This window comes from Pleurodeles waltl, chromosome 4_1, assembly GCF_031143425.1.
Source record: "Pleurodeles waltl isolate 20211129_DDA chromosome 4_1, aPleWal1.hap1.20221129, whole genome shotgun sequence".
In the NCBI taxonomy this organism is placed as follows: domain Eukaryota; kingdom Metazoa; phylum Chordata; class Amphibia; order Caudata; family Salamandridae; genus Pleurodeles; species Pleurodeles waltl.
In genome coordinates, this window is record NC_090442.1 from 38,276,572 (window position 1) to 38,348,482 (window position 71,911).

General features: G+C 43.3%; 13 non-coding genes across 13 annotated transcripts; all 13 read right to left on the reverse strand.

Moving 5' to 3' along the window:
* Positions 1–480: 480 nt before the first annotated feature.
* Positions 481–553, reverse strand: TRNAQ-UUG (transfer RNA glutamine (anticodon UUG)). The gene has a single exon. It is a non-coding gene; the product is annotated as a tRNA-Gln (tRNA).
* Positions 554–4,131: 3,578 nt separating this feature from the next.
* TRNAQ-UUG (transfer RNA glutamine (anticodon UUG)) lies at positions 4,132–4,204 on the reverse strand. The gene has a single exon. It is a non-coding gene; the product is annotated as a tRNA-Gln (tRNA).
* A 3,568-nt stretch (positions 4,205–7,772) lies between these two features.
* On the reverse strand, positions 7,773–7,850 carry TRNAQ-UUG (transfer RNA glutamine (anticodon UUG)). Its single transcript has one exon. It is a non-coding gene; the product is annotated as a tRNA-Gln (tRNA).
* Positions 7,851–19,140: 11,290 nt separating this feature from the next.
* TRNAQ-UUG (transfer RNA glutamine (anticodon UUG)) lies at positions 19,141–19,213 on the reverse strand. Its single transcript has one exon. It is a non-coding gene; the product is annotated as a tRNA-Gln (tRNA).
* Positions 19,214–20,964: 1,751 nt separating this feature from the next.
* Positions 20,965–21,037, reverse strand: TRNAR-UCG (transfer RNA arginine (anticodon UCG)). Its single transcript has one exon. It is a non-coding gene; the product is annotated as a tRNA-Arg (tRNA).
* A 7,226-nt stretch (positions 21,038–28,263) lies between these two features.
* Positions 28,264–28,336, reverse strand: TRNAQ-UUG (transfer RNA glutamine (anticodon UUG)). The gene has a single exon. It is a non-coding gene; the product is annotated as a tRNA-Gln (tRNA).
* Positions 28,337–33,739: 5,403 nt separating this feature from the next.
* Positions 33,740–33,812, reverse strand: TRNAR-UCG (transfer RNA arginine (anticodon UCG)). Its single transcript has one exon. It is a non-coding gene; the product is annotated as a tRNA-Arg (tRNA).
* A 1,752-nt stretch (positions 33,813–35,564) lies between these two features.
* Positions 35,565–35,637, reverse strand: TRNAR-UCG (transfer RNA arginine (anticodon UCG)). Its single transcript has one exon. It is a non-coding gene; the product is annotated as a tRNA-Arg (tRNA).
* A 3,577-nt stretch (positions 35,638–39,214) lies between these two features.
* Positions 39,215–39,287, reverse strand: TRNAR-UCG (transfer RNA arginine (anticodon UCG)). The gene has a single exon. It is a non-coding gene; the product is annotated as a tRNA-Arg (tRNA).
* A 1,752-nt stretch (positions 39,288–41,039) lies between these two features.
* On the reverse strand, positions 41,040–41,112 carry TRNAR-UCG (transfer RNA arginine (anticodon UCG)). Its single transcript has one exon. It is a non-coding gene; the product is annotated as a tRNA-Arg (tRNA).
* A 1,752-nt stretch (positions 41,113–42,864) lies between these two features.
* On the reverse strand, positions 42,865–42,937 carry TRNAK-UUU (transfer RNA lysine (anticodon UUU)). Its single transcript has one exon. It is a non-coding gene; the product is annotated as a tRNA-Lys (tRNA).
* Positions 42,938–54,225: 11,288 nt separating this feature from the next.
* Positions 54,226–54,298, reverse strand: TRNAR-UCG (transfer RNA arginine (anticodon UCG)). Its single transcript has one exon. It is a non-coding gene; the product is annotated as a tRNA-Arg (tRNA).
* A 1,749-nt stretch (positions 54,299–56,047) lies between these two features.
* Positions 56,048–56,120, reverse strand: TRNAR-UCG (transfer RNA arginine (anticodon UCG)). Its single transcript has one exon. It is a non-coding gene; the product is annotated as a tRNA-Arg (tRNA).
* Between the last annotated feature and the right edge of the window lie 15,791 nt (positions 56,121–71,911).

The following is a 71,911-nucleotide window of genomic DNA, read 5'->3' on the forward strand; positions in this document are numbered from 1 at the left end:
TTTTTACCACACAATTGCAACTAGGTGCCTCAATCTGCAAGAGACCAGTCCTTGACAGATTACACAACTGGGGCAACAGCAAAGGCAGCAATTGTGTCAATCCTTTATGATTCTTCTCTAGTACTATACTTTTTCAGAGGGACAATTTGCATTATTCCTGGAGAAAATCATAGAGCTTCTACCCATGCATAGTTTCTGCTTTCTGCACGCACACACTCCCTGCACTGAATCTACCCACAGTTCTGTTCAGAATGATTGTGCCATGTCATATTGTTGTATACGTATTGCATATCCGTGGCATTTATGAAGAGGTACTTTGGTATGGCAGAAAGACAGAAAAGTAGCAATGCGGAAGGCATAACGTGACTGATTGTGCAGTTTGCATTGGGCTTTCTTAATGAGTGAGAGTGAAAGGAGTATTGTAAGAGTGTGTTTCCAGTTTGTATGTAAAGATAAGTTGGGTGCTGTGAGAAAAAGACTCAACCATGAAGGGACTCGAACCCTCAATCTTCTGATCCAAAGTCAGACGCCTTATCCATTAGGCCACATGGTCACTGACATCTACATGTTTGGGTGTTTAGGGATAGGTGGTATGAATGGATGTGGAACATATCAATTACAGGTGCTCAGGACAGGATCCCATACCGTTCTTCATCTTCTTTCCATCAAAGGAGTTTTTTCAAACAATATCTAGATAATTTCCAAAGTTTCATATCTTATGCTGTGCTTTTTTGCCGTTAATCCTCCTTTCTTCTTTTATTGAATACTCTGTTTTATGCTGCAATGGTATTTTTGGATTATTTGAAAAGAGAATGAAACTGCTTTGACAGCAGTTCAGACTTCCCATTTCTTGACTTGCTAATTTGCTCCCTGAATTAGCTTATACAAGTGACATGAACAGGGCCTTGACCTAAGCACGTACCTGAAAGCCGGTCACCACCTCTAGAAATAAAATTCACAGCAGCTCAAACATTCATTTTGAAAGAGAATATTTCAAGTGAGTCCAAGTTTAATTTCAATAAAGAAAGCTGTATAAAATGACACGCTGCACATTTGGGTAACCAGCATGACTCTTTTCAGTGAAGAAGTGGAATGGTTCTGTTTCAATATACTATCACCCTGGCAAGCTGCTACGAGGAAGAGTAAACAATATGATTAGGTTTCAGCAAAAATGTATTAGTTCAGGGTGTGCACCTCAGATAGACTTAAACTTACACACCCTTGTCTGTGAGAGTAGTGCCCTATCCATTGCGGCATTGAGGGTAATCTGCAAGACAGAGTTCCAAAATCATCCTTTCATCTCAGTTCATGGCCACATACAGTATTTCTGCAGTCATTCATTTCACTTTTCTGTCTTTAATTAAACTGACCATTTTAAACCTCCGGCACCCACCACTTCAATCTTACAGTTTTTGTGCTATCATAGGGCCTTGGAACTTTTGGCAAGTGGACAGAAGCAGTCAGAGAACCACATCACAATACATACTCTTTTGCCTGATACCTTTCACAACAAACTGCTCTTGGAAAAAGACGTTAACCGGTCCTTGCTCTCAGACAGACACAGAAAGCCTATCACCACCTCTACGAACATATTTCAATCAAACCAATATATATCATTCAACAATTATGCCTCTGTATCAATATAACTACAACTAGAGACAGAAAGGAATTTAAAAAACAATCTGCCCATTTGAATAACCAGCATAGTTTTAAGGACGTACAAATTGGAATGTGACAATTTCAGAGTTCCTCATTCATAAGAAGTCTGTGAGCTAGTATCTCAGAAAGATCTCAAGTTTATAGCAAAAATGGTTGTAAGGGTGATTTTTACCACACAATTGCAACTAGGTGCATCAATCTGCAAGAGACCAGTCCTTGACAGATTACACAACTGGGGCAACAGCAAAGGCAGCAATTGTGTCAATCCTTTATGATTCTTCTCTAGTACTATACTTTTTCTGAGGGACAATTTGCATAATTCCTGGAGAAAATCATAGAGCTTCTACCCATGCATAGTTTCTGCTTTCTGCACTCACACACTCCCTGCACTGAATCTACCCACAGTTCTGTTCGGAATGATTGTGCCATGTCATATTGTTGTATACGTATTGCATATCCGTGGCATTTATGAAGAGGTACTTTGGTATGGCAGAAAGACAGAAAAGTAGCAATGCTGAAGGCATAATGTGACTGATTGTGCAGTTTGCATTGGGCTTTCTTAATGAGTGAGAGTGAAAGGAGTATTGTAAGAGTGTATTTCCAGTTTGTATGTAAAGATAAGTTGGGTGCTGTGAGAAAAAGACTCAACCATGAAGGGACTCATACCCTCAATCTTCTGATCCAAAGTCAGACGCCTTATCCATTAGGCCACATGGTCACTGACTGCAATATGTTTGGGTGTTTAGGGTTAGGTGGTATGAATGGATGTGGAACATATCAATTACAGGTGCGCAGGACAGGATCCCATACCGTTCTTCATCTTCTTTCCATCAAAGGAGTTTTTTCAAACAATATCTAGCTAATTTCCAAAGTTTCATATCTTATGATGTGCTTTTTTGCTGTTAATCCTCCTTTCTTCTTTTATTGAATACTCTGTTTTATGCTGCAATGGTATTTTATGGATTATTTGAAAAGAGAATGAAACTGCTTTGACAGTAGTTCAGACTTCCCATTTCTTGACTTGCTAATTTGCTCCCTGAATTAGCTTATACAAGTGACATGAACAGGGCCTTGACCTAAGCACGTACCTGAAAGCCTGTCACCACCTCTAGAAATAAAATTCACAGCAGCTCAAAACATTCATTTTGAAAGAGAATATTTCAAGTGAGTCCAAGTTTAATTTCAATAAAGAAAGCTGTATAAAATGACACGCTGCACATTTGGGTAACCAGCATGACACTTTTCAGTGAAGAAGTGGAATGGTTCTGTTGCAATATACTATCACCCTGGCAAGCTGCTACGTGGAAGAGTAAACAATATGATTAGGTTTCAGCAAAAATGTATTAGTTCAGGGTGTGCACCTCAGATAGACTTAAACTTACACACCCTGGTCTGTGAGAGTAGTGCCCTATCCATTGCGGCATTGAGGGTAATCTGCAAGACAGAGTTCCAAAATCATCCTTTCATCTCAGTTCATGGCCACATACAGTATTTCTGCAGTCATTCGTTTCACTTTTCTGTCTTTAATTAAACTGACCATTTTAAAACTCCGGCACCCACCACTTCAATCTTACCGTTTTTGTGCTATCATAGGGCCTTGGAACTTTTGGCAAGTGGACAGAAGCAGTCAGAGAACCACATAACAATACATACTCCTTTGCCTGATACCTTTCACAACAAACTGCTCTTGGAAAAAGACGTTAACCAGTCCTTGCTCTCAGACAGACACAGAAAGCCTATCACCACCTCTACGAACATATTTCAATCAAACCAATATATATCATTCAACAATTATGCCTCTGTATCAATATAACTACAACTCGAGACAGAAAGGAATTTAAAAAACAATCTGCCCATTTGAATAACCAGCATAGTTTTAAGGACGTACAAATTGGAATGTGACAATTTCAGAGTTCCTCATTCATAAGAAGTCTGTGAGATAGTATCTCAGAAAGATCTCAAGTTTATAGCAAAAATGGTTGTAAGGGTTATTTTTACCACACAATTGCAACTAGCTGCCTCAGTCTGCAAGAGACCAGTCCTTGACAGATTACACAACTGGGGCAACAGTAAAGGCAGCAATAGTGTCAATCCTTTATGATTCTTCTCTAGTACTATACTTTTTCTGAGGGACAATTTGCATTATTCCTGGAGAAAATCATAGAGCTTCTACCCATGCATAGTTTCTGCTTTCTGCACGCACACACTCCCTGCACTGAATCTACCCACAGTTCTGTTCAGAATGATTGTGCCATGTCATATTGTTGTATACGTATTGCATATCCAAGGCATTTATGAAGAGGTACTTTGGTATGGCAGAAAGACAGAAAAGTAGCAATGCTGAAGGCATAACGTGACTGATTGTGCAGTTTGCATTGGGCTTTCTTAATGAGTGAGAGTGAAAGGAGTATTGTGAGAGTGTGTTTCCAGTTTTTTATGTAAAGATAAGTTGGGTGCTGTGAGAAAAAGACTCAACCATGAAGGGACTCGAACCCTCAATCTTCTGATCCAAAGTCAGAGGCCTTATCCATTAGGCCACATGGTCACTGACTGCAATATGTTTGGGTGTTTAGGGTTAGGTGGTATGAATGGATGAGGAACATATCAATTACAGGTGCGCAGGACAGGATCCCATACCGTTCTTCATCTTCTTTCCATCAAAGGAGTTTTTTCAAACAATATCTAGATAATTTCCAAAGTTTCATATCTTATGCTGTGCTTTTTTGTCGTTAATCCTCCTTTCTTCTTTGATTGAATACTCTGTTTTATGCTGCAATGGTATTTTTGGATTATTTGAAAAGAGAATGAAACTACTTTGACAGTAGTTCAGACTTCCCATTTCTTGACTTGCTAATTTGCTCCCTGAATTAGCTTACACAAGTGACATGAACAGGGCCTTGACCTAAGCACGTACCTGAAAGCCTGTCACCACCTCTAGAAATAAAATTCACAGCAGCTCAAAACATTCATTTTGAAAGAGAATATTTCAAGTGAGTCCAAGTTTAATTTCAATAAAGAAAGCTGTATAAAATGACACGCTGCACATTTGGGTAACCAGCATGACTCTTTTCAGTGAAGAAGTGGAATGGTTCTGTTGCAATATACTATCATCCTGGCAAGCTACGAGGAAGAGTAAACAATATGATTAGGGGTCAGCAAAAATGTATTAGTTCAGGGTGTGCACCTCAGATAGACTTAAACTTACACCCCCTGGTCTGTGAGAGTAGTGCCCTATCCATTGCGGCATTGAGGGTAATCTGCAAGACAGAGTTCCAAAATCATCCTTTCATCTCAGTTCATGGCCACATACAGTATTTCTGCAGTCATTCGTTTCACTTTTCTGTCTTTAATTAAACTGACCATTTTAAACCTCCGGCACCCACCACTTCAATCTTACCGTTTTTGTGCTATCATAGGGCCTTGGAACTTTTGGCAAGTGGACAGAAGCAGTCAGAGAACCACATCACAATACATACTCCTTTGCCTGATACCTTTCACAACAAATTGCTCTTGGAAAAAGACGTTAACCGGTCCTTGCTCTCAGACAGACACAGAAAGCCTTTCACCACCTCTACGAACATATTTCAATCAAACCAATATATATCATTCAACAATTATGCCTCTGTAGCAACATAACTACAACTCGAGACAGAAAGGAATTTAAAAAACAATCTGCCCATTTGAATAACCAGCAGAGTTTTAAGGACGTACAAATTGGAATGTGACAATTTCAGAGTTCCTCATTCATAAGAAGTCTGTGAGATAGTATCTCAGAAAGATCTCAAGTTTATAGCAAAAATAGTTGTAAGGGTGATTTATACCACACAATTGCAACTAGGTGCCTCAATCTGCAAGAGACCAGTCCTTGACAGATTACACAACTGGGGCAACAGCAAAGGCAGTAATTGTGTCAATCCTTTATGATTCTTCTCTAGTACTATACTTTTTCTGAGGGACTATTTGCATTATTCCTGGAGAAAATCATAGAGCTTCTACCCATGCATAGTTTCTGCTTTCTGCACGCACACACTCCCTGCACTGAATCTACCCACAGTTCTGTTCAGAATGATTGTGCCATGTCATATTGTTGTGTACGTATTGCATATCAGTGGCATTTATGAAGAGGTACTTTGGTATGGCAGAAAGACAGAAAAGTAGCAATGCTGAATGCATAACGTGACTGATTGTGCAGTTTGCATTGGGGTTTCTTAAGGAGTGAGAGTGAAAGGAGTATTGTAAGAGTGTGTTTCCAGTTTGTATGAAAAGATAAGTTGTGTGCTGTGAGAAAAAGACTCAACCATGAAGGGACTCGAACCCTCAATCTTCTGATCCGAAGTGAGACTCCTTATCCATTAGGCCACATGGTCACTGACTGCAATATGGTTGGGTGTTTAGGGTTAGGTGGTATGAATGGATGTGGAACATATCAATTACAGGTGCGCAGGACAGGATCCCATACCGTTCTTCATCTTCTTTCCATCAAAGGAGTTTTTTCAAACAATATCTAGATAATTTCCAAAGTTTCATATCTTATGCTGTGCTTTTTTGCCGTTAATCCTCCTTTCTTCTTTTATTGAATACTCTGTTTTATGCTGCAATGGTATTTTTGGATTATTTGAAAAGAGAATGAAACTGCTTTGACAGTAGTTCAGACTTCCCATTTCTTGACTTGCTAATTTGCTCCCTGAATTAGCTTATACAAGTGACATGAACAGGGCCTTGACCTAAGCAAGTACCTAAAAGCCTGTCACCACCTCTAGAAATAAAATTCACAGCAGCTCAAAACATTCATTTTGAAAGAGAATATTTCAAGTGAGTCCAAGTTTAATTTCAATAAAGAAAGTTGTATAAAATGACACGCTGCACATTTGGGTAACCAGCATGACTCTTTTCAGTGAAGAAGTGGAATGGTTCTGTTGCAATATACTATCACCCTGGCAAGCTGCTACGAGGAAGAGTAAACAATATGATTAGGTTTCAGCAAAAATGTATTAGTTCAGGGTGTGCACCTCCGATAGACTTAAACTTACACACCCTGGTCTGTGAGAGTAGTGCCCTATCCATTGCGGCATTGAGGGTAATCTGCAAGACAGAGTTCCAAAATCATCCTTTCATCTCAGTTCATGGCCACATACAGTATTTCTGCAGTCATTCGTTTCACTTTTCTGTCTTTAATTAAACTGACCATTTTAAACCTCCGGCACCCACCACTTCAATCTTACCGTTTTTGTGCTATCATAGGGCCTTGGAACTTTTGGCAAGTGGACAGAAGCAGTAAGAGAACCACATCACAATACATACTCCTTTGCCTGATACCTTTCACAACAAACTGCTCTTGGAAAAAGACATTAACCGGTCCATGCTCTCAGACAGACACAGAAAGCCTATCACCACCTCTACGAAAATATTTCGATCAAACCAATATATATCATTCAACAATTATGCCTCTGTATCAATATAACTACAACTCGAGACAGAAAGGAATTTAAAAAACAATCTGCCCATTTGAATAACCAGCAGAGTTTTAAGGACGTAAAAATTGGAATGTGACAATTTCAGAGTTCCTCATTCATAAGAAGTCTGTGAGATAGTATCTCAGAAAGATCTCAAGATATAGCAAAAATGGTTGTAAGGGTGATTTTTACCACACAATTGCAACTAGGTGCCTCAATCTGCAAGAGACCAGTCCTTGACAGATTACACAACTGGGGCAACAGCAAAGGCAGCAATTGTGTCAATCCTTTATGATTCCTCTCTAGTACTATACTTTTTCTGAGGGACAATTTGCATTATTCCTGGAGAGAATCATAGAGCTTCTACCCATGCATAGTTTCTGCTTTCTGCACGCACACACTCCCTGCACTGAATCAACCCACAGTTCTGTTCAGAATGATTGTGCCATGTCATGTTGTTGTATACGTATTGCAGATCCGTGGCATTTATGAAGAGGTACTTTGGTATGGCAGAAAGACAGAAAAGTAGCAATGCTGAAGGGATAACGTGACTGATTGTGCAGTTTGCATTGGGCTTTGTTAATGAGTGAGAGTGAAAGGAGTATTGTAAGAGTGTATTTCCAGTTTGTATGTAAAGATAAGTTGGGTGCTGTGAGAAAAAGACTCACCCATGAAGGGACTCGAACCCTCAATCTTCTGATCCAAAGTCAGACGCCTTATCCATTAGGCCACATGGTCACTGACTGCAATATGTTTGGGTGTTTAGGGTTAGGTGGTATGAATGGATGTGGAACATATCAATGACAGGTGCGCAGGACAGGATCCCATGCCGTTCTTCATCTTCTTTCCATCAAAGGAGTTTTTTCAAACAATATCTAGATAATTTCCAAAGTTTCATATCTTATGATGTGCTTTTTTGCCGTTAATCCTCCTTTCTTCTTTTATTGAATACTCTGTTTTATGCTGCAATGGTATTTTTGGATTATTTGAAAAGAGAATGAAACTGCTTTGACAGTAGTTCAGACTTCCCATTTCTTGACTTGCTAATTTGCTCCCTGAATTAGCTTATACAAGAGACATGAACAGGGCCTTGACCTAAGCACGTACCTGAAAGCCTGTCCCCACCTCTAGAAATAAAATTCACAGCAGCTCAAAACATTCACTTTGAAAGAGAATATTTCAACTGAGTCCAAGTTTAATTTCAATAAAGAAAGCTGTATAAAATGACACGCTGCACATTTGGGTAACCAGTATGACTCTTTTCAGTGAAGAAGTGGAATGGTTCTGTTGCAATATACTATCACCCTGGCAAGCTGCTACGAGGAAGAGTAAACAATATGATTAGGTTTCAGCAAAAATGTATTAGTTCAGGGTGTGCACCTCAGATAGACTTAAACTTACACACCCTGGTCTGTGAGAGTAGTGCCCTATCCATTGCGGCATTGAGGGTAATCTGCAAGACAGAGTTCCAAAATCATCCTTTCATCTCAGTTCATGGCCACATACAGTATTTCTGCAGTCATTCGTTTCACTTTTCTGTCTTTAATTAAACTGACCATTTGAAACCTCCGGCACCCACCACTTCAATCTTACCGTTTTTGTGCTATCATAGGCTCTTGGAACTTTTGGCAAGTGGACAGAAGCAGTCAGAGAACCACATTACAATACATACTCCTTTGCCTGATACCTTTCACAACAAACTGCTCTTGGAAAAAGACGTTAACCGGTCCTTGCTCTCAGACAGACACAGAAAGCCTATCACCACCTCTACGAACATATTTCAATCAAACCAATATATATCATTCAACAATTATGCCTCTGTATCAATATAACTACAACTCGAGACAGAAAGGAATTTAAAAAACAATCTGCCCATTTGAATAACCAGCAGAGTTTTAAGGACGTACAAATTGGAATGTGACAATTTCAGAGTTCCTCATTCATAAGAAGTCTGTGAGATAGTATCTCAGAAAGATCTCAAGTTTATAGCAAAAATGGTTGTAAGGGTGATTTTTACCACACAATTGCAACTAGGTGCCTCAATCTGCAAGAGACCAGTCCTTGACAGATTACACAACTGGGGCAACAGCAAAGGCAGCAATTGTGTCAATCCTTTATGATTCTTCTCTAGTACTATACTTTTTCTGAGGGACAATTTGCATTATTCCTGGAGAAAATCATAGAGCTTCTACCCATGCATAGTTTCTGCTTTCTGCACGCACACACTCCCTGCACTGAATCTACCCACAGTTCTGTTCAGAATGATTGTGGCATGTCATATTGTTGTATACGTATTGCATATCCGTGGCATTTATGAAGAGGTACTTTGGTATGGCAGAAAGACAGAAAAGTAGCAATGCTGAAGGCATAACGTGACTGATTGTGCAGTTTGCATTGGGCTTTGTTAATGAGTGAGAGTGAAAGGAGTATTGTAAGAGTGTATTTCCAGTTTGTATGTAAAGATAAGTTGGGTGCTGTGAGAAAAAGACTCAACCATGAAGGGACTCCAACCCTCAATCTTCAGATCCGAAGTCAGACGCCTTAACCATTATGCCACATGGTCACTGACTGTTATATGTTTGGGTGTTTAGGGTTAGGTGGTATGAATGGATGTGGAACATATCAATTACAGGTGCGCAGGACAGGATCCCATACCGTTCTTCATCTTCTTTCCATCAAAGGAGTTTTTTCAAACAATATCTAGATAATTTCCAAAGTTTCATATCTTTTGATGTGCTTTTTTGCCGTTAATCCTCCTTTCTTCTTTTATTGAATACTCTGTTTTATGCTGCAATGGTATTTTTGGATTATTTGAAAAGAGAATGAAACTGCTTTGACAGTAGTTCAGACTTCCCATTTCTTGACTTGCTAATTTGCTCCCTGAATTAGCTTATACAAGAGACATGAACAGGGCCTTGACCTAAGCACGTACCTGAAAGCCTGTCCCCACCTCTAGAAATAAAATTCACAGCAGCTCAAAACATTCATTTTGAAAGAGAATATTTCAAGTGAGTCCAAGTTTAATTTCAATAAAGAAAGCTGTATAAAATGACACGCTGCACATTTGGGTAACCAGTATGACTCTTTTCAGTGAAGAAGTGGAATGGTTCTGTTGCAATATACTATCACCCTGGCAAGCTGCTACGAGGAAGAGTAAACAATATGATTAGGTTTCAGCAAAAATGTATTAGTTCAGGGTGTGCACCTCAGATAGACTTAAACTTACACACCCTGGTCTGTGAGAGTAGTGCCCTATCCATTGCGGCATTGAGGGTAATCTGCAAGACAGAGTTCCAAAATCATCCTTTCATCTCAGTTCATGGCCACATACAGTATTTCTGCAGTCATTCGTTTCACTTTTCTGTCTTTAATTAAACTGACCATTTTAAACCTCCGGCACCCACCACTTCAATCTTACCGTTTTTGTGCTATCATAGGCTCTTGGAACTTTTGGCAAGTGGACAGAAGCAGTCAGAGAACCACATCACAATACATACTCCTTTGCCTGATACCTTTCACAACAAACTGCTCTTGGAAAAAGACGTTAACCGGTCCTTGCTCTCAGACAGACACAGAAAGCCTATCACCACCTCTACGAACATATTTCAATCAAACCAATATATATCATTCAACAATTATGCCTCTGCATCAATATAACTACAACTCGAGACAGAAAGGAATTTAAAAAACAATCTGCCCATTTGAATAACCAGCAGAGTTTTAAGGACGTACAAATTGGAATGTGACAATTTCAGAGTTCCTCATTCATAAGAAGTCTGTGAGATAGTGTTGGAAAATGGGTTATTGGTAGGGCAGGTAGGTACCTACACCTAGCAACAAGCCACCAACCTCCTCATAGGTACAGTTAGGTCTCAGTAAATTAATCCCAGCTCAACCCTTGGTAGCTTGGCAACGAGCGTCAAGGCTTAACTTAGGAGACAAAGTGTAAAGCATTCAAATATCACAAAACAGTAATTAAATAAAACACAGGAAACAGTTTAAAAATCCAAAACCAATTTATAAAAATAGTTTATATTTTTATCTTTAAAATTACACAAAAACGATTAAAATCGGTTCAGGGAAAACGGAGATATGAATTTTTAAAGAATTATTACTTTTCTAGCGCTTAGAAACAAAAAGCGCCAATCGGGTCATCTGGTTGCACCTCGACCGGGGCAAAGTCAAACTTTCAGGCCGACCGCGATGGAGCCCTGCTCGGCTACAGGTCGCGGGAGGCCTCGGTTAAAAAGTTACCTTCTGACTTAGTCTTTATTTTGAAGTTTTTCTTCACCGGTGACGAACCTGCCAGTTGAATCCGACCTCCTGGAGCCCTTGTCCGGATACGCGATGTGGGTTTCCTCGGTGGAGACTTTTACCTTCGGACTTAGTTGTTTTTTCGAGTTGAAAATCCTTCGACCGGGGTAAACCTGGATCTTGATCCGACGTCCATGGAGCCCTTCTCGGATACTATGGCTGGGAGGTCCCGGTCAACTTTTTACGTTCGGACTTAGTCTCTTTTTTTGATGTTTTTCTTTACCGGGACGAACCACGAAGTCAGGCCGGGTCGCGGTTGAGGCAAGCCGGCTAGAATTTCCGCGGCGGGTCGGTCCCTCTCTGGAGCTTTTTTCCAAAAATTCTCAAATCTTTTCCAAACTTCTGGGGCTTCACCCAGATGTTCTTTTAAGGTTCTTTTGGGGTCCACAGCTCACCCCAAGGGTCCAGAAGTTCTGTGATGGTCCTTGGGGGGTGCGGACTTCAACTCCCAGAATGCACCTGGCGCAAACTCCTTTTTGGCCACTGGACAGTGGTCAGCTGGTCGCTTTCTTCAGGAGTTGGTGCAGGGGACTCTGGTTTAGCAATTTTTCACCTGTAGCAAACAGGGAGTCCCTCCTTGAACCAGTTGAAGCCAGGCAAAGTCCTTCTTGTGGTGAAGCCCAAGTGTGCAGCTGGTGCAGTCCTTCTGAGTGCAGGGTCCAGGTGCAGGCCAGGGGTCCAGCAGGGCAGTCCTTCTTCTTCTTTAGTTCCTTTCTTGTTGAATTCTGGAGGGGATCTGAGGTGTGGGTGCAGGTCTGCCAGTTTTATCCTTGCTCCTGGGTGAAAAGCAGGGGGGCCCTGGTTCTCCAATCAGGGACAGGGTCGTCCCCCTGTGATGACCACTTCCTGGGAAGTGTGGCAAAAATCCATCCCAGAAGGCAACAGTCTCTAAAAATCCAACATGGATGAATCTGATTTTTGGAGGTTACATCTGGCTGAACCCACCCACTGGTGTGGCTAAAAATCATAAACACACCCCTCTCCTGCCCTCTCCTAATCTAATCAAGGGGGCACCTAGCTGTCTGGGGTTGCAGGATGTGGGGGTGTTGCTGGGTGCTGCAAATGTCCTTCTCTGCCTTTGAAGACCAGTTTGGCAGCCCTCCCCCTTCCTGCCTCACCATCTGCTGAGGGGAGATTCTCTCCCCCAAGCACATTCCTTTGTGTGAAGTCTGGCCACTTCACACCTCATCAAGGCAGCCTGGCAGAAGCTGCTGCAGGCTGGCCAATCAGAGCACAGCAGCAAAAACAATGCAGAGCTGAAATTGGCAACTTTTTAGGTAAAGTCTAAACTTTTTACCTGAACTAGTTATATTAAATCCAACAACTGGAAGTTGTAGGATTTATTACAACAATTAATTTGATACCAAATTCTTGGTATGCAACATTTAAGGAGACTTTAAAATTTAAAATAAAGTCTGCCCATTCTAGCCTATGAAGGCCATTTACTTCAATGAGGGAAAAACGAATTTGGCTGTTTTTACCTCACCAGGGCTTATAAATCTATTTTTATAAAGTCCCTGCTTATAGTTACATGGCACCCAGCCCTAGGGGCACATAGGGCACACCTTAGGTGTGACGTATATGTAAAAATAAGGTAGTTTAAGACTTTGGAAGTACCTTTAATTCCAAAGTCGAATTTGCATATAACTTTAATTTAAAAGCAGCCAGCAAGGCAGGCTTGCTTTTAAAATGACACTGGGCACCTCAGCAATGCACCTAGGTGTGCACCACCTATGTTGTGGTCCCTAAACCTACATGCCCTACCATATACTAGGGACTTATAGGTAGGTTAACTTAGCCACTTATAATTAGCCTAATTTGCATATCCATTTTACACAGAGCACAGGCCCTGGGACTGGTTAGCAGTACCCAGGGCACCTTTAAAGTCAGGAAAACACCAGCAAAAAGTGGAAAATGGGGGCAAAAAGTTATGGGGCCTCTGCAATCAGCCCTGTTTTCTCACACAACCCCCCCCCCAGCCCACACGCCCAGGAGACTCAGCCCAACCCTGGGAGAGTCTTCCTGGCTTGTTAGGCGAGGAAGACAGTGAAGAAAACTGGCTGTCCCTTTGCAGGGCCTACTCTGCCTTATATCCTCCTGTCAGGGTCACTCCCTATGGGTAGTGAAGCCATCCCAACAGTAAAAGGACCCAACTCAAACTGAAACTTCCCTCTAGGGGGTTCTTCCTCCTTTCTCTCTGCCAACTTGGGAAGTGAGGTGCCCACCTCCCCTACTCCAAACTTTGCTAGGGCAACACCTAGCTTACCCAAAGAGGTCACCCAACACTTGAGCAACCCCACCATGACCAATAGGGTCAGAGGGCCTACTTTACTATTGGCCCTGGGGTCTGCCTCCCAGGCCAAGTACAGTGCTGCCAGGAAGGCTAGCACCCAGCAGAGGCTACTGACAGCTGTCAGTACCCAGAACCACACCCTAAGCTCTCCACTGACAGGTGGCTGAGCTGCTTTAAGGGCAACTTTGGGGTCCTGGCACCCCTCTTGCTGCCTAGAGTGGGGGGCTACCACCTCCTGTGGCAGACACCCTCCTTCCACTCTCCCTTCTGTCAGTGCAGGGGCAACACCTTGCACCTGGACAGCTGCCTGACTACTCAGGACTTCCTTGGGGTCAGGTGAGGCCTCACCAGTGCCAACTCTGGGCTCCCCCCCCCAGTGGGGCAGAAGGCCTTTGGCTCCCTGGAACTCTCTTTAAGAGTGGCCTACCCTTCCTTTTCTTCTTTCCTTTTCTTGGGGACCCCTGTCTCCTAACTGTAGGGACTGACTCCCCAGGACTTTGGGTTGGAGGGGCGCCCTGGGCGACCACCCCATCTGCGACCAGACTCACCTCTGGGAGGTCATTGCCCAGGATACAATCTAGGGGGAGGTCAGCACTGACTACCACCCTAATCCAGTCAAGGATACCCTCCCTCTCTAGGGGCACTATGGCTACAGGTTTGGAGGTGACCTCCCCTGTGGCTATCCTGACTTTCTTTGTCTTTCCTGGGACATACATGTCTGGGGTCACTAACCGGTCACTCACTATAGTGTGACTGGCACAGGTGTCCCTCAGGCCAGTGGTAGGGATCCCATTCACTTGAATGTGGTGGAAGTGCCTACTCCCACCCTCAGGGATCACCAGCTTACCATCTGGTCCTGTCTCCCAGCACAATGCTAGGAGGACTTCATCATCTGAGGAATCCTCCTCTATGGCTACACTGGACAGCCCAGTGCTAACCACCTTCCTTGGACAGGCTGCATCTCCTCTGAAGTGACCTGTCTGCTGACAGTCAAAGCAAGCCCTACTGTCCAAGAGTTTTTTTAACCCTGGGTCTCCCTGTCTCTGCTTGTCAGAGTGGGAGTGGGATTTACTCTCCTCCTTCTTAGGGTTCTGGGGTACAGAGGGAGTCTCTGTGGTGGGCTTACCACCTCCCTCCTTAGGTTTTTGGGGACCTGTCCCCCCCTTCTTGGAGTCTCCCCCCTGGGACTTGACAACCACCCTGGTTCTCAACCACTCATCAGCTGCCTCCCCTAGCTCTCTAGGGTTGGTCTGCTTAGAGTCCACTAGATGCTGGCGTAACCTTTCTTGGATACAATTGGTCAAGATGTGCTCTCTCATGATCAAATTGTATAACCCCTCATAAGTATTTACTTTGTTGCCAATAATCCAGCCCTCTAGTGCCTTTAGTGAAATGTCCACAAAGTCAACCCAAGACTGGGTACTGACCTTCTGGGTGTCCCTGAACTTCATTCTATATTGCTCTGGGGTCAGACCAAACTTCTTGGCTAAGCACCTCTTCATACTAGGGTATGAATCTGCCTCCTCCCCCCTTAAGGTCAGAAGCCTATCCCTCCCTGAGTTGGGGACCAACTCCCACAAAAGGGAACCCCAGTACTGAGGCCTAACCCTTCTCATTTGGAGTGCCCTCTCAAAGGCCCCCAGCCACTTATCTATGTCATCCCCCTCTACATAAGCAGGAACTATCCCCTTGGGTAATCTGGGGCAAACTCCCCCACCCATGGACACCTCAGCTTCTTTATCGCTGCCTCCATCTCTTTTCTCTTTGTATGCCCACTTTTTCTTTTCTAGGGCCAGCTTCTCTGCTTCCAAAGCTATGTATGCTAGCTGGGCCTCCAGCTCTCTTTCTCTGATGGATGGGTTCTCTCCCCCGAAAGGACCCCCTTCCCACCACTAGCTTTGGATCTGCCCCTAGTGACTGTATTTACTGAGGACCGTTCTTCCTCATCCTCACTTAGGCTCAGATGCCTTCCCTCCCCTGAGTGGTTTGAGCTAGCATCCTCCCTTCTTTCTCCCTCCTCTGGAGCTTCTTCTGACTCTACCTCTTGGGCCTCAGCCCATGCTGTCAGGGATGTGATCAGGATTTGCTTCCTGAGATCAGTGGTTGCCGGCAACCCTCTTTCAATACACAACCCCCTAAGCTGGACTACTGTCAGTGTGGGTAGGCTAGCCAGATCAAGCTCCATGGTTCCCTAGTTTTGTGTCAACAAAAACTTTTTGCAAAAATTGGAAACAAGAATTTAGAAAAATTACAAAAATTCAATAATTGAAATTAATCCAAATAAAAAATAAAAAAATTTTTTTGCATTAGGACAATTTAAAGGATTTTTAATTTGTTTTACCTAAAACTGTAACGTGATATTGAACACAAGTACAGGATCCCGTCGCTGCTTCCAATTATGTTGGAAAATGGGTTATTGGTAGGGCAGGTAGGTACCTACACCTAGCAACAAGCCACCAACCTCCACATAGGTACAGTTAGGTCTCAGTAAATTAATCCCAGCTCAACCCTTGGTAGCTTGGCAACGAGCGTCAAGGCTTAACTTAGGAGACAAAGTGTAAAGCATTCAAATATCACAAAACAGTAATTAAATAAAACACAGGAAACAGTTTAAAAATCCAAAACCAATTTATAAAAATAGTTTATATTTTTATCTTTAAAATGACACAAAAACGATTAAAATCGGTTCAGGGGAACCGGAGATATGAATTTTTAAAGAATTATTACTTTTCTAGCGCTTAGAAACAAAAAGCGCCAATCGGGTCATCTGGTTGCACCTCGACCGGGGCAAAGTCAAACTTTCAGGCCGACCGCGATGGAGCCCTGCTCGGCTACAGGTCACGGGAGGCCTCGGTTAAAAAGTTACCTTCTGACTTAGTCTTTATTTTGAAGTTTTTCTTCACCGGGACGAACCTGCCAGTTGAATCCGACCTCCTGGAGCCCTTGTCCGTATACGCGATGTGGGTTTCCTCGGTGGAGACTTTTACCTTCGGACTTAGTCGTTTTTTCGAGATGAAAATCCTTCGACCGGGGTAAACCTGGATCTTGATCCGACGTCCATGGAGCCCTTCTCGGATACGATGACTGGGAGGTCCCAGTCAACTTTTTACGTTCGGACTTAGTCTCTTTTTTGGATGTTTTTCTTTACCGGGACGAACCACGAAGTCAGGCCGGGTCGCGGTTGAGGCAAGCCGGCTAGAATTTCCGCGGCGGGTCGGTCCCTCTCTGGAGCTTTTTTCCAAAAATTCTCAAATCTTTTCCAAACTTCCAGGGCTTCACCCAGATGTTCATTTAAGGTTCTTTTGGGGTCCACAGCTCAACCCAAGGGTCCAGAAGTTCTGTGATGGTCCTTGGGGGGTGCGGACTTCAACTCCCAGAATGCACCTGGCGCAAACTCCTTTTTGGCCACTGGACAGTGGTCAGCTGGTCGCTTTCTTCAGGAGTTGGTGCAGGGGACTCTGGTTTAGTAATTTTTCACCTGTAGCAAACAGGGAGTCCCTCCTTGAACCAGTTGAAGCCAGGCAAAGTCCTTCTTGTGGTGAAGCCCAAGTGTGCAGCTGGTGCAGTCCTTCTGAGTGCAGGGTCCATGTGCAGGCCAGGGGTCCAGCAGGGCAGTCCTTCTTCTTCTTTAGTTCCTTTCTTGTTGAATTCTGGAGGGGATCTGAGGTGTGGGTGCAGGTCTGCCAGTTTTATCCTTGCTCCTGGGTGAAAAGCAGGGGGGCCCTGGTTCTCCAATCAGGGACAGGGTCGTCCCCCTGTGATGACCACTTCCTGGGAAGTGTGGCAAATATCCATCCCAGAAGGCAACAGTCTCTAAAAATCCAACATGGATGAATCTGATTTTTGGAGGTTACATCTGGCTGAGCCCACCCACTGGTGTGGCTAAAAATCATAAACACACCCCTCTCCTGCCCTCTCCTAATCTAATCAAGGGGGCACCTAGCTGTCTGGGGTTGCAGGATGTGGGGGTGTTGCTGGGTGCTGCAAATGTCCTTCTCTGCCTTTGAAGACCAGTTTGGCAGCCTTCCCCCTTCCTGCCTCACCATCTGCTGAGGGGAGATTCTCTCCCCCAAGCACATTCCTTTGTGTGAAGTCTGGCCACTTCACACCTCATCAAGGCAGCCTGCTAGAAGCTGCTGCAGGCTGGCCAATCAGAGCACAGCAGCAAAAACAATGCAGAGCTGAAATTGGCAACTTTTTAGGTAAAGTCTAAACTTTTTACCTGAACTAGTTATATTAAATCCAACAACTGGAAGTTGTAGGATTTATTACAACAATTAATTTGATACCAAATTCTTGGTATGCAACATTTTAGGAGACTTTAAAATTTAAAATAAAGTCTGCCCATTCTAGCCTATGAAGGCCATTTACTTCAATGAGGGAAAAACGAATTTGGCTGTTTTTACCTCACCAGGGCTTATAAATCTATTTTTATAAAGTCCCTGCTTATAGTTACATGGCACACAGCCCTAGGGGCACATAGGGCACACCTTAGGGGTGACTTATATGTAAAAATAAGGTAGTTTAAGACTTTGGAAGTACCTTTAATTCCAAAGTCGAATTTGCATATAACTTTAATTTAAAAGCAGCCAGCAAGGCAGGCTTGCTTTTAAAATGACACTGGGCACCTCAGCAATGCACCTAGGTGTGCACCACCTATGCTGTGGTCCCTAAACCTACATGCCCTACCATATACTAGGGACTTATAGGTAGGTTAACTTAGCCACTTATAAATAGCCTAATTTGCATATCCATTTTACACAGAGCACAGGCCCTGAAACTGGTTAGCAGTACCCAGGGCACCTTTAAAGTCAGGAAAACACCAGCAAAAAGTGGAAAATGGGGGCAAAAAGTTATGGGGCCTCTGCAATCAGCCCTGTTTTCTCACAGATAGTATCTCAGAAAGATCTCAAGTTTATAGCAAAAATGGTTGTAAGGGTGATTTTTACCACACAATTGCAACTAGGTGCCTCAACCTGCAAGAGACCAGTCCTTGACAGATTACACAACTGGGGCAACAGCAAAGGCAGCAATTGTGTCAATCCTTTATAATTCTTCTCTAGTACTATACTTTTTCTGAGGGACAATTTGCATTATTCCTGGAGAAAATCATAGAGCTTCTACCCATGCATAGTTTCTTCTTTCTGCACGCACATACTCCCTGCACTGAATCTAGCCACAGTTCTGTTCAGAATGATTGTGCCATGTCATATTGTTGTATACGTATTGCATATCTGTGGCATTTATGAAGAGGTACTTTGGTATGGCAGAAAGACAGAAAAGTAGCAATGCCGAAAGCATAACGTGACTGATTGTGCAGATGCATTGGGCTTTCTTAATGAGTGAGAGTGAAAGGAGTATTGTAAGAGTGTGCCTCCAGTTTGTATGTAAAGATAAGTTGGGTGCTGTGAGAAAAAGACTCAACCATGAAGGGACTCAAACCCTCAATCTTCTGATCCAAAGTCAGATGCCTTATCCATTAGGCCACATGGTCACTGACTGCAATATGTTTGGGTGTTTAGGGTTAGGTGGTATGAATGGATGTGGAACATATCAATTACAGGTGCGCAGGACAGGATCCCATACCGTTCTTCATCTTCTTTCCATCAAAGGAGTTTTTTCAAACAATATCTAGATGATTTCCAAAGTTTCATATCTTATGATGTGTTTTTTGCCGTTAATCCTCCTTTCTTCTTTTATTGAATACTCTGTTTTATGCTGCAATGGTATTTTTGGATTATTTGAAAAGAGAATGAAACTGCTTTGACAGTAGTTCAGACTTCCCATTTCTTGACTTGCTAATTTGCTCCCTGAATTAGCTTATACAAGTGACATGAACAGGCCCTTGACCTAAGCACGTACCTGAAAGCCTATCACCACCTCTAGAAATAAAATTCACAGCAGCTCAAAACATTCATTTTGAAAGAGAATATTTCAAGTGAGTCCAAGTTTAATTTCAATAAAGAAAGTTGTATAAAATGACACGCTGCACATTTGTGTAACCAGCTTGACTCTTTTCAGTGAAGAAGTGGAATGGTTCTGTTGCAATATACTATCACCCTGGCAAGCTGCTACGAGGAAGAGTAAACAATATGATTAGGTTTCAGCAAAAATGTATTAGTTCAGGGTGTGCACCTCAGATAGACTTAAACTTACACACCCTGGTCTGTGAGAGTAGTGCCCTATCCATTGCGGCATTGAGGGTAATCTGCAAGACAGAGTTCCAAAATCATCCTTTCATCTCAGTTCATGGCCACATACAGTATTTCTGCAGTCATTCGTTTCACTTTTCTGTCTTTAATTAAACTGACCATTTTAAACCTCCGGCACCCACCACTTCAATCTTACCGTTTCTGTGCTATCATAGGGCCTTGGAACTTTTGGCAAGTGGACAGAAGCAGTCAGAGAACCACATCACAATACATACTCCTTTGCCTGATACCTTTCACAACAAACTGCTCTTGGAAAAAGACGTTAACCGGTCCTTGCTCTCAGACAGACACAGAAAGCCTATCACCACCTCTACGAACATATTTCAATCAAACCAATATATATCATTCAACAATTATGCCTCTGTATCAATATAACTACAACTCGAGACAGAAAGGAATTTAAAAAACAATCTGCCCATTTAAATAACCAGCAGAGTTTTAAGGACGTACAAATTGAAATGTGAGAATTTCAGAGTTCCTCATTCATAAGAAGTCTGTGAGATAGTATCTCAGAAAGATCTCAAGTTTATAGCAAAAATGGTTGTAAGGGTGATTTTTACCACACAATTGCAACTAGGTGCCTCAATCTGCAAGAGACCAGTCCTTGACAGATTACACAACTGGGGCAACAGCAAAGGCAGCAATTGTGTCAATCCTTTATGATTCTTCTCTAGTACTATACTTTTTCTGAGGGACAATTTGCATTATTCCTGGAGAAAATCATAGAGCTTCTACCCATGCATAGTTTCTGCTTTCTGCACGCACACACTCCCTGCACTGAATCTACCCACAGTTCTGTTCGGAATGATTGTGCCATGTCATATTGTTGTATACGTATTGCATATCTGTGGCATTTATGAAGAGGTACTTTGGTATGGCAGAAAGACAGAAAAGTAGCAATGCTGAAGGCATAACGTGACTGATTGTGCAGTTTGCATTGGGCTTTCTTAATGAGTGAGAGTGAAAGGAGTATTGTAAGAGTGTATTTCAAGTTTGTATGTAAAGATAAGTGTGGTGCTGTGAGAAAAAGACTCAACCATGAAGGGACTCGAACCCTCAATCTTCTGATCCGAAGTCAGATGCCTTATCCATTAGGCCACATGGTCACTGACTGCTATATGTTTGGGTGTTTAGGGTTAGGGGGTATGAATGGATGTGGAACATATCAATTACAGGTGCGCAGGACAGGATCCCATACCGTTCTTCATCTTCTTTCCATCAAAGGAGTTTTTTCAAACAATATCTAGATAATTTCCAAAGTTTCATATCTTATGATGTGCTTTTTTGCCGTTAATCCTCCTTTCTTCTTTTATTGAATATTCTGTTTTATGCTGCAATGGTATTTTTGGATTATTTGAAAAGAGAATGAAACTGCTTTGACAGTAGTTCAGACTTCCCATTTCTTGACTTGCTAATTTGCTCCCTGAATTAGCTTATACAAGTGACATGAACAGGGCCTTGACCTAAGCACGTACCTGAAAGCCTGTCACCACCTCTAGAAATAAAATTCACAGTAGCTCAAAACATTCATTTTGAAAGAGAATATTTCAAGTGAGTCCAAGTTTAATTTCAATAAAGAAAGCTGTATAAAATGACACGCTGCACATTTGGGTAACCAGTATGACTCTTTTCAGTGAAGAAGTGGAATGGTTCTGTTGCAATATACTATCACCCTGGCAAGCTGCTACGAGGAAGAGTAAACAATATGATTAGGTTTCAGCAAAAATGTATTAGTTCAGGGTGTGCACCTCAGATAGACTTAAACTTACACACCCTGGTCTGTGAGAGTAGTGCCCTATCCATTGCGGCATTGAGGGTAAATCTGCAAGACAGAGTTCCAAAATCATCCTTTCATCTCAGTTCATGGCCACATACAGTATTTCTGCAGTCATTCGTTTCACTTTTCTGTCTTTAATTAAACTGACCATTTTAAACCTCCGGCACCCACCACTTCAATCTTACCGTTTTGTGCTATCATAGGCTCTTGGAACTTTTGGCAAGTGGACAGAAGCAGTCAGACAACCACATCACAATACATACTCCTTTGCCTGATACCTTTCACAACAAACTGCTCTTTGGAAAAAGACGTTAACCCGTCCTTGCTCTCAGACAGACACAGAAAGCCTATCACCACCTCTACGAACATATTTCAATCAAACCAATATATATCATTCAACAATTATGCCTCTGTATCAATATAACTACAACTCGAGACAGAAAGGAATTTAAAAAACAATCTGCCCATTTGAATAACCAGCAGAGTTTTAAGGACGTACAAATTGGAATGTGACAATTTCAGAGTTCCTCATTCATAAGAAGTCTGTGAGATAGTATCTCAGAAAGATCTCAAGTTTATAGCAAAAATGGTTGTAAGGGTGATTTTTACCACACAATTGCAACTAGGTGCCTCAATCTGCAAGAGACCAGTCCTTGACAGATTACACAACTGGGGCCACAGCAAAGGCAGCAATTGTGTCAATCCTTTAGGATTCTTCTCTAGTACTATACTTTTTCTGAGGGACAGTTTGCATTATTCCTGGAGAAAATCATAGAGCTTCTACCCATGCATAGTTTCTGCTTTCTGCACGCACACACTCCCTGCACTGAATCTACCCACAGTTCTGTTCAGAATGATTGTGCCATGTCATATTGTTGTATACGTATTGCATATCCGTGGCATTTATGAAGAGGTACTTTGGTATGGCAGAAAGACAGAAAAGTAGCAATGCTGAAGGGATAACGTGACTGACTGTGCAGTTTGCATTGGGCTTTCTTAATGAGTGAGAGTGAAAAGAGTATTGTAAGAGTGTGTTTCCAGTTTGTATGTAAAGATAAGTTGGGTGCTGTGAGAAAAAGACTCAACCATGAAGGGACTTGAACCCTCAATGTTCTGATCCGAAGTCAGACGCCTTATCCATTAGGCCCATGGTCACTGACTGCTATATGTTTGGGTGTTTGGGGTTAGGTGGTATGAATGGATGTGGAACATATCAATTACAGTTGCGCAGGACAGGATCCCATACCGTTCTTCATCTTCTTTCCATCAAAGGAGTTTTTTCAAACAATATCTAGATCATTTCCAAAGTTTCATATCTTATGCTGTGCTTTTTTGCCGTTAATCCTCCTTTCTTCTGTTTTTGAATACTCTGTTTTATGCTGCAATGGTATTTTTGGATTATTTGAAAAGAGAATGAAACTGCTTTGACAGTAGTTCAGACTTCCCATTTCTTGACTTGCTAATTTGCTCCCTGAATTAGCTTATACAAGTGACATGAACAGGGCCTTGACCTAAGCACATACCTGAAAGCCTGTCACCACCTCTAGAAATAAAATTCACAGCAGCTCAAAACATTCATTTTGAAAGAGAATATTTCAAGTGAGTCCAAGTTTAATTTCAATAAAGAAAGTTGTATAAAATGACACGCTGCACATTTGTGTAACCAGCATGACTCTTTTCAGTGAAGAAGTGGAATGGGTCTGTTGCAATATACTATCACCCTGGCAAGCTGCTACGAGGAAGAGTAAACAATATGATTAGGTTTCAGCAAAAATGTATTAGTTCAGGGTGTGCACCTCAGATAGACTTCAACTTACACACCCTGGTCTGTGAGAGTAGTGCCCTATCCATTGCGGCATTGAGGGTAATCTGCAAGACAGAGTTCCAAAATCATCCTTTCATCTCAGTTCATGGCCACATACAGTATTTCTGCAGTCATTCGTTTCACTTTTCTGTCTTTAATTAAACTGACCATTTTAAACCTCCGGCACCCACCACTTCAATCTTACCATTTCTGTGCTATCATAGGGCCTTGGAACTTTTGGCAAGTGGACAGAAGCAGTCAGAGAACCACATCACAATACATACTCCTTTGCCTGATACCTTTCACAACAAACTGCTCTTGGAAAAAGACGTTAACCGGTCCTTGCTCTCAGACAGACACAGAAAGCCTATCACCACCTCTACGAACATATTTCAATCAAACCAATATATATCATTCAACAATTATGCCTCTGTATCAATATAACTACAACTCGAGACAGAAAGGAATTTAAAAAACAATCTGCCCATTTGAATAACCAGCAGAGTTTTAAGGACGTACAAATTGAAATGTGAGAATTTCAGAGTTCCTCATTCATAAGAAGTCTGTGAGATAGTATCTCAGAAAGATCTCACGTTTATAGCAAAAATGGTTGTAAGGGTGATTTTTACCACACAATTACAACTAGGTGCCTCAATCTGCAAGAGACCAGTCCTTGACAGATTACACAACTGGGGCAACAGCAAAGGCAGCCATTGTGTCAATCCTTTATGATTCTTCTCTAGTACAATACTTTTTCTGAGCGACAATTTGCATTATTCCTGGAGAAAATCATAGAGCTTCTACCCATGCATAGTTTCTGCTTTCTGCACGCACACACTCCCTGCACTGAATCTACCCACAGTTCTGTTCAGAATGATTGTGCCATGTCATATTGTTGTATACGTATTGCATATCTGTGGCATTTATGAAGAGGTACTTTGGTATGGCAGAAAGACAGAAAAGTAGCAATGCTGATGGCATAACGTGACTGATTGTGCAGTTTGCATTGGGCTTTCCTAATGAGTGAGAGTGAAAGGAGTATTGTAAGAGTGTGTTTCCAGTTTGTATGTGAAGATAAGTTGGGTGCTGTGAGAAAAAGACTCAACCATGAAGGGAGTAGAACCCTCAATGTTCTGATCCGAAGTCTGACGCCTTATCCATTAGGCCACATGGTCACTGACCGCTATATGTTTGGGTGTTTAGGGTTAGGTGGTATGAATGGATGTGGAACATATCAATTACAGGTGCGCAGGACAGGATCCCATACCGTTCTTCATCTTCTTTCCATCAAAGGAGTTTTTTCAAACAATATCTAGATAATTTCCAAAGTTTCATATCTTATGCTGTGCTTTTTTGGCGTTAATCCTCCTTTCTTCTTTTATTGAATACTCTGTTTTATGCTGCAATGGTATTTTTGGATTATTTGAAAAGAGAATGAAACTGCTTTGACAGTAGTTCAGACTTCCCATTTCTTGACTTGCTAATTTGCTCCCTGAATTAGCTTATACAAGTGACATGAACAGGGCCTTGACCTAAGCACGTACCTGAAAGCCTGTCACCACCTCTAGAAATAAAATTCACAGCAGCTCAAAACATTCATTTTGAAAGAGAATATTTCAAGTGAGTCCAAGTTTAATTTCAATAAAGAAAGCTGTATAAAATGACACGCTGCACATTTGGGTAACCAGCATGACTCTTTTCAGTGAAGAAGTGGAATGATTCTGTTGCAATATACTATCACCCTGGCAAGCTGCTACGAGGAAGAGTAAACAATATGATTAGGTTTAGCAAAAATGTATTAGTTCAGGGTGTGCACCTCAGATAGACTTAAACTTACACACCCTGGTCTGTGAGAGTAGTGCCCTATCCATTGCGGCATTGAGGGTAATCTGCAAGACAGAGTTCCAAAATCATCCTTTCATCTCAGTTCATGGCCACATACAGTATTTCTGCAGTCATTCGTTTCACTTTTCTGTCTTTAATTAAACTGACCATTTTAAACCTCCGGCACCCACCACTTCAATCTTTCTGTTTTTGTGCTATTATAGGGACTTGGAACTTTTGGCAAGTGGACAGAAGCAGTCAGAGAACTACATCACAATACATACTCCTTTGCCTGATACCTTTCACAACAAACTGCTCTTGGAAAAACACGTTAACCGGTCCTTGCTCTCATACAGACACAGAAAGCCTATCACCACCTCTACGAACATATTTCAATCAAACCAATATATATCATTCAACAATGATGCCTCTGTATCAATATAACTACAACTCGAGACAGAAAGGAATTTAAAAAACAATCTGCCCATTTGAATAACCAGCAGAGTTTTAAGGACGTACAAATTGGAATGTGACAATTTCAGAGTTCCTCATTCATAAGAAGTCTGTGAGATAGTATCTCAGAAAGATCTCAAGTTTATAGCAAAAATGGTTGTAAGGGTGATTTTTACCACACAATTGCAACTAGGTGCCTCAATCTGCAAGAGACCAGTCCTTGACAGATTACACAACTGGGGCAACAGCAAAGGCAGCAATTGTGTCAATCCTTTATGATTCTTCTCTAGTACTATACTTTTTCTGAGGGACAATTTGCATTATTCCTGGAGAAAATCATAGAGCTTCTACCCATGCATAGTTTCTGCTTTCTGCACGCACACACTCCCTGCACTGAATCTACCCACAGTTCTGTTCAGAATGATTGTGCCATGTCATATTGTTGTATACGTATTGCATATCCAAGGCATTTATGAAGAGGTACTTTGGTATGGCAGAAAGACAGAAAAGTAGCAATGCTGAAGGCATAACGTGACTGATTGTGCAGTTTGCATTGGCCTTTCTTAATGAGTGAGAGTGAAAGGAGTATTGTAAGAGTGTGTTTCCAGTTTGTATGTAAAGATAAGTTGGGTGCTGTGAGAAAAAGACTCAACCATGAAGGGACTCAAACGCTCAATCTTCTGATCCGAAGTCAGACGCCTTATCCATTAGGCCACATGGTCACTGACTGCAATATGTTTGGGTGTTTAGGGTTAGGTGGTATGAATGGATGTGGAACATATCAATTACAGGTGCGCAGGACAGGATCCCATACAGTTCTTCATCTTCTTTCCATCAAAGGAGTTTTTTCAAACAATATCTAGATAATTTCCAAAGTTTCATATCTTATGCTGTGCTTTTTTGCCGTTAATCCTCCTTTCTTCTTTTATTGAATACTCTGTTTTATGCTGCAATGGTATTTTTGGAGTATTTGAAAAGAGAATTAAACTGCTTTGACAGTAGTTCAGACTTCCCATTTCTTGACTTGCTAATTTGCTCCCTGAATTAGCTTATTCAAGTGACATGAACAGGGCCTTGACCTAAGCACGTACCTGAAAGCCTGTCACCACCTCTAGAAATACAATTCACAGCAGCTCAAAACATTAATTTTGAAAGAGAATATTTCAAGTGAGTCCAAGTTTAATTTCAATAAAGAAAGCTGTATAAAATGACACGCTGTACATTTGGGTAACCAGCATGACTCTTTTCAGTGAAGAAGTGGAATGGTTCTGTTGCAATATACTATCTCCCTGGCAAGCTGCTACGAGGAAGAGTAAACAATATGATTAGGTTTCAGCAAAAATGTATTAGTTCAGGGTGTGCGCCTCAGATAGACTTAAACTTACACACCCTGGTCTATGAGAGTAGTGCCCTATCCATTGCGGCATTGAGGGTAATCTGCAAGACAGAGTTCCAAAATCATCCTTTCATCTCAGTTCATGGCCACATACAGTATTTCTGCAGTCATTTGTTTCACTTTTCTGTCTTTAATTAAACTGACCATTTTAAATTTCCGGCACCCACCACTTCAATCTTACCGTTTTTGTGCTATCATAGGGCCTTGGAACTTTTGGCAAGTGGACAGAAGCAGTCAGAGAACCACATCACAATACATATTCCTTTGCCTGATACCTTTCACAACAAACTGCTCTTGGAAAAAGACGTTAACCGGTCCTTGCTCTCAGACAGACACAGAAAGCCTATCACCACCTCTACGAACATATTTCAATCAAACCAATATATATCATTCAACAATTATGCCTCTGTATCAATATAGCTACAACTCGAGACAGAAATGAATTTACAAAACAATCTGCCCATTTGAATAACCACCATGGTTTTAAGGACTTACAAATTGGAATGTGACAATTTCAGAGTTCCTCATTCATAAGAAGTCTGTGAGATAGTATCTCAGAAAGATCTCAAGTTTATAGCAAAACTGGTTGTAAGGGTGATCTTTACCACACAATTGCAACTAGGTGCCTCAATCTGCAAGAGACCAGTCCTTGACAGATTACACAACTGGGGCAACAGCAAAGGCAGCAATTGTGTCAATCCTTTATGATTCTTCTCTAGTACTATACTTTTTCTGAGGGACAATTTGCATTATTCCTGGAGAAAATCATAGAGCTTCTACCCATGCATAGTTTCTGCTTTCTGCACGCACACACTCCCTCCACTGAATCTACCCACAGTTCTGTTCGGAATGATTGTGCCATGTCATATTGTTGTATACGTATTGCATATCCGTGGCATTTATGAAGAGGTACTTTGGTATGGCAGAAAGACAGAAAAGAAGCAATGCTGAAGGCATAACGTGACTGATTGTGCAGTTTGCATTGGGCTTTCTTAATGAGTGAGAGTGAAAGGAGTATTGTAAGGGTGTATTTCCAGTTTGTATGTAAAGATAAGTTGGGTGCTGTGAGAGAACGACTCAACCATGAAGGGACTCGAACCCTCAATCTTCTGATCCAAAGTCAGACGCCTTATCCATTAGGCCACATGGTCACTGACTGCGATATGTTTGGGTGTTTAGGGTTAGGTGGTATGAATGGATGTGGAACATATCAATTACAGGTGTGCAGGACAGGATCCCATACCGTTCTTCATCTTCTTTCCATCAAAGGAGTTTTTTCAAACAATATCTAGATAATTTCCAAAGTTTCATATCTTATGATGTGCTTTTTTGCCGTTAATCCTCCTATCTTCTTTTATTGAATACTCTGTTTTATGCTGCAATGGTATTTTTGGATTATTTGAAAAGAGAATGAAACTGCTTTGACAGTAGTTCAGACTTCCCATTTATTGACTTGTTAATTTGCTCCCTGAATTAGCTTATACAAGTGACATGAACAGGGCTTTGACCTAAGCACGTACCTGAAAGCCTGTCACCACCTCTAGAAATAAAATTCACAGCAGCTCAAGACATTCATTTTGAAAGAGAATATTTCAAGTGAGTCCAAGTTTAATTTCAATAAAGAAAGCTGTATAAAATGACACGCTGCACATTTGGGTAACCAGCATGACACTTTTCAGTGAAGAAGTGGAATGGTTCTGTTGCAATATACTATCACCCTGGCAAGCTGCTATGAGGAAGAGTAAACAATATGATTAGGTTTCAGCAAAAATGTATTAGTTCAGGGTGTGCACCTCAGATAGACTTAAACTTACACACCCTGGTCTGTGAGAGTAGTGCCCTATCCATTGCGGCATTGAGGGTAATCTGCAAGACAGAGTTCCAAAATCATCCTTTCATCTCAGTTCATGGCCACATACAGTATTTCTGCAGTCATTCGTTTCACTTTTCTGTCTTTAATTAAACTGACCATTTTAAACCTCCGGCACCCACCACTTCAATCTTACCGTTTTTGTGCTATCATAGGGCCTTGGAACTTTTGGCAAGTGGACAGAAGCAGTCAGAGAACCACATCACAATACATACTCCTTTGCCTGATACCTTTCACAACAAACTGCTCTTGGAAAAAGACGTTAACCGGTCCTTGCTCTCAGACAGACACAGAAAGCCTATCACCACCTCTACGAACATATTTCAATCAAACCAATATATATCATTCAACAATTATGCCTCTGTATCAATATAACTACAACTCGAGACAGAAAGGAATTTAAAAAACAATCTGCCCATTTGAATAACCAGCAGAGTTTTAAGGACGTACAAATTGGAATGTGACCATTTCAGAGTTCCTCATTCATAAGAAGTCTGTGAGATAGTATCTTAGAAAGATCTCAAGTTTATAGCAAAAATGGTTGTAAGGGTGATCTTTACCACACAATTGCAATTAGGTGCCTCAATCTCCAAGAGACCACTCCTTGACAGATTACACAACTGGGGCAACAGCAGAGGCAGCAATTGTGTCAATCCTTTATGATTCTTTTCTAGTACTATTCTTTTTCTGAGGGACAATTTGCATTATTCCTGGAGAAAATCATAGAGCTTCTACCCATGCATAGTTTCTGCTTTCTGCAAGCACACACTCCCTGCACTGAATCTACCCACAGTTCTGTTCAGAATGATTGTGCCATGTCATATTGTTGTGTACGTATTGCATATCCGTGGCATTTATGAAGAGGTACTTTGGTATGGCAGAAAGACAGAAAAGTAGCAATGCTGAAGGCATAACGTGACTGACTGTGCAGTTTGCATTGGGCTTTCTTAATGAGTGGGAGTGAAAGGAGTATTGTAAGAGTGTGTTTCCAGTTTGAATGTAAAGATAAGTTGGGTGCTGTGAGAAAAAGACTCAACCATGAAGGGGCTCGAACCCTCAATCTTCTGATCCGAAGCCAGACTCCTTATCCATTAGGCCACATGGTCACTGACTGCAATATGTTTGTGTGTTTAGGGTTAGGTGGTATGAATGGATGTGGAACATCACAATTACAGGTGCGCAGGACAGGATCCCGTACCGTTCTTCATCTTCTTTCCATCAAAGGAGTTTTTTCAAACAATATCTAGATAATTTCCAAAGTTTCATATCTTATGCTGTGCTTTTTTGCCGTTAATCCTCCTTTCTTCTTTTACTGAATACTCTGTTTTATGCTGCTATGGTATTTTTGGATTATTTGAAAAGAGAATGAAACTGCTTTGACAGTAGTTCAGACTTCCCATTTCTTGGCTTGCTAATTTGCTCCCTGAATTAGCTTATACAAGTGACATGAACAGGGCCTTGACCTAAGCACGTACCTGAAAGCCTGTCACCACCTCTAGAAATAATATTCACAGCAGCTCAAAACATTCATTTTGAAAGAGAATATTTCAAGTGAGTCCAAGTTTAATTTCAATAAAGAAAGTTGTATAAAATGACACGCTGCACATTTGGGTAACCAGCATGACTCTTTTCAGTGAAGAAGTGGAATGGTTCTGTTGCAATATACTATCACCCTGGTAAGCTGCTACGAGGAAGAGTAAACAATAGGATTAGGTTTCAGCAAAAATGTATTAGTTCAGGGTGTGCACCTCAGATAGACTTAAACTTACACACCCTGGTCTGTGAGAGTAGTGCCCTATCCATTGCGGCATTGAGGGTAATCTGCAAGACAGAGTTCCAAAATCATCCTTTCATCTCAGTTCATGGCCACATACAGTATTTCTTCAGTCATTCGTTTCATTTTTCTGTCTTTAATTAAACTGACCATTTTAAACCTCCGGCACCCACCACTTCAATCTTACAGTTTTTGTGCTATCATAGGGCCTTGGAACTTTTGGCAAGTGGACAGAAGCAGTCAGAGAACCACATCACAATGCATACTCCTTTGCCTGATACCTTTCACAACAAACTGCTCTTGGAAAAAGACGTTAACCGGTCCTTGCTCTCAGACAGACACAGAAAGCCTATCACCACCTCTACGAACATATTTCAATCAAACCAATATATATCATTCAACAATTATGCCTCTGTATCAATATAACTACAACTCGAGACAGAAAGGAATTTAAAAAACAATCTGCCCATTTGAATAACCAGCAGAGTTTTAAGGACGTACAAATTGGAATGTGACAATTTCAGAGTTCCTCATTCATAAGAAGTCTGTGAGATAGTATCTCAGAAAGATCTCAAGTTTATAGCAAAAATGGTTGTAAGGGTGATTTTTACCACACAATTGCAACTAGGTGCCTCAATCTGCAAGAGACCAGTCCTTGACAGATTACACAACTGGGGCAACAGCAAAGGCAGCAATTGTGTCAATCCTTTATGATTCTTCTCTAGTACTATACTTTTTCAGAGGGACAATTTGCATTATTCCTGGAGAAAATCATAGAGCTTCTACCCATGCATAGTTTCTGCTTTCTGCACCCACACACTCCCTGCACTGAATCTGCCCACAGTTCTGTTCAGAATGATTGTGCCATATCATATTGTTGTGTACGTATTGCATATCCGTGGCATTTATGAAGAGGTACTTTGGTATGGCAGAAAGACAGAAAAGTAGCAATTCTGAAGGCATAACGTGACTGACTGTGCAGTTTGCATTGGGCTTTCTTAATGAGTGAGAGTGAAAGGAGTATTGTAAGAGTGTGTTTCCAGTTTGTATGTAAAGATAAGTTGGGTGCTGTGAGAAAAAGACTCAACCATAAAGGGACTCAAACCCTCAATCTTCTGATCCGAAACCAGACGCCTTATCCATTAGGCCACATGGTCACTGACTGCAATATGTTTGGGTGTTTAGGGTTAGGTGGTATGAATGGATGTGGAACATATCAATTACAGGTGCGCAGGACAGGATCCCGTACCGTTCTTCATCTTCTTTCCATCAAAGGAGTTTTTTCAAACAATATCTAGATAATTTCCAAAGTTTCATATCTTATGCTGTGCTTTTTTGCCGTTAATCCTCCTTTCTTCTTTTACTGAATACTCTGTTTTGTGCTGCTATGGTATTTTTGGATTATTTGAAAAGAGAATGAAACTGCTTTGACAGTAGTTCAGACTTCCCATTTCTTGACTTGCTAATTTGCTCCCTGAATTAGCTTATACAAGTGACATGAACAGGGCCTTGACCTAAGCACGTACCTGAAAGCCTGTCACCACCTCTAGAAATAAAATTCACAGCAGCTCAAAACATTCATTTTGAAAGAGAATATTTCAAATGAGTCCAAGTTTAATTTCAATAAAGAAAGTTGTATAAAATGACACGCTGCACATTTGGGTAACCAGCATGACTCTTTTCAGTGAAGAAGTGGAATGGTTCTGTTGCAATATACTATCACCCTGGTAAGCTGCTACGAGGAAGAGTAAAGAATATGATTAGGTTTCAGCAAAAATGTATTAGTTCAGGGTGTGCACCTCAGATAGACTTAAACTTACACACCCTGGTCTGTGAGAGTAGTGCCCTATCCATTGCGGCATTGAGGGTAATCTGCAAGACAGAGTTCCAAAATCATCCTTTCATCTCAGTTCATGGCCACATACAGTATTTCTTCAGTCATTCGTTTCACTTTTCTGTCTTTAATTAAACTGACCATTTTAAACCTCCGGCACCCACCACTTCAATCTTACAGTTTTTGTGCTATCATAGGGCCTTGGAACTTTTGGCAAGTGGACAGAAGCAGTCAGAGAACCACATCACAATGCATACTCCTTTGCCTGATACCTTTCACAACAAACTGCTCTTGGAAAAAGACGTTAACCGGCCCTTGCTCTCAGACAGACACAGAAAGCCTATCACCACCTCTACGAACATATTTCAATCAAACCAATATATATCATTCAACAATTATGCCTCTGTATCAATATAACTACAACTCGAGACAGAAAGGAATTTAAAAAACAATCAGCCCATTTGAATAACCAGCAGAGTTTTAAGGACGTACAAATTGGAATGTGACAATTTCAGAGTTCCTCATTCATAAGAAGTCTGTGAGATAGTATCTCAGAAAGATCTCAAGTTTATAGCAAAAATGGTTGTAAGGGTGATTTTTACCACACAATTGCAGCTAGGTGCCTCAATCTGCAAGAGACCAGTCCTAGACAGATTACACAACTGGGGCAACAGCAAAGGCAGCAATTGTGTCAATCCTTTATGATTCTTCTCTAGTACTATACTTTTTCAGAGGGACAATTTGCATTATTCCTGGAGAAAATCATAGAGCTTCTACCCATGCATAGTTTCTGCTTTCTGCACCCACACACTCCCTGCACTGAATCTGCCCACAGTTCTGTTCGGAATGATTGTGCCATGTCATATTGTTGTATACGTATTGCATATCCGTGGCATTTATGAAGAGGTACTTTGGTATGGCAGAAAGACAGAAAAGTAGCAATGCTGAAGGCATAACGTGACTGATTGTGCAGTTTGCATTGGGCTTTCTTAATGAGTGAGAGTGAAAGGAGTATTGTAAGAGGTGTATTTCCAGTTTGTATGTAAAGATAAGTTGGGTGCTGTGAGAAAAAGACTCAACCATGAAGGGACTCGAACCCTCAATCTTCTAATCCGAAATCAGACGCCTTATCCATTAGGCCACATGGTCACTGACTGCAATATGTTTGGGTGTTTAGGGTTAGGTGGTATGAATGGATGTGGAACATATCAATTACAGGTGCGCAGGACAGGATCCCATACCGTTCTTCATCTTCTTTCCATCAAAGGAGTTTTTTCAAACAATATCTAGATAATTTCCAAAGTTTCATATCTTATGATGTGCTTTTTTGCCGTTAATCCTCCTATCTTCTTTTATTGAATACTCTGTTTTATGCTGCAATGGTATTTTTGGATTATTTGAAAAGAGAATGAAACTGCTTTGACAGTAGTTCAGACTTCCCATTTATTGACTTGCTAATTTGCTCCCTGAATTAGCTTATACAAGTGAGATGAACAGGGCCTTGACCTAAGCACGTACCTGAAAGCCTGTCACCACCTCTAGAAATAAAATTCACAGCAGCTCAAAACATTCATTTTGAAAGAGAATATTTCAAGTGAGTCCAAGTTTAATTTCAATAAAGAAAGCTGTATAAAATGACACGCTGCACATTTGGGTAACCAGCATGACACTTTTCAGTGAAGAAGTGGAATGGTTCTGTTGCCATATACTATCACCCTGGCAAGCTGCTATGAGGAGGAGTAAACAATATGATTAGGTTTCAGCAAAAATGTATTAGTTCAGGGTGTGCACCTCAGATAGACTTAAACTTACACACCCTGGTCTGTGAGAGTAGTGCCCTATCCATTGCGGCATTGAGGGTAATCTGCAAGACAGAGTTCCAAAATCATCCTTTCATCTCAGTTCATGGCCACATACAGTATTTCTGCAGTCATTCGTTTCACTTTTCTGTCTTTAATTAAACTGACCATTTTAAACCTCCGGCACCCACCACTTCAATCTTACCGTTTTTGTGCTATCATAGGGCCTTGGACCTTTTGTCAACTGGACAGAAGCAGTCAGAGAACCACATCACAATACATACTCCTTTGCCTGATACCTTTCACAACAAACTGCTCTTGGAAAAAGACGTTAACCGGTCCTTGCTCTCAGACAGACACAGAAAGCCTATCACCACCTCTACGAACATATTTCAATCAAACCAATATATATCATTCAACAATTATGCCTCTGTATCAATATAACTACAACTCGAGACAGAAAGGAATTTAAAAAACAATCTGCCCATTTGAATAACCAGCAGAGTTTTAAGGACGTACAAATTGGAATGTGACAATTTCAGAGTTCCTCATTCATAAGAAGTCTGTGGGATAGTATCTCAGAAAGATCTCAAGTTTATAGCAAAAATGGTTGTAAGGGTGATTTTTACCACACAATTGCAACTAGGTGCCTCAATCTGCAAGAGACCAGTCCTTGACAGATTACACAACTGGGGCAACAGCAAAGGCAGCAATTGTGTCAATCCTTTATGATTCTTCTCTAGTACTATATTTTTTCTGAGGGACAATTTGCATTATTCCTGGAGAAAATCATAGAGCTTCTACCCATGCATAGTTTCTGCTTTCTGCACGCACACACTCCCTGCACTGAATCTACCCACAGTTATGTTCGGAATGATTGTGCCATGTCATATTGTTGTATACGTATTGCATATCTGTGGCATTTATGAAGAGGTACTTTGGTATGGCAGAAAGACAGAATAGTAGCAATGCTGAAGGCATAACTTGACTGATTGTGCAGTTTGCATTGGGCTTTCTTAATGAGTGAGAGTGAAAGGAGTATTGTAAGAGTGTATTTCCAGTTTGTATGTAAAGATAAGTTGGGTGCTGTGAGAAATAGACTCAACCATGAAGGGACTCGAACCCTCAATCTTCTGATCCGAAGTCAGACGCCTTATCCATTAGGCCACATGCTCACTGAGTGCAATATGTTTGGGTGTTTAGGGTTAGGTGGTATGAATGGATGTGGAACATATCAATTACAGGTGCGCAGGACAGGATCCCATACCGTTCTTCATCTTCTTTCCATCAAAGGAGTTTTTTCAAACAATATCTAGATAATTTCCAAAGTTTCATATCTTATGCTGTGCTTTTTTGCCGTTAATCCTCCTTTCTTCTTTTATTTAATACTCTGTTTTATGCTGCAATGGTATTTTTGGATTATTTGAAAAGAGAATGAAACTGCTTTGACAGTAGTTCAGACTTCCCATTTCTTGACTTGCTAATTTGCTCCCTGAATTAGCTTATTCAACTGACATGAACAGGGCCTTGACCTAAGCACGTACCTGAAAGCCTGTCACCACCTCGAGAAATAAAATTCACAGCAGCTCAAAACATTCATTTTGAAAGAGAATATTTCAAGTGAGTCCAAGTTTAATTTCAATAAAGAAAGCTGTATAAAATGACACGCTGCACATTTGGGTAACCAGCATGACTCTTTTCAGTGAAGAAGTGGAATGGTTCTGTTGCAATATACTATCACCCTGGTAAGCTGCTACGAGGAAGAGTAAACAATAGGATTAGGTTTCAGCAAAAATGTATTAGTTCAGGGTGTGCACCTCAGATAGACTTAAACTTACACACCCTGGTCTGTGAGAGTAGTGCCCTATCCATTGCGGCATTGAGGGTAATCTGCAAGACAGAGTTCCAAAATCATCCTTTCATCTCAGTTCATGGACACATACAGTATTTCTTCAGTCATTCGTTTCATTTTTCTGTCTTTAATTAAACTGACCATTTTAAACCTCCGGCACCCACCACTTCAATCTTACAGTTTTTGTGCTATCATAGGGCCTTGGAACTTTTGGCAAGTGGACAGAAGCAGTCAGAGAACCACATCACAATGCATACTCCTTTGCCTGATACCTTTCACAACAAACTGCTCTTGGAAAAAGACGTTAACCGGTCCTTGCTCTCAGACAGACACAGAAAGCCTATCACCACCTCTACGAACATATTTCAATCAAACCAATATATATCATTCAACAATTATGCCTCTGTATCAATATAACTACAACTCGAGACAGAAAGGAATTTAAAAAACAATCTGCCCATTTGAATAACCAGCAGAGTTTTAAGGACGTACAAATTGGAATGTGACAATTTCAGAGTTCCTCATTCATAAGAAGTCTGTGAGATAGTATCTCAGAAAGATCTCAAGTTTATAGCAAAAATGGTTGTAAGGGTGATTTTTACCACACAATTGCAACTAGGTGCCTCAATCTGCAAGAGACCAGTCCTTGACAGATTACACAACTGGGGCAACAGCAAAGGCAGCAATTGTGTCAATCCTTTATGATTCTTCTCTAGTACTATACCTTTTCAGAGGGACAATTTGCATTATTCCTGGAGAAAATCATAGAGCTTCTACCCATGCATAGTTTCTGCTTTCTGCACCCACACACTCCCTGCACTGAATCTGCCCACAGTTCTGTTCAGAATGATTGTGCCATATCATATTGTTGTGTACGTATTGCATATCCGTGGCATTTATGAAGAGGTACTTTGGTATGGCAGAAAGACAGAAAAGTAGCAATTCTGAAGGCATAACGTGACTGACTGTGCAGTTTGCATTGGGCTTTCTTAATGAGTGAGAGTGAAAGGAGTATTGTAAGAGTGTGTTTCCAGTTTGTATGTAAAGATAAGTTGGGTGCTGTGAGAAAAAGACTCAACCATAAAGGGACTCAAACCCTCAATCTTCTGATCCGAAACCAGACGCCTTATCCATTAGGCCACATGGTCACTGACTGCAATATGTTTGGGTGTTTAGGGTTAGGTGGTATGAATGGATGTGGAACATATCAATTACAGGTGCGCAGGACAGGATCCCGTACCGTTCTTCATCTTCTTTCCATCAAAGGAGTTTTTTCAAACAATATCTAGATAATTTCCAAAGTTTCATATCTTATGCTGTGCTTTTTTGCCGTTAATCCTCCTTTCTTCTTTTACTGAATACTCTGTTTTGTGCTGCTATGGTATTTTTGGATTATTTGAAAAGAGAATGAAACTGCTTTGACAGTAGTTCAGACTTCCCATTTCTTGACTTGCTAATTTGCTCCCTGAATTAGCTTATACAAGTGACATGAACAGGGCCTTGACCTAAGCACGTACCTGAAAGCCTGTCACCACCTCTAGAAATAAAATTCACAGCAGCTCAAAACATTCATTTTGAAAGAGAATATTTCAAATGAGTCCAAGTTTAATTTCAATAAAGAAAGTTGTATAAAATGACACGCTGCACATTTGGGTAACCAGCATGACTCTTTTCAGTGAAGAAGTGGAATGGTTCTGTTGCAATATACTATCACCCTGGTAAGCTGCTACGAGGAAGAGTAAAGAATATGATTAGGTTTCAGCAAAAATGTATTAGTTCAGGGTGTGCACCTCAGATAGACTTAAACTTACACACCCTGGTCTGTGAGAGTAGTGCCCTATCCATTGCGGCATTGAGGGTAATCTGCAAGACAGAGTTCCAAAATCATCCTTTCATCTCAGTTCATGGCCACATACAGTATTTCTTCAGTCATTCGTTTCACTTTTCTGTCTTTAATTAAACTGATCATTTTAAACCTCCGGCACCCACCACTTCAATCTTACAGTTTTTGTGCTATCATAGGGCCTTGGAACTTTTGGCAAGTGGACAGAAGCAGTCAGAGAACCACATCACAATGCATACTCCTTTGCCTGATACCTTTCACAACAAACTGCTCTTGGAAAAAGACGTTAACCGGCCCTTGCTCTCAGACAGACACAGAAAGCCTATCACCACCTCTACGAACATATTTCAATCAAACCAATATATATCATTCAACAATTATGCCTCGGTATCAATATAACTACAACTCGAGACAGAAAGGAATTTAAAAACCAATCAGCCCATTTGAATAACCAGCAGAGTTTTAAGGGCGTACAAATTGGAATGTGACAATTTCAGAGTTCCTCATTCATAAGAAGTCTGTGAGATAGTATCTCAGAAAGATCTCAAGTTTATAGCAAAAATGGTTGTAAGGGTGATTTTTACCACACAATTGCAGCTAGGTGCCTCAATCTGCAAAAGACCAGTCCTAGACAGATTACACAACTGGGGCAACAGCAAAGGCAGCAATTGTGTCAATCCTTTATGATTCTTCTCTAGTACTATACTTTTTCAGAGGGACAATTTGCATTATTCCTGGAGAAAATCATAGAGCTTCTACCCATGCATAGTTTCTGCTTTCTGCACCCACACACTCCCTGCACTGAATCTGCCCACAGTTCTGTTCGGAATGATTGTGCCATGTCATATTGTTGTATACGTATTGCATATCCGTGGCATTTATGAAGAGGTACTTTGGTATGGCAGAAAGACAGAAAAGTAGCAATGCTGAAGGCATAACGTGACTGATTGTGCAGTTTGCATTGGGCTTTCTTAATGAGTGAGAGTGAAAGGAGTATTGTAAGAGTGTATTTCCAGTTTGTATGTAAAGATAAGTTGGGTGCTGTGAGAAAAAGACTCAACCATGAAGGGACTCGAACCCTCAATCTTCTAATCCGAAATCAGACGCCTTATCCATTAGGCCACATGGTCACTGACTGCAATATGTTTGGGTGTTTAGGGTTAGGTGGTATGAATGGATGTGGAACATATCAATTACAGGTGCGCAGGACAGGATCCCATACCGTTCTTCATCTTCTTTCCATCAAAGGAGTTTTTTCAAACAATATCTAGATAATTTCCAAAGTTTCATATCTTATGATGTGCTTTTTTGCCGTTAATCCTCCTATCTTCTTTTATTGAATACTCTGTTTTATGCTGCAATGGTATTTTTGGATTATTTGAAAAGAGAATGAAACTGCTTTGACAGTAGTTCAGACTTCCCATTTATTGACTTGCTAATTTGCTCCCTGAATTAGCTTATACAAGTGACATGAACAGGGCCTTGACCTAAGCACGTACCTGAAAGCCTGTCACCACCTCTAGAAATAAAATTCACAGCAGCTCAAAACATTCATTTTGAAAGAGAATATTTCAAGTGAGTCCAAGTTTAATTTCAATAAAGAAAGCTGTATAAAATGACACGCTGCACATTTGGGTAACCAGCATGACACTTTTCAGTGAAGAAGTGGAATGGTTCTGTTGCAATATACTCTCACCCTGGCAAGCTGCTATGAGGAAGAGTAAACAATATGATTAGGTTTCAGCAAAAATGTATTAGTTCAGGGTGTGCACCTCAGATAGACTTAAACTTACACACCCTGGTCTGTGAGAGTAGTGCCCTATCCATTGCGGCATTGAGGGTAATCTGCAAGACAGAGTTCCAAAATCATCCTTTCATCTCAGTTCATGGCCACATACAGTATTTCTGCAGTCATTCGTTTCACTTTTCTGTCTTTAATTAAACTGACCATTTTAAACCTCCGGCACCCACCACTTCAATCTTACCGTTTTTGTGCTATCATAGGGCCTTGGACCTTTTGTCAACTGGACAGAAGCAGTCAGAGAACCACATCACAATACATACTCCTTTGCCTGATACCTTTCACAACAAACTGCTCTTGGAAAAAGACGTTAACCGGTCCTTGCTCTCAGACAGACACAGAAAGCCTATCACCACCTCTACGAACATATTTCAATCAAACCAATATATATCATTCAACAATTATGCCTCTGTATCAATATAACTACAACTCGAGACAGAAAGGAATTTAAAAAACAATCTGCCCATTTGAATAACCAGCAGAGTTTTAAGGACGTACAAATTGGAATGTGACAATTTCAGAGTTCCTCATTCATAAGAAGTCTGTGGGATAGTATCTCAGAAAGATCTCAAGTTTATAGCAAAAATGGTTGTAAGGGTGATTTTTACCACACAATTGCAACTAGGTGCCTCAATCTGCAAGAGACCAGTCCTTGACAGATTACACAACTGGGGCAACAGCAAAGGCAGCAATTGTGTCAATCCTTTATGATTCTTCTCTAGTACTATATTTTTTCTGAGGGACAATTTGCATTATTCCTGGAGAAAATCATAGAGCTTCTACCCATGCATAGTTTCTGCTTTCTGCACGCACACACTCCCTGCACTGAATCTACCCACAGTTATGTTCGGAATGATTGTGCCATGTCATATTGTTGTATACGTATTGCATATCTGTGGCATTTATGAAGAGGTACTTTGGTATGGCAGAAAGACAGAAAAGTAGCAATGCTGAAGGCATAACTTGACTGATTGTGCAGTTTGCATTGGGCTTTCTTAATGAGTGAGAGTGAAAGGAGTATTGTAAGAGTGTATTTCCAGTTTGTATGTAAAGATAAGTTGGGTGCTGTGGGAAAAAGACTCAACCATGAAGGGACTCGAACCCTCAATCTTCTGATCCGAAGTCAGACGCCTTATCCATTAGGCCACATGCTCACTGAGTGCAATATGTTTGGGTGTTTAGGGTTAGGTGGTATGAATGGATGTGGAACATATCAATTACAGGTGCGCAGGACAGGATCCCATACCGTTCTTCATCTTCTTTCCATCAAAGGAGTTTTTTCAAACAATATCTAGATAATTTCCAAAGTTTCATATCTTATGCTGTGCTTTTTTGCCGTTAATCCTCCTTTCTTCTTTTATTTAATACTCTGTTTTATGCTGCAATGGTATTTTTGGATTATTTGAAAAGAGAATGAAACTGCTTTGACAGTAGTTCAGACTTCCCATTTCTTGACTTGCTAATTTGCTCCCTGAATTAGCTTATTCAAGTGACATGAACAGGGCCTTGACCTAAGCACGTACCTGAAAGCCTGTCACCACCTCGAGAAATAAAATTCACAGCAGCTCAAAACATTCATTTTGAAAGAGAATATTTCAAGTGAGTCCAAGTTTAATTTCAATAAAGAAAGCTGTATAAAATGACACGCTGCACATTTGGGTAACCAGCATGACTCTTTTCAGTGAAGAAGTGGAATGGTTCTGTTGCAATATACTATCACCCTGGCAAGCTGCTACGAGGAAGAGTAAACAATAGGATTAGGTTTCAGCAAAAATGTATTAGTTCAGGGTGTGCACCTCAGATAGACTTAAACTTACAGACCCTGGTCTGTGAGAGTAGTGCCCTATCCATTGCGGCATTGAGGGTAATCTGCAAGACAGAGTTCCAAAATCATCCTTTCATCTCAGTTCATGGCCACATACAGTATTTCTGCAGTCATTCGTTTCACTTTTCTGTCTTTAATTAAACTGACCATTTTAAACCTCCGGCACCCACCACTTCAATCTTACCGTTTTTGTGCTATCATAGGGCCTTGAAACTTTTGGCAAGTGGACAGAAGCAGTCAGAGAACCACATCACAATACATACTCCTTTGCCTGATACCTTTCACAACAAACTGCTCTTGGAAAAAGACGTTAACCGGTCCTTGCTCTCAGACAGACACAGAAAGCCTATCACCACCTCTACGAACATATTTCAATCAAACCAATATATATCATTCAACAATTATGCCTCTGTATCAATATAACTACAACTCGAGACAGAAAGGAATTTAAAAAACAATCTGCCCATTTGAATAACCAGCAGAGTTTTAAGGACGTACAGATTGGAATGTGACAATTTCAGAGTTCCTCATTCATAAGAAGTCTGTGAGATAGTATCTCAGAAAGATCTCAAGTTTATAGCAAAAATGGTTGTAAGGGTGATCTTTACCACACAATTGCAACTAGGTGCCTCAATCTGCAAGAGACCAGTCGTTGACAGATTACACAACTGGGGCAACAGCAAAAGCAGCAATTGTGTCAATCCTTTATTATTCTTTTCTAGTACTATACTTTTTCTGAGGGACAATTTGCATTATTCCTGGAGAAAATCATAGAGCTTCTACCCATGCATAGTTTCTGCTTTCTGCACGCACACACTCCCTGCACTGAATCTACCCACAGTTCTGTTCGGAATGATTGTGCCATGTCATATTGTTGTGTACGTATTGCATATCCGTGGCATTTATGAAGAGGTACTTTGGTATGGCAGAAAGACAGAAAAGTAGCAATGCTGAAGGCATAACGTGACTGATTGTGCAGTTTGCATTGGGCTTTCTTAATGAGTGAGAGTGAAAGGAGTATTGTAAGAGTGTGTTTCCAGTTTGTATGTAAAGATAAGTTGGGTGCTGTGAGAAAAAGACTCAACCATGAAGGGACTCGAACCCTCAATCTTCTGATCAAAAGTCAGACGCCTTATCCATTAGGCCACTTGGTCCCTGACTGTAATATGTTTGGGTGTTTAGGGTTAGGTGGCATGAATGGATGTGGAACATATCAATTACAGGTGCGCAGGACAGGATCCCATACCGTTCTTCATCTTCATTCCATCAAAGGAGTTTTTTCAACAATATCTAGATAATTTCCAAAGTTTCATATCTTATGCTGTGCTTTTTTGCCGTTAATCCTCCTTTCTTCTTTTATTGAATATTCTGTTTTATGCTGCAATGGTATTTTTGGATTATTTGAAAAGAGAATGAAACTGCTTTGACAGTAGTTCAGACTTCCCATTTCTTGACTTTCTAATTTGCTCCCTGAATTAGCTTATACAAGTGACATGAACAGGGCCTTGACCTAAGCACGTACCTGAAAGCATGTCACCACCTCTAGAAATAAAATTCACAGCAGCTCAAAACATTCATTTTGAAAGAGAATATTTCAAGTGAGTCCAAGTTTAATTTCAATAAAGAAAGCTGTATAAAATGACACGCTGCACATTTGGGTAACCAGCATGACACTTTTCAGTGAAGAAGTGGAATGGTTCTGTTGCAATATACTATCACCCTGGCAAGCTGCTACGAGGAAGAGTAAACAATATGATTAGGTTTCAGCAAAAATGTATTAGTTCAGGGTGTGCACCTCAGATAGACTTAAACTTACACACCCTGGTCTGTGAGAGTAGTGCCCTATCCATTGCGGCATTGAGGGTAATCTGCAAGACAGAGTTCCAAAATCATCCTTTCATCTCAGTTCATGGCCACATACAGTATTTCTGCAGTCATTCGTTTCACTTTTCTGTCTTTAATTAAACTGACCATTTTAAACCTCCGGCACCCACCACTTCAATCTTACAGTTTTTGTGCTATCATAGGGCCTTGGAACTTTTGGCAAGTGGACAGAAGCAGTCAGAGAACCACATCACAATACATACTCCTTTGCCTGATACCTTTCACAACAAAGTGCTCTTGGAAAAAGACGTTAACCGGTCCTTGCTCTCAGACAGACACAGAAAGCCTATCACCACCTCTACGAACATATTTCAATCAAACCAATATATATCATTCAACAATTATGCCTCTGTATCAATATAACTACAACTCGAGACAGAAAGGAATTTAAAAAACAATCTGCCCATTTGAATAACCAGCAGAGTTTTAAGGATGTACAAAGTGGAATGTAACAATTTCAGAGTTCCTCATTCATAAGAAGTCTGTGAGATAGTATCTCAGAAAGATCTCAAGTTTATAGCAAAAATGGTTGTAAGGGTGATCTTTACCACACAATTGCAACTAGGTGCCTCAATCTGCAAGAGACCACTCCTTGACAGATTACACAACTGGGGCAACAGCAAAGGCAGCAATTGTGTCAATCCTTTATGATTCTTTTCTAGTACTATACTTTTTCTGAGGGACAATTTGCATTATTCCTGGAGAAAATCATAGAGCTTCTACCCATGCATAGTTTCTGCTTTCTGCACGCACACACTCCCTGCACTGAATCTACCCACAGTTCTGTTCAGAATGATTGTGCCATGTCATATTGTTGTGTACGTATTGCATATCCGTGGCATTTATGAAGAGGTACTTTGGTATGGCAGAAAGACAGAAAAGTAGCAATGCTGAAGGCATAACGTGACTGCCTGTGCAGTTTGCATTGGGCTTTCTTAATGAGTGAGAGTGAAAGGAGTATTGTAAGAGTGTGTTTCCAGTTTGTATGTAAAGATAAGTTGGGTGCTGTGAGAAAAAGATTGAACCATGAAGGGACTCGAACCCTCAATCTTCTGATCCAAAGTTAGACGCCTGATCCATTAGGCCACATGGTCACTGACTGCAATATGTTTGGGTGTTTAGGGTTAGGTGGTATGAATGGATGTGGAACATATCAATTACAGGTGCACAGGACAGGATCCCATACCGTTCTTCATCTTCTTTCCATCAAAGGAGTTTTTTCAAACAATATCTAGATAATTTCCAAAGTTTCATATTGTGAGAAAACAGGGCTGATTGCAGAGGCCCCATAACTTTTTGCCTCCATTTTCCTCTTTTTGCTGGTGTTTTCCTGACTTTGATGGTACCCTGGGTACTGCTAACCAGTCCCAGGGCCTGTGCTCTGTGTAAAATGGATATGCAAATTAGGCTAATTATAATTGGCTAAGTTAACCTACCTATAAGTCCCTAGTATATGGTAGGGCATGTAGGTTTAGGGACCACAGCATAGGTGGTGCACACCTAGGTGCACTGCTGAGGTGCCCAGTGTCATTTTAAAAGCAAGCCTGCCTTGCTGGCTGCTTTTAAATTAAAGTTATATGCAAATTCGACTTTGGAATTAAAGGTACTTCCAAAGTCTTAAACTACCTTATTTTTACATATAAGTCACCCCTAAGGTGTGCCCTATGTGCCCCTAGGGCTGGGTGCCATGTAACTATAAGCAGGGACTTTATAAAAATAGATTTATAAGCCCTGGTGAGGTAAAAACAGCCAAATTCGTTTTTCCCTCATTGAAGTAAATGGCCTTCATAGGCTAGAATGGGCAGACTTTATTTTACATTTTAAAGTCTCCTTAAATGTTACATACCAAGAATTTGGTATCAAATTAATTGTTGTACTAAATCCCAAAACTTCCAGTTGTTGGATTTAATATAACTTGTTCAGGTAAAAAGTTTAGACTTTACCTAAAAAGTTGCCAATTTCAGCTCTGCATTGTTTTTGCTGCTGTGCTCTGATTGGCCAGCCTGCAGCAGCTTCTGCCAGGCTGCCTTGATGAGGTGTGAAGTGGCCAGGCTTCACACAAAGGAATGTGCTTGGGGGAGAGAATCTCCCCTCAGCAGATGGTGAGGCAGGAAGGGGGAGGGCTGCCAAACTGGTCTTCAAAGGCAGAGAAGGACATTTGCAGCACCCAGCAACACCCCCACATCCTGCAACCCCAGACAATTAGGTGCCCCCTTGATTAGATTAGGAGAGGGCAGGAGAGGGGTGTGTTTATGATTTTTAGCCACACCAGTGGGTGGGCTCAGCCAGATGTAACCTCCAAAAATCAGATTCATCCATGTTGGATTTTTAGAGACTGTTGCCTTCTGGGATGGATTTTTGCCACACTTCCCAGGAAGTGGTCATCACAGGGGGACGACCCTGTCCCTGATTGGAGAACCAGGGCCCCCCTGCTTTTCACCCAGGAGCAAGGATAAAACTGGCAGACCTGCACCCACACCTCAGATCCCCTCCAGAATTCAACAAGAAAGGAACTAAAGAAGAAGAAGGACTGCCCTGCTGGACCCCTGGCCTGCACCTGGAACCTGCACTCAGAAGGACTGCACCAGCTGCACACTTGGGCTTCACCACAATAAGGACTTTGCCTGGCTTCAACTGGTTCAAGGAGGGACTCCCTGTTTGCTACAGGTGAAAAATTGCTAAACCAGAGTCCCCTGCACCAACTCCTGAAGAAAGCGACCAGCTGACCACTGTCCAGTGGCCAAAAAGGAGTTTGCGCCAGGTGCATTCTGGGAGTTGAAGTCCGCACCCCCCAAAGACCATCACAGAACTTCTGGACCCTTGGGGTGAGCTGTGGACCCCAAAAGAACCTTAAAAGAACATCTGGGTGAAGCCCCAGAAGTTTGGAAAAGATTTGAGAATTTTTGGAAAAAAGCTCCAGAGAGGGACCGACCCGCCGCGGAAATTCTAGCCGGCTTGCCTCAACCGCGACCCGGCCTGACTTCGTGGTTCGTCCCGGTAAAGAAAAACATCCAAAAAAGAGACTAAGTCCGAACGTAAAAAGTTGACCGGGACCTCCCAGCCATCGTATCCGAGAAGGGCTCCATGGACGTCGGATCAAGATCCAGGTTTACCCCGGTCGAAGGATTTTCATCTCGAAAAAACGACTAAGTCCGAAGGTAAAAGTCTCCACCGAGGAAACCCACATCGCGTATCCGGACAAGGGCTCCAGGAGGTCGGATTCAACTGGCAGGTTCGTCCCGGTGAAGAAAAACTTCAAAATAAAGACTAAGTCAGAAGGTAACTTTTTGACCGAGGCCTCCCGCGACCTGTAGCCGAGCAGGGCTCCATCGCGGTCGGCCTGAAAGTTTGACTTTGCCCCGGTCCTGGTGCAACCAGATGACCCGATTGGCGCTTTTTGTTTCTAAGCGCTAGAAAAGTAATAATTCTTTAAAAATTCATATCTCCGGTTCCCCTGAACCGATTTTAATCGTTTTTGTGTCATTTTAAAGATAAAAATATAAGCTATTTTTATAAATTGGTTTTGGATTTTTAAACTGTTTCCTGTGTTTTATTTAATTACTGTTTTGTGATATTTGAATGCTTTACACTTTGTCTCCTAAGTTAAGCCTTGACGCTCGTTGCCAAGCTACCAAGGGTTGAGCTGGGATTAATTTACTGAGACCTAACTGTACCTATGTGGAGGTTAGTGGCTTGTTGCAAGGTGTAGGTACCTACCTGCCCTACCAATAACCCATTTTCCAACATAATTGGAAGCAGCGACGGGATCCTGTACTTGTGTTCAATATCACGTTACAGTTTTAGGTAAAACAAATTAAAAATCCTTTAAATTGTCCTAGTGAAAAAATTGTTTTTAATTTTTAATTTGGATTAATTTCAATTATTGAATTTTTGTAATTTTTCTAAATTCTTGTTTCCAATTTTTGCAAAAAGTTTTTGTTGACACAAAACTAGGGAACCATGGAGCTTGATCTGGCTAGCCTACCCACACTGACAGTAGTCCAGCTTAGGGGGTTGTGTATTGAAAGAGGGTTGCCTGCAACCACTGATCTCAGGAAGCAAATCCTGATCACATCCCTGACAGCATGGGCTGAGGCCCAAGAGGTAGAGTCAGAAGAAGCTCCAGAGGAGGGAGAAAGAAGGGAGGATGCAAGCTCTAACCACTCAGGGGAGGGAAGGCATCTGAGCCTAAGTGAGGATGAGGAAGAACGGTCCTCAGTAAACACAGTCACTAGGGGCAGATCCAAAGCTAGTGGTGGGAAGGGGGTCCTTTCAGGAGGAGAGAACCCATCCATCAGAGAAAGAGAGCTGGAGGCCCAGCTAGCATACATAGCTTTGGAAGCAGAGAAGCTGGCCCTAGAAAAGAAAAAGTGGGCATACAAAGAGAAAAGAGATGGAAGCAGCGATAAAGAAGCTGAGGTGTCCATGGGTGGGGGAGTTTGCCCCAGATTACCCAAGGGGGTAGTTCCTGCTTATGTAGAGGGGGATGACATAGATAAGTGGCTGGGGGCCTTTGAGAGGGCACTCCAAATGAGAAGGGTTAGGCCTCAATACTGGGGTTCCCTTTTGTGGGAGTTGGTCCCCAACTCAGGGAGGGATAGGCTTCTGACCTTAAGGGGGGAGGAGGCAGATTCATACCCTAGTATGAAGAGGTGCTTAGCCAAGAAGTTTGGTCTGACCCCAGAGCAATATAGAATGAAGTTCAGGGACACCCAGAAGGTCAGTACCCAGTCTTGGGTTGACTTTGTGGACATTTCACTAAAGGCACTAGAGGGCTGGATTATTGGTAACAAAGTAGATACTTATGAGGGGTTATACAATCTGATCATGAGAGAGCACATCTTGACCAATTGTATCCAAGAAAGGTTACGCCAGCATCTAGTGGACTCTAAGCAGACCAACCCTAGAGAGCTAGGGGAGGCAGCTGATGAGTGGTTGAGAACCAGGGTGGTTGTCAAGTCCCAGGGGGGAGACTCCAAGAAGGGGGGGACAGGTCCCCAAAAACCTAAGGAGGGAGGTGGTAAGCCCACCACAGAGACTCCCTCTGTACCCCAGAACCCTAAGAAGGAGGAGAGTAAATCCCACTCCCACTCTGACAAGCAGAGACAGGGAGACCCAGGGTTAAAAAAACTCTTGGACAGTAGGGCTTGCTTTGACTGTCAGCTGACAGGTCACTTCAGAGGAGATGCAGCCTGTCCAAAGAAGGTGGTTAGCACTGGGCTGTCCAGTGTAGCCATAGAGGAGGATTCCTCAGATGATGAAGTCCTCCTAGCATTGTGCTGGGAGACAGGACCAGATGGTAAGCTGGTGATCCCTGAGGGTGGGAGTAGGCACTTCCACCACATTCAAGTGAATGGGATCCCTACCACTGGCCTGAGAGACACCTGTGCCAGTCACACTATAGTGAGTGACCGGTTAGTGACCCCAGACATGTATGTCCCAGGAAAGACAATGAAAGTCAGGATAGCCACAGGGGAGGTCACCTCCAAACCTGTAGCCATAGTGCCCCTAGAGAGGGAGGGTATCCTTGACTGGATTAGGGTGGTAGTCAGTGCTGACCTTCCCCTAGATTGTATCCTGGGCAATGACCTCCCAGAGGTGAGTCTGGTCACAGATGGGGTGGTCGCCCAAGGCGCCCCCCCAACCCAAAGTCCTGGGGAGTCAGTCCCTACAGTTAGGAGACAGGGGTCCCCAAGAAAAGGAAAGAAGAAAAGGAAGGGTAGGCCACTCTTAAAGAGAGTTCCAGGGAGCCAAAGGCCTTCTGCCCCAGTAGGGGGGGAGCCCAGAGTTGGCACTGGTGAGGCCTCACCTGACCCCAAGGAAGTCCTGAGTAGTCAGGCAGCTGTCCAGATGCAAGGTGTTGCCCCTGCACTGACAGAAGGGAGAGTGGAAGGAGGGTGTCTGCCACAGGAGGTGGTAGCCCCCCACTCTAGACAGCAAGAGGGGTGCCAGGACCCCAAAGTTGCCCTTAAAGCAGCTCAGCCACCTGTCAGTGGAGAGCTTAGGGTGTGGTTCTGGGTACTGACAGCTGTCAGTAGCCTCTGCTGGGTGCTAGCCTTCCTGGCAGCACTGTACTTGGCCTGGGAGGCAGACCCCAGGGCCAATAGCAAAGTAGGCCCCCTGACCCTATTGGTCATGGTGGGGTTGCTCAAGTGTTGGGTGACCTCTTTGGGTAAGCTAGGTGTTGCCCTAGCAAAGTTTGGAGTAGGGGAGGTGGGCACCTCACTACCCAAGTTGGCAGAGAGAAAGGAGGAAGACCCCCCTAGAGGAAAGTTTCAGTTTGAGTTGGGTCCTTTTACTGTTGGGATGGCTTCACTACCCATAGGGAGTGACCTTGACAGGAGGATATAAGGCAGAGTAGGCCCTGCAAAGGGACAGCCAGTTTTCTTCACTGTCTTCCTCGCCTAACAAGCCAGGAAGACTCTCCCAGGGTTGGGCTGAGTCTCCTGGGCGTGTGGGCTGGGGGGGGGGTTGTGTGAGAAAACAGGGCTGATTGCAGAGGCCCCATAACTTTTTGCCTCCATTTTCCTCTTTTTGCTGGTGTTTTCCTGACTTTGATGGTGCCCTGGGTACTGCTAACCAGTCCCAGGGCCTGTGCTCTGTGTAAAATGGATATGCAAATTAGGCTAATTATAATTGGCTAAGTTAACCTACCTATAAGTCCCTAGTATATGGTAGGGCATGTAGGTTTAGGGACCACAGCATAGGTGGTGCACACCTAGGTGCACTGCTGAGGTGCCCAGTGTCATTTTAAAAGCAAGCCTGCCTTGCTGGCTGCTTTTAAATTAAAGTTATATGCAAATTCGACTTTGGAATTAAAGGTACTTCCAAAGTCTTAAACTACCTTATTTTTACATATAAGTCACCCCTAAGGTGTGCCCTATGTGCCCCTAGGGCTGGGTGCCATGTAACTATAAGCAGGGACTTTATAAAAATAGATTTATAAGCCCTGGTGAGGTAAAAACAGCCAAATTCGTTTTTCCTCATTGAAGTAAATGGCCTTCATAGGCTAGAATGGGCAGACTTTATTTTAAATTTTAAAGTCTCCTTAAATGTTACATACCAAGAATTTGGTATCAAATTAATTGTTGTAATAAATCCCACAACTTCCAGTTGTTGGATTTAATATAACTTGTTCAGGTAAAAAGTTTAGACTTTACCTAAAAAGTTGCCAATTTCAGCTCTGCATTGTTTTTGCTGCTGTGCTCTGATTGGCCAGCCTGCAGCAGCTTCTGCCAGGCTGCCTTGATGAGGTGTGAAGTGGCCAGGCTTCACACAAAGGAATGTGCTTGGGGGAGAGAATCTCCCCTCAGCAGATGGTGAGGCAGGAAGGGGGAGGGCTGCCAAACTGGTCTTCAAAGGCAGAGAAGGACATTTGCAGCACCCAGCAACACCCCCACATCCTGCAACCCCAGAAAATTAGGTGCCCCCTTGATTAGATTAGGAGAGGGCAGGAGAGGGGTGTGTTTATGATTTTTAGCCACACCAGTGGGTGGGCTCAGCCAGATGTAACCTCCAAAAATCAGATTCATCCATGTTGGATTTTTAGAGACTGTTGCCTTCTGGGATGGATTTTTGCCACACTTCCCAGGAAGTGGTCATCACAGGGGGACGACCTTGTCCCTGATTGGAGAACCAGGGCCCCCCTGCTTTTCACCCAGGAGCAAGGATAAAACTGGCAGACCTGCACCCACACCTCAGATCCCCTCCAGAATTCAACAAGAAAGGAACTAAAGAAGAAGAAGGACTGCCCTGCTGGACCCCTGGCCTGCACCTGGAACCTGCACTCAGAAGGACTGCACCAGCTGCACACTTGGGCTTCACCACAAGAAGGACTTTGCCTGGCTTCAACTGGTTCAAGGAGGGACTCCCTGTTTGCTACAGGTGAAAAATTGCTAAACCAGAGTCCCCTGCACCAACTCCTGAAGAAAGCGACCAGCTGACCACTGTCCAGTGGCCAAAAAGGAGTTTGCGCCAGGTGCATTCTGGGAGTTGAAGTCTGCACCCCCCAAGGACCATCACAGAACTTCTGGACCCTTGGGGTGAGCTGTGGACCCCAAAAGAACCTTAAAAGAACATCTGGGTGAAGCCCCAGAAGTTTGGAAAAGATTTGAGAATTTTTGGAAAAAAGCTCCAGAGAGGGACCGACCCGCCGCGGAAATTCTAGCCGGCTTGCCTCAACCGCGACCCGGCCTGACTTCGTGGTTCGTCCCGGTAAAGAAAAACATCCCAAAAAGAGACTAAGTCCGAACGTAAAAAGTTGACCGGGACCTCCCAGCCATCGTATCCGAGAAGGGCTCCATGGACGTCGGATCAAGATCCAGGTTTACCCCGGTCGAAGGATTTTCATCTCGAAAAAACGACTAAGTCCGAAGGTAAAAGTCTCCACCGAGGAAACCCACATCGCGTATCCGGACAAGGGCTCCAGGAGGTCGGATTCAACTGGCAGGTTCGTCCCGGTGAAGAAAAACTTCAAAATAAAGACTAAGTCAGAAGGTAACTTTTTGACCGAGGCCTCCCGCGACCTGTAGCCGAGCAGGGCTCCATCGCGGTCGGCCTGAAAGTTTGACTTTGCCCCGGTCCTGGTGCAACCAGATGACCCGATTGGCACTTTTTGTTTCTAAGCGCTAGAAAAGTAATAATTCTTTAAAAATTCATATCTCCGGTTCCCCTGAACCGATTTTAATCGTTTTTGTGTCATTTTAAAGATAAAAATATAAGCTATTTTTATAAATTGGTTTTGGATTTTTAAACTGTTTCCTGTGTTTTATTTAATTACTGTTTTGTGATATTTGAATGCTTTACACTTTGTCTCCTAAGTTAAGCCTTGACGCTCGTTGCCAAGCTACCAAGGGTTGAGCTGGGATTAATTTACTGAGACCTAACTGTACCTATGTGGAGGTTAGTGGCTTGTTGCTAGGTGTAGGTACCTACCTGCCCTACCAATAACCCATTTTCCAACACATATCTTATGCTGTGCTTTTTTGCCGTTAATCCTCCTTTCTTCTTTTACTGAATACTCTGTTTTATGCTGCTATGGTATTTTTGGATTATTTGAAAAGAGAATGAAACTGCTTTGACAGTAGTTCAGACTTCCCATTTCTTGACTTGCTAATTTGCTCCCTGAATTAGCTTATACAAGTGACATGAACAGGGCCTTGACCTAAGCACGTACCTGAAAGCCTGTCACCACCTCTAGAAATAAAATTCACAGCAGCTCAAAACATTCATTTTGAAAGAGAATATTTCAAGTGAGTCCAAGTTTAATTTCAATAAAGAAAGTTGTATAAAATGACACGCTGCACATTTGGGTAACCAGCATGACTCTTTTCAGTGAAGAAGTGGAATGGTTCTGTTGCAATATACTATCACCCTGGTAAGCTGCTACGAGGAAGAGTAAACAATATGATTAGGTTTCAGCAAAAATGTATTAGTTCAGGGTGTGCACCTCAGATAGACTTAAACTTACACACCCTGGTCTGTGAGAGTAGTGCCCTATCCATTGCGGCATTGAGGGTAATCTGCAAGACAGAGTTCCAAAATCATCCTTTCATCTCAGTTCATGGCCACATACAGTATTTCTTCAGTCATTCGTTTCACTTTTCTGTCTTTAATTAAACTGACCATTTTAAACCTCCGGCACCCACCACTTCAATCTTACCGTTTTTGTGCTATCATAGGGCCTTGGAACTTTTGGCAAGTGGACAGAAGCAGTCAGAGAACCACATCACAATGCATACTCCTTTGCCTGATACCTTTCACAACAAACTGCTCTTGGAAAAAGACGTTAACCGGTCCTTGCTCTCAGACAGACACAGAAAGCCTATCACCACCTCTACGAACATATTTCAATCAAACCAATATATATCATTCAACAATTATGCCTCTGTATCAATATAACTACAACTCGAGACAGAAAGGAATTTAAAAAACAATCTGCCCATTTGAATAACCAGCAGAGTTTTAAGGACGTACAAATTGGAATGTGACAATTTCAGAGTTCCTCATTCATAAGAAGTCTGTGAGATAGTATCTCAGAAAGATCTCAAGTTTATAGCAAAAATGGTTGTAAGGGTGATTTTTACCACACAATTGCAACTAGGTGCCTCAATCTGCAAGAGACCAGTCCTTGACAGATTACGCAACTGGGGCAACAGCAAAGGCAGCAATTGTGTCAATCCTTTATGATTCTTCTCTAGTACTATACTTTTTCAGAGGGACAATTAGCATTATTCCTGGAGAAAATCATAGAGCTTCTACCCATGCATAGTTTCTGCTTTCTGCACCCACACACTCCCTGCACTGAATCTGCCCACAGTTCTGTTCGGAATGATTGTGCCATGTCATATTGTTGTATACGTATTGCATATCCGTGGCAATTATGAAGAGGTACTTTGGTATGGCAGAAAGACCGAAAAGTAGCAATGCTGAAGGCATAACGTGACTGATTGTGCAGTTTGCATTGGGCTTTCTTAATGAGTGAGAGTGAAAGGAGTATTGTAAGAGTGTGTTTCCAGTTTTTAAGTAAAGATAAGTTGGGTGCTGTGAGAAAAAGACTCAACCATGAAGGGACTCGAACCCTCAATCTTCTGATCCGAAGTCAGACGCCTTATCCATTAGGCCACATGGTCACTGACTGCAATATGTTTGGGTGTTTAGGGTTAGGTGGTATGAATGGATGTGGAACATATCACTTACAGGTGCGCAGGACAGGATCCCATACCGTTCTTCATCTTCTTTCCATCAAAGGAGTTTTTTCAAACAATATCTAGATAATTTCCAAAGTTTCATATCTTATGCTGTGCTTTTTTGCCGTTAATCCTCCTTTCTTCTTTTATTGAATACTCTGTTTTATGCTGCAATGGTATTTTTGGATTATTTGAAAAGAGAATGAAACTGCTTTGACAGTAGTTCAGACTTCCCATTTCTTGACTTGCTAATTTGCTCCCTGAATTAGCTTATACAAGTGACATGAAGAGGGCCTTGACCTAAGCACGTACCTGAAAGCCGGTCACCACCTCTAGAAATAAAATTCACAGCAGCTCAAACATTCATTTTGAAAGAGAATATTTCAAGTGAGTCCAAATTTAATTTCAATAAAGAAAGCTGTATAAAATGACACGCTGCACATTTGGGTAACAAGCATGACTCTTTTCAGTGAAGAAGTGGAATGGTTCTGTGCAATATACTATCACCCTGGCAAGCTGCTTCGAGGAAGAGTAAACAATATGATTAGGTTTCAGCAAAAATGTATTAGTTCAGGGTGTGCACCTCAGATAGACTTAAACTTACACACCCTGGTCTGTGAGAGTAGTCCCCTATCCATTGCGGCATTGAGTGTAATCTGCAAGACAGAGTTCCAAAATCATCCTTTCATCTCAGTTCATGGCCACATACAGTATTTCTGCAGTCATTCGTTTCACTTTTCTGTCTTTAATTAAACTGACCATTTTAAACCTCCGGCACCCACCACTTCATTCTTACCGTTTTTGTGCTTTCATAGGGCATGGAACTTTTGGCAAGTGGACAGAAGCAGTCAGAGAACCACATCACAATACATACTCCTTTGCCTGATACCTTTCACAACAAATTGCTCTTGGAAAAAGACGTTAACCGGTCCTTGCTCTCAGACAGACGCAGAAAGCCTATCACCACCTCTACGAACATATTTCAATCAAACCAATATATATCATTCAACAATTATGCCTCTGTATCAATATAACTACAACTCGAGACAGAAAGGAATTTAAAAAACAATCTGCCCATTTGAATAACCAGCAGAGTTTTAAGGACGTACAAATTGGAATGTGACAATTTCAGAGTTCCTTATTCATAAGAAGTCTGTGAGATAGTATCTCAGAAAGATCTCAAGTTTATAGCAAAAATGGTTGTAAGGGTGATTTATACCACACAATTGCAACTAGGTGCCTCAATCTGCAAGAGACCAGTCCTTGACAGATTACACAATTGGGGCAACAGCAAAGGCAGCAATTGTGTCAATCCTTTATGATTCTTCTCCAGTACTATATTTTTTCTGAGGGACAATTTGCATTATTCCTGGAGAAAATCATAGAGTTTCTACGCATGCATAGTTTCTGCTTTCTGCACGCACACACTCCCTGCACTGAATCTACCCACAGTTCTGTTAAGAATGATTGTGCCATGTCATATTGTTGTATACGTATTGCATATCCGTGGCATTTATGAAGAGGTACTTTGGTATGGCAGAAAGACAGAAAAGTAGCAATGCTGAAGGCATAACGTGACTGATTGTGCAGTTTGCATTGGGCTTTCTTAATGAGTGAGAGTGAAAGGAGTATTGTAAGAGTGTATTTCCAGTTGGTATGTAAAGATAAGTTGGGTGCTGTGAGAAAAAGACTCAACCATGAAGGGACTCGAACCCTCAATCTTCTGATCCGAAGTCAGACGCCTTATCCATTAGGCCACATGGTCACTGACTGCAATATGTTTGGGTGTTTAGGGTTAGGTGGTATGAATGGATGTGGAACATATCAATTACAGGTGCGCAGGACAGGATCCCATACCGTTCTTCATCTTCTTTCCATCAAAGGAGTTTTTTCAAACAATATCTAGATAATTTCCAAAGTTTCATATCTTATGCTGTGCTTTTTTGCCGTTAATCCTCCTTTCTTCTTTTATTTAATACTCTGTTTTATGCTGCAATGGTATTCTTGGATTATTTGAAAAGAGAATGAAACTGCTTTGACAGTAGTTCAGACTTCCCATTTCTTGACTTGCTAATTTGCTCCCTGAATTAGCTTATTCAAGTGACATGAACAGGGCCTTGACCTAAGCACGTACCTGAAAGCCTGTCACCACCTGTAGAAATAAAATTCACAGCAGCTCAAAACATTCATTTTGAAAGAGAATATTTCAAGTGAGTCCAAGTTTAATTTCAATAAAGAAAGCTGTATAAAATGACACGCTGCACATTTGGGTAACCAGCATGACTCTTTTCAGTGAAGAAGTGGAATGGTTCTGTTGCAATATACTATCACCCTGGCAAGCTGCTACGAGGAAGAGTAAACAATATGATTAGGTTTCAACAAAAATGTATTAGTTCAGGGTGTGCACCTCAGATAGACTTAAAGTTACACACCCTGGTCTGTGAGAGTAGTGCCCTATCCATTGCGGCATTGAGGGTAATCTGCAAGACAGAGTTCCAAAATCATCCTTTCATCTCAGTTCATGGCCACATACAGTATTTCTGCAGTCATTCGTTTCACTTTTCTGTCTTTAATTAAACTGACCATTTTAAACCTCCGGCACCCACCACTTCAATCTTACCGTTTTTGTGCTATCATAGGGCCTTGGAACTTTTGGCAAGTGGACAGAAGCAGTCAGAGAACCACATCACAATACATACTCCTTTGCCTGATACCTTTCACAACAAACTGCTCTTGGAAAAAGACATTAACCGGTCCTTGCTCTCAGACAGACACAGAAAGCCTATCACCACCTCTACGAACATATTTCAATCAAACCAATATATATCATTCAATTATTATTCCTCTGTATCAATATAACTACAACTCGAGACAGAAAGGAATTTAAAAAACAATCTGCCCATTTGAATAACCAGCAGAGTTTTAAGGACGTACAGATTGGAATGTGACAATTTCAGAGTTCCTCATTCATAAGAAGTCTGTGAGATAGTGTTAGAAATGGGGTTTCTGGTTGGCTAGGGTATGCACCTCAGCCAGGCAGAACTTACCCACTCTAGTCAGGGCAAGGGAGTTACACGTCCAAGATAACCCCTGCTCACCCCCTTGGTAGCTTGGCACGAGCAGTCAGGCTTAACCCGGAGGCAATGCGTAAAGCGTTTGCACAACACACACATACATGTGACGCAACATCCCCACCACAAAGGAAACACAACACCAGATTATATAAAAATACACTGTATTGTACACAACGTAATTATTAGACCAACATCACATAACAGTACTATCCTGCTACCTTAGCAGTTGTCAGAACGTTACACATTAGTTACTCTGCAAACTAGCAGTAGTCACACATAACACACAGGTTACTCAGTATTCTGCAACATAAGCAGTAGTCAGGAAACACGTTATCACATTAGCACACTTGTCATAAGAATATCATAAAACGCCCATACTAGGAACATTAGAAAATCTATGGCAAGTTAAGCAAACATATTAGCAAGTCATGCCCATAAAAGGAACATGTGCACACATATGTCAACACATCAAAGAACAGGTAGGCAATATAACAGAATGAATAAAGTCTGTAGAAAGAACTTTAAATTATCAGCATATTGGTTTCTTTGAACAGTACCTGTTTTGATGAGGAGGCACTTCCGTGCCTGAAACGAATAAATGGGGCCCCCGGCGCTCTTCTGCGCAAAACGGGGGCCTCCCTAACTTGGCAACTAGAGAGGGGCGGCACGCACCCTCTCTGATTCCTTGCCGGGCCCCTTCTGGGACCCGGGATCACTGGGGGGCCCCCCGGGCCTCCACCGGCCCTCTCCAGGGGGGCCAAGGTTACCCAATACTGCAAAGGGGGAGGGGGGCGCCTCGCGCTCCCTCCTCGCTGAAACGCAGGCCCCTCCGGGGACCCGCTAACTCCTGGGGTCTCCCTGGACCTCCGTGGCCCTGCCACTACGGGAGACCCCTAGAGAAAATACTCCTGGCCCGCGAGGGGGGCCAACAATAGAGCCGGGGGCCAGGGCGAGCCTCCGGTGAGGCTGCCGCCCGGCCCGGAATGGCAGGAGAGTCCTCCGGGACTCCTGCACGCGAGGGAGAGGCGTCCTCCTCTCCCTCTGCGTCCAGATGACGTCGCGGCCCAAGGTGGGGCCTGTTGGTGCCCCGGGGGCGCTCCTCGGAGCGATCCCTACCCCGGGGGCACCGCTAGGAGCGCGCTGGCTCCTAAAAACACAAAGAAGGTTGTCTTCGTGCCCTGGGGGCACTGGTAAACGCGCAATGCTCGCGTTATACCAATTAACTTCTCTGGGCTGCGGCGGTGATCCGAACGGAGCGCTTTTCACAGCGCTAGAAAGATTATGCAGCCTGGGCTGCGGCGGTGATCTCAACGAAGCGCTTTTCACAGCGCTAGGAAGATTATGCAGCCTGGGCTGCGGCGGTGATCTTAACGAAGCGCTTTTCACAGCGCTAGGAAGATTATGTAGCCTGGGCTGCGGCGGTGATCTTCTGCAGCATTTCCACAAGAGCGCTTTTCCCCTAAGTGCTAAGGCAATATTATAGAAGATCGGTGCAGGGGTCAGGGGCCACAGCACCCTGCCCCTGGGAACAATAATCAAGGAAAAGGTACAGGGCTGGTGGGCCCAGCTACAGGCCAGCACAAGGGGTGCAGATGGTGGCAGTTCCTCCTAGTGACCAGGCAGGTCACAGGTCAGCACAGCAGCAGCAGTCCATGGCGGTTTCCTGGTGAGTCCATTCATCAGCGTTCTGTGTCCAGTTTCAAGTTCCAAGAATGTTCAAATTGTGGGGAAAATTCCCCTGTACTTATAGTCAGTTCTTACAGTGTTTTACAGTGGTAGGGAGAGGAGGTTCCAGCCAGTTACAACTGGTTCTGGGAGTGCCCCCTCTCTCCTTTCAGCACAGGCTCCAAACATCAGTGGGGGGTTAACGACCCTATTGTGTGAGGCCAGGGCACAGCCTTTACAAATGTAGGTGTGCCCCGCCTCTCCCTTCTCTCAGCCCAGGAAGACTATTCAGTATGTAGATGCACCTCATTGACACCTCCACCCTCCCTGTGTACAGGCTGTCTGAAAAGTATGCACAAAGCCCCAACTGTCACTCTGCCCAGACGTGGATTGGAGTCAAGCTGCAAAACACCAGAATCATAAGCACAGATAAATGCGCACTTTCTAGAAGTGGCATTTCTGTGATAGTAATAAAAAATACACCCACACCAGTAAGCAGTATTTATTATCACCATCACAACCATACCAAACACGCCTACGCTAGCCCTCATAAATCAGACAATACCCCTACACATAAGGCAGGGCATTTCTAATGCAATCCTATGAGAAGGCAGCACTCACAGCAGTGAGACACCAAGTTAGGCTGTTTGTCACTACCAGGACAGGCCATGCAATATGGCACATGTCCTGCCTTTCTACATACATGGCACCCTGCCCACAGGGCGTACTTTAGGGGTGACTTACATGTAGTAAAAGGGGAGTTCTGGGCCTGGCAAGTAAATTTAGATGCCAGGTCCCTGTGGCAGAAAACTGCGCACACAGGCCCTGCGCTAGCAGGCCTGAGACAGGTTTGAAAGTCTACTTCAGTGGGTGGCGCAAGCAGCGCTGCAGGCCCACTAGTAGTATTTAATTTACAGGCCCTGGGTATAGAGATACCACTGTACAAGGGACTTATAGGTAAATTAAATATGCCAATCAGGTATAAGCCAATCATACCAACTTTAGATGGGAGAGCACCTGCACTTTAACACTGGTCAGCAGTGATAAAGTGCTCAGAGTCCTAGAGCCAACAGCGAAAGGTCAGAAAAACCAGGAGGAAGGAGGCAAAAAGACTAGGGATGACCATGCGTGTGGCCAAAAGTCCAACACAACCCCCTACCAGCCAAAATCCAGGGGAGAACAATCAATACCTTGATGTACTTTCCTGATTGGGGCGATAGAACAAGGACCCAGGCCCACAACAGCAGGGGCATGTTCCAGTTCTACGCCTTCCTGACTCCACTGGGATCTCTCTGTCAATGCGTCCCAGGCAGCCTAGACCAACCCACGGGGATTCTCTAGCTGCCAATGGCCAGAACCAGGCCCCAGGCCATCTAGGAGCCTCTGGTCTCTGAAACCATAATGAGTGGGGGGCGGTAGCCCCAGGTGCAAAGCAACCTGTCTCCACTCCATTTCTGATCAGTTCAGGGGCTCTACCCTGCCACTGATCCACCAACCTAGGGTCCGCACCCATAGGTTCTACAGGGGCTAGAGGCGAGGCTCTCCTCCCTCTACCCCTCCTTCTAGGATCCCGCCCTCCTCTCCTAGGAGGGGTATCACCAGAATCCACACTTGCCAGGGTGCTGGGTACAGCAGCCCTGCACAACTTTCTCGCCAGCCCAGGATCACTACCTGGCGACTGACCACCCAACCCAGGGACGACACCCTTGGGTTGCACCGGGGTCCGGGGCGGGCTTCCCCCTCCCTGAACCCCACTTCCAGAGTCCTGCGTCTCCCCACCTCGGGAGAAGCCACCAGAAGTTTCACACGGGGAGGTGAGCGCACTAACCGCCCCCCCAACCAGGTCAGAGTTTACCCCCTGAACCTGTCTATCTAGTCCAGGGACGACACCCTTAGACTGGACCATTGCCCAGCGAACCAGGACTTCCTTGGGAGCACACCTACCCCCTACCAGATCAGAGCTTACCCCCTGAATCTGGCAATCCAACCCAGAGTCACTACCCTGCGGTTGAACCACTGCCTGGCGCACCAGGACTTCCTTGGGAGCACACGTACTCCCCATCAGGTCAGAGTTTACCCCCTGAACCTGATCATCCAACCCAGAGTCACCACCCTGCGGTTGAATCATTGCCTGGCGCACCAGGACTTCCTGGGGGGCACACCTACCCCCCACAAGGGAAACACTTTCCCCAAGGGCCACACAAGAGTCTGGCTGGCGCAGGTCTCCTGACCTCTGCCCATCTGACAGAGTCTGGATTCCCCCCAGCCCAGAAATGGTCTCACCAAGGTCATTCCTGGGGGGCTCTGCACTCAGAGCTGACCCCTGACCCTCCAGGTTCTCCACTGGGGCCCGCAGCCCCCTCTCAACCCTATGCCTGGATTTCTGCCTCCTCCGCTGTAGAGCGAGACTACCAGACACCAGGACCGGCGGAACGCTATCACCAGCCACCCGCCCAAGTCCTAATGACAAAATGGGATCCTTCTGAACAGCTGGCCCTACGGCACAGGCTAGGCTCACCTCCTGGCGTTCACTCATGGAACCCTCCAGGACCTGGGACTGGAGCTCGGGTACCCTGGGCCTCAGCCCAACCCCATTCCCTCTCCTCTGAGACTGGACATGGGGTGCCTTACCCGCCCCAATACACTGGGACCTACCTGGGACACAAGCCTTTCCCACCACACCTGGTTGGGAAACACCTAGACCACTCTCATTAGGAACACCCCCTAATGTCACACCAGACCCTCTGGTACGCAACCAGAAGTCTGCCTCCTTTGCAAGCTCCCTGGGGTCAGAGAGCTCACACACTGACAAGTGTTGGCGTAACTCTGAAAAACAACAACGAAACAGGTGCTCTCTGAGAATCAGATTAAACAGCCCTTCAAAATTGTTTACTGTGCTACCCTTCACCCATCCATCTAGTGCAATGCAGCAAGCCTCCACAAACTCCTCCCAAGACTGGTGGGACAGTTTCTTACCACCCCTAAACCTTTTTCTGTATTCCTCAGGGGAGAAACCATACTTCACAATCAGTGCGTTCTTCACAGCGGAGTACCCCTCCCTGTCACTCTCTTCTAGAGTCAGTAGGGCATCCCTCCCCTCCTCAGGAATAAAACTCCCTAGGCCAGTTCCCCAATCCTTCTCAGGGATCCTGCGCTCTACCAGAGCCTTCTCATATTCCTTTAACCACTGACGTATGTCACCCCCCTCTTGGAACCTAGGTACCAGATCTATGGGTATGTGAGTAACCTCTTTGCTACAGCACTGTACATTGCTGCCACCACTGGACTCCACCTGCAACGCTGGTGAGTCCAGAACCTTCAGACTGCGCTCTAGAGCGAGTCTTTCTCTGGCAAAGGCCCTCTCTGCCTCTGCCATTCTCTCCTGTACTAAGGCCTTCTCTACCTCAGCCCTTCTCTCCTCAACAGCTAGGCGCGCTAACTGCAACTTCAGGTCCCTCTCTTCCCGCCTATCTCTTAGCTCATCAGGCGTCATGGAATGAGAGGTAGCCCTGCTTCTTACACTGGACCCAGCAAGGGACTCCCTATCACTGGGGCCTTCCCTGTCAACTGGCGTCCCCAACCGGTCATTCTCACCCTCCTGATCAGTCTCTCTACCACTCTCTAGGGATGAGGTCTGGGAGCCCTCCCATTGGGAACCCTCGCTACACTCAGGATCCTCTGGGTACCCCCTACGCACACTCCCTCCCTGGGTAAATGTCACAAACCTTTCAAAGAAATTCAGAGATCTCCTGAGGTCCCCTTCTACAGGCAGCCCTCTCTCTCTACAGAACCCCTCTAATTCCCCCTGCGTGTAAAACGGCAGGTCCTCTAAATCAAAGGTAAGCCCCATCTTGAAAAGGTACAAATAACTCAACTGTGACAACCACAATACCCAAGCGTGAGAACTGAAAACAGGAAAAATGACCAAAGAGAGAAAGTTAAGAGAAGCCAAACATGTGATGGTCTAAACGCAATCCCTGTAGTGAAATAATGAGTCACAATGGTATTGTGCAAGCGCAAGTCCTATCCTCACCGCTGACTTCCAATGTTAGAAATGGGGTTTCTGGTTGGCTAGGGTATGCACCTCAGCCAGGCAGAACTTACCCACTCTAGTCAGGGCAAGGGAGTTACACGTCCAAGATAACCCCTGCTCACCCCCTTGGTAGCTTGGCACGAGCAGTCAGGCTTAACCCGGAGGCAATGCGTAAAGCGTTTGCACAACACACACATACATGTGACGCAACATCCCCACCACAAAGGAAACACAACACCAGATTATATAAAAATACACTGTATTGTACACAACGTAATTATTAGACCAACATCACATAACAGTACTATCCTGCTACCTTAGCAGTTGTCAGAACGTTACACATTAGTTACTCTGCAAACTAGCAGTAGTCACACATAACACACAGGTTACTCAGTATTCTGCAACATAAGCAGTAGTCAGGAAACACGTTATCACATTAGCACACTTGTCATAAGAATATCATAAAACGCCCATACTAGGAACATTAGAAAATCTATGGCAAGTTAAGCAAACATATTAGCAAGTCATGCCCATAAAAGGAACATGTGCACACATATGTCAACACATCAAAGAACAGGTAGGCAATATAACAGAATGAATAAAGTCTGTAGAAAGAACTTTAAATTATCAGCATATTGGTTTCTTTGAACAGTACCTGTTTTGATGAGGAGGCACTTCCGTGCCTGAAACGAATAAATGGGGCCCCCGGCGCTCTTCTGCGCAAAACGGGGGCCTCCCTAACTTGGCAACTAGAGAGGGGCGGCACGCACCCTCTCTGATTCCTTGCCGGGCCCCTTCTGGGACCCGGGATCACTGGGGGGCCCCCCGGGCCTCCACCGGCCCTCTCCAGGGGGGCCAAGGTTACCCAATACTGCAAAGGGGGAGGGGGGCGCCTCGCGCTCCCTCCTCGCTGAAACGCAGGCCCCTCCGGGGACCCGCTAACTCCTGGGGTCTCCCTGGACCTCCGTGGCCCTGCCACTACGGGAGACCCCTAGAGAAAATACTCCTGGCCCGCGAGGGGGGCCAACAATAGAGCCGGGGGCCAGGGCGAGCCTCCGGTGAGGCTGCCGCCCGGCCCGGAATGGCAGGAGAGTCCTCCGGGACTCCTGCACGCGAGGGAGAGGCGTCCTCCTCTCCCTCTGCGTCCAGATGACGTCGCGGCCCAAGGTGGGGCCTGTTGGTGCCCCGGGGGCGCTCCTCGGAGCGATCCCTACCCCGGGGGCACCGCTAGGAGCGCGCTGGCTCCTAAAAACACAAAGAAGGTTGTCTTCGTGCCCTGGGGGCACTGGTAAACGCGCAATGCTCGCGTTATACCAATTAACTTCTCTGGGCTGCGGCCGTGATCCGAACGGAGCGCTTTTCACAGCGCTAGAAAGATTATGCAGCCTGGGCTGCGGCGGTGATCTCAACGAAGCGCTTTTCACAGCGCTAGGAAGATTATGCAGCCTGGGCTGCGGCGGTGATCTTAACGAAGCGCTTTTCACAGCGCTAGGAAGATTATGTAGCCTGGGCTGCGGCGGTGATCTTCTGCAGCATTTCCACAAGAGCGCTTTTCCCCTAAGCGCTAAGGCAATATTATAGAAGATCGGTGCAGGGGTCAGGGGCCACAGCACCCTGCCCCTGGGAACAATAATCAAGGAAAAGGTACAGGGCTGGTGGGCCCAGCTACAGGCCAGCACAAGGGGTGCAGATGGTGGCAGTTCCTCCTAGTGACCAGGCAGGTCACAGGTCAGCACAGCAGCAGCAGTCCATGGCGGTTTCCTGGTGAGTCCATTCATCAGCGTTCTGTGTCCAGTTTCAAGTTCCAAGAATGTTCAAATTGTGGGGAAAATTCCCCTGTACTTATAGTCAGTTCTTACAGTGTTTTACAGTGGTAGGGAGAGGAGGTTCCAGCCAGTTACAACTGGTTCTGGGAGTGCCCCCTCTCTCCTTTCAGCACAGGCTCCAAACATCAGTGGGGGGTTAACGACCCTATTGTGTGAGGCCAGGGCACAGCCTTTACAAATGTAGGTGTGCCCCGCCTCTCCCTTCTCTCAGCCCAGGAAGACTATTCAGTATGTAGATGCACCTCATTGACACCTCCACCCTCCCTGTGTACAGGCTGTCTGAAAAGTATGCACAAAGCCCCAACTGTCACTCTGCCCAGACGTGGATTGGAGTCAAGCTGCAAAACACCAGAATCATAAGCACAGATAAATGCGCACTTTCTAGAAGTGGCATTTCTGTGATAGTAATAAAAAATACACCCACACCAGTAAGCAGTATTTATTATCACCATCACAACCATACCAAACACGCCTACGCTAGCCCTCATAAATCAGACAATACCCCTACACATAAGGCAGGGCATTTCTAATGCAATCCTATGAGAAGGCAGCACTCACAGCAGTGAGACACCAAGTTAGGCTGTTTGTCACTACCAGGACAGGCCATGCAATATGGCACATGTCCTGCCTTTCTACATACATGGCACCCTGCCCACAGGGCGTACTTTAGGGGTGACTTACATGTAGTAAAAGGGGAGTTCTGGGCCTGGCAAGTAAATTTAGATGCCAGGTCCCTGTGGCAGAAAACTGCGCACACAGGCCCTGCGCTAGCAGGCCTGAGACAGGTTTGAAAGTCTACTTCAGTGGGTGGCGCAAGCAGCGCTGCAGGCCCACTAGTAGTATTTAATTTACAGGCCCTGGGTATAGAGATACCACTGTACAAGGGACTTATAGGTAAATTAAATATGCCAATCAGGTATAAGCCAATCATACCAACTTTAGATGGGAGAGCACCTGCACTTTAACACTGGTCAGCAGTGATAAAGTGCTCAGAGTCCTAGAGCCAACAGCGAAAGGTCAGAAAAACCAGGAGGAAGGAGGCAAAAAGACTAGGGATGACCATGCGTGTGGCCAAAAGTCCAACAGATAGTATCTCAGAAAGATCTCAAGTTTATAGCAAAAATGGTTGTAAGGGTGATCTTTACCACACAATTGCAACTAGGTGCCTCAATCTGCAAGAGACCAGTCCTTGACAGATTACACAACTGGGGCAACAGCAAAAGCAGCAATTGTGTCAATCCTTTATGATTCTTTTCTAGTACTATACTTTTTCTGAGGGACAATTTGCATTATTCCTGGAGAAAATCATAGAGCTTCTACCCATGCATAGTTTCTGCTTTCTGCACGCACACACTCCCTGCACTGAATCTACCCACAGTTCTGTTCGGAATGATTGTGCCATGTCATATTGTTGTGTACGTATTGCATATCCGTGGCATTTATGAAGAGGTACTTTGGTATGGCAGAAAGACAGAAAAGTAGCAATGCTGAAGGCATAACGTGACTGATTGTGCAGTTTGCATTGGGCTTTCTTAATGAGTGAGAGTGAAAGAAGTATTGTAAGAGTTTGTATGTAAAGATATGTTGGGTGCTGTGAGAAAAAGACTCAACCATAAACGGACTCAAACCCTCAATCTTCTGATCTGAAGTCAGACGCCTTATCCATTAGGCCACATGGTCTCTGACTGCAATATCTTTGGGTGTTTAGGGTTAGGTGGTATGAATGGATGTGGAACATATCAATTACAGTTGCGCAGGACAGGATCCCATACCGTTCTTGATTTTCTTTCCATCAAAGGAGTTTTTTCAAACAATATCTAGATAATTTCCAAAGTTTCATATCTTATGCTGTGCTTTTTTGCCATTAATCCTCCTTTCTTCTTTTATTGAATACTCTGTTTTATACTGCAATGGTATTTTTGGATTATTTGAAAAGAGAATGAAACTGCTTTGACAGTAGTTCAGACTTCCCATTTCTTGACTTGCTAATTTGCTCCCTGAATTAGCTTATACAAGTGACATGAACAGGGCCTTGACCTAAGCACGTACCTGAAAGCATGTCACCACCTCTAGAAATAAAATTCACAGCAGCTCAAAACATTCATTTTGAAAGAGAATATTTCAAGTGAGTCCAAGTTTAATTTCAATAAAGAAAGCTGTATAAAATGACACGCTGCACATTTGGGTAACCAGCATGACAGTTTTCAGTGAAGAAGTGGAATGGTTCTGTTGCAATATACTATCACCCTGGCAAGCTGCTACGAGGAAGAGTAAACAATATGATTAGGTTTCAGCAAAAATGTATTAGTTCAGGGTGTGCACCTCAGATAGACTTAAACTTACACACCCTGGTCTGTGAGAGTAGTGCCCTATCCATTGCGGCATTGAGGGTAATCTGCAAGACAGAGTTCCAAAATCATCCTTTCATCTCAGTTCATGGCCACATACAGTATTTCTGCAGTCATTCGTTTCACTTTTCTGTCTTTAATTAAACTGACCATTTTAAACCTCCGGCACCCACCACTTCAATCTTACAGTTTTTGTGCTATCATAGGGCCTTGGAACTTTTGGCAAGTGGACAGAAGCAGTCAGAGAACCACATCACAATACATACTCCTTTGCCTGATACCTTTCACAACAAAGTGCTCTTGGAAAAAGACGTTAACCGGTCCTTGCTCTCAGACAGACACAGAAAGCCTATCACCACCTCTACGAACATATTTCAATCAAACCAATATATATCATTCAACAATTATGCCTCTGTATCAATATAACTACAACTCGAGACAGAAAGGAATTTAAAAAACAATCTGCCCATTTGAATAACCAGCAGAGTTTTAAGGATGTACAAAGTGGAATGTGACAATTTCAGAGTTCCTCATTCATAAGAAGTCTGCGAGATAGTATCTCGGAAAGATCTCAAGTTTATAGCAAAAATGGTTGTAAGGGTGATCTTTACCACACAATTGCAACTAGGTGCCTCAATCTGCAAGAGACCACTCCTTGACAGATTACACAACTGGGTCAACAGCAAAGGCAGCAATTGTGTCAATCCTATATGATTCTTTTCTAGTACTATACTTTTTCTGAGGGACAATTTGCATTATTCCTGGAGAAAATCATAGAGCTTCTACCCATGCATAGTTTCTGCTTTCTGCACGCACACACTCCCTGCACTGAATCTACCCACAGTTCTGTTCAGAATGATTGTGCCATGTCATATTGTTGTGTACGTATTGCATATCCGTGGCATTTATGAAGAGGTACTTTGGTATGGCAGAAAGACAGAAAAGTAGCAATGCTGAAGGCATAACGTGACTGGCTGTGCAGTTTGCATTGGGCTTTCTTAATGAGTGAGAGTGAAAGGAGTATTGTAAGAGTGTGTTTCCAGTTTGTATGTAAAGATAAGTTGGGTGCTGTGAGAAAAAGACTCAACCATGAAGGGACTCGAACCCTCAATCTTCTGATCCAAAGTTAGACGCCTGATCCATTAGGCCACATGGTCACTGACTGCAATATGTTTGGGTGTTTAGGGTTAGGTGGTATGAATGGATGTGGAACATATCAATTACAGGTGCACAGGACAGGATCCCATACCGTTCTTCATCTTCTTTCCATCAAAGGAGTTTTTTCAAACAATATCTAGATAATTTCCAAAGTTTCATATTGTGAGAAAACAGGGCTGATTGCAGAGGCCCCATAACTTTTTGCCTCCATTTTCCTCTTTTTGCTGGTGTTTTCCTGACTTTGATGGTGCCCTGGGTACTGCTAACCAGTCCCAGGGCCTGTGCTCTGTGTAAAATGGATATGCAAATTAGGCTAATTATAATTGGCTAAGTTAACCTACCTATAAGTCCCTAGTATATGGTAGGGCATGTAGGTTTAGGGACCACAGCATAGGTGGTGCACACCTAGGTGCACTGCTGAGGTGCCCAGTGTCATTTTAAAAGCAAGCCTGCCTTGCTGGCTGCTTTTAAATTAAAGTTATATGCAAATTCGACTTTGGAATTAAAGGTACTTCCAAAGTCTTAAACTACCTTATTTTTACATATAAGTCACCCCTAAGGTGTGCCCTATGTGCCCCTAGGGCTGGGTGCCATGTAACTATAAGCAGGGACTTTATAAAAATAGATTTATAAGCCCTGGTGAGGTAAAAACAGCCAAATTCGTTTTTCCCTCATTGAAGTAAATGGCCTTCATAGGCTAGAATGGGCAGACTTTATTTTACATTTTAAAGTCTCCTTAAATGTTACATACCAAGAATTTGGTATCAAATTAATTGTTGTACTAAATCCCACAACTTCCAGTTGTTGGATTTAATATAACTTGTTCAGGTAAAAAGTTTAGACTTTACCTAAAAAGTTGCCAATTTCAGCTCTGCATTGTTTTTGCTGCTGTGCTCTGATTGGCCAGCCTGCAGCATCTTCTGCCAGGCTGCCTTGATGAGGTGTGAAGTGGCCAGGCTTCACACAAAGGAATGTGCTTGGGGGAGAGAATCTCCCCTCAGCAGATGGTGAGGCAGGAAGGGGGAGGGCTGCCAAACTGGTCTTCAAAGGCAGAGAAGGACATTTGCAGCACCCAGCAACACCCCCACATCCTGCAACCCCAGACAATTAGGTGCCCCCTTGATTAGATTAGGAGAGGGCAGGAGAGGGGTGTGTTTATGATTTTTAGCCACACCAGTGGGTGGGCTCAGCCAGATGTAACCTCCAAAAATCAGATTCATCCATGTTGGATTTTTAGAGACTGTTGCCTTCTGGGATGGATTTTTGCCACACTTCCCAGGAAGTGGTCATCACAGGGGGACGACCCTGTCCCTGATTGGAGAACCAGGGCCCCCCTGCTTTTCACCCAGGAGCAAGGATAAAACTGGCAGACCTGCACCCACACCTCAGATCCCCTCCAGAATTCAACAAGAAAGGAACTAAAGAAGAAGAAGGACTGCCCTGCTGGACCCCTGGCCTGCACCTGGAACCTGCACTCAGAAGGACTGCACCAGCTGCACACTTGGGCTTCACCACAAGAAGGACTTTGCCTGGCTTCAACTGGTTCAAGGAGGGACTCCCTGTTTGCTACAGGTGAAAAATTGCTAAACCAGAGTCCCCTGCACCAACTCCTGAAGAAAGCGACCAGCTGACCACTGTCCAGTGGCCAAAAAGGAGTTTGCGCCAGGTGCATTCTGGGAGTTGAAGTCTGCACCCCCCAAGGACCATCACAGAACTTCTGGACCCTTGGGGTGAGCTGTGGACCCCAAAAGAACCTTAAAAGAACATCTGGGTGAAGCCCCAGAAGTTTGGAAAAGATTTGAGAATTTTTGGAAAAAAGCTCCAGAGAGGGACCGACCCGCCGCGGAAATTCTAGCCGGCTTGCCTCAACCGCGACCCGGCCTGACTTCGTGGTTCGTCCCGGTAAAGAAAAACATCCCAAAAAGAGACTAAGTCCGAACGTAAAAAGTTGACCGGGACCTCCCAGCCATCGTATCCGAGAAGGGCTCCATGGACGTCGGATCAAGATCCAGGTTTACCCCGGTCGAAGGATTTTCATCTCGAAAAAACGACTAAGTCCAAAGGTAAAAGTCTCCACCGAGGAAACCCACATCGCGTATCCGGACAAGGGCTCCAGGAGGTCGGATTCAACTGGCAGGTTCGTCCCGGTGAAGAAAAACTTCAAAATAAAGACTAAGTCAGAAGGTAACTTTTTGACCGAGGCCTCCCGCGACCTGTAGCCGAGCAGGGCTCCATCGCGGTCGGCCTGAAAGTTTGACTTTGCCCCGGTCCTGGTGCAACCAGATGACCCGATTGGCGCTTTTTGTTTCTAAGCGCTAGAAAAGTAATAATTCTTTAAAAATTCATATCTCCGGTTCCCCTGAACCGATTTTAATCGTTTTTGTGTCATTTTAAAGATAAAAATATAAGCTATTTTTATAAATTGGTTTTGGATTTTTAAACTGTTTCCTGTGTTTTATTTAATTACTGTTTTGTGATATTTGAATGCTTTACACTTTGTCTCCTAAGTTAAGCCTTGACGCTCGTTGCCAAGCTACCAAGGGTTGAGCTGGGATTAATTTACTGAGACCTAACTGTACCTATGTGGAGGTTAGTGGCTTGTTGCTAGGTGTAGGTACCTACCTGCCCTACCAATAACCCATTTTCCAACACATATCTTATGCTGTGCTTTTTTGCCGTTAATCCTCCTTTCTTCTTTTACTGAATACTCTGTTTTATGCTGCTATGGTATTTTTGGATTATTTGAAAAGAGAATGAAACTGCTTTGACAGTAGTTCAGACTTCCCATTTCTTGACTTGCTAATTTGCTCCCTGAATTAGCTTATACAAGTGACATGAACAGGGCCTTGACCTAAGCACGTACCTGAAAGCCTGTCACCACCTCTAGAAATAAAATTCACAGCAGCTCAAAACATTCATTTTGAAAGAGAATATTTCAAGTGAGTCCAAGTTTAATTTCAATAAAGAAAGTTGTATAAAATGACACGCTGCACATTTGGGTAACCAGCATGACTCTTTTCAGTGAAGAAGTGGAATGGTTCTGTTGCAATATACTATCACCCTGGTAAGCTGCTACGAGGAAGAGTAAACAATATGATTAGGTTTCAGCAAAAATGTATTAGTTCAGGGTGTGCACCTCAGATAGACTTAAACTTACACACCCTGGTCTGTGAGAGTAGTGCCCTATCCATTGCGGCATTGAGGGTAATCTGCAAGACAGAGTTCCAAAATCATCCTTTCATCTCAGTTCATGGCCACATACAGTATTTCTTCAGTCATTCGTTTCACTTTTCTGTCCTTAATTAAACTGACCATTTTAAACCTCCGGCACCCACCACTTCAATCTTACCGTTTTTGTGCTATCATAGGGCCTTGGAACTTTTGGCAAGTGGACAGAAGCAGTCAGAGAACCACATCACAATGCATACTCCTTTGCCTGATACCTTTCACAA